We start from the raw sequence: 72089 nt of genomic DNA, 5'->3' as shown, positions 1-72089 counted from the left end.
ACTAGTTCATCAGGTAGCTTGTGTTTGCTGCTTGATATTCTAGATTTCATCCTGACATTGCAGGTACTTCCACATGGGATGTATTGTCAGAGATGATGTATGTCTGTTGAGGGTTTGCTGGTTGTGAGTCACGCAGCAAACAACCGCCGCAGTGGTTACAGCATACAGTGGGAAATTTGTGGATGTATGACTTTGTGGGAAGTCTATGTATTGTCAGATTTACTGCAGCCTTTGTTGAGGGTCGAGTGAGGTTTTATTGAGCTGGGGGATTCTCGAATGTTGAGATCCTTTCGGTGATACAGGTCTTGGAGCGATCCCTCGAGCACCCTTAGATAGGCAGCTAGGATGTATTGACTGTGAGTTAGACAGTTGGAATTGCATCTTTGCTTTACTGCTGTTGAGGCATTGTCGCAGTCTATGCTTACAGGATAGTGACAGGACAGTCAGAGATAGTACAGGTGCAGGACAGATTTACCCACAGCTTACAGTGTTAGAGAGACAATGGTTTTTTGAGCTGTTTTTTGGTTTGTTTTTAGCACACCAGAGCCATTTTACAAAGGAGACTCTGCCAAAATTTCTGCAGAATCTGAAGCTTTCTTGGTTCATTTGACAGGTAGATATTGGTTCAGAGGTCAGTTTACAGGGGAAACTCTGCCGAATTTTTCCCAGGAAAGTAAACTACTGTGAAGCGTAGCTATGGCTGGATCACAGGACATTGCTCTTTACAATATCAAGAAGCTGGATGGAACCCAATTTCCCATTGTGGAAGAAGCAAATTTGGCACGTGTTGGTACAAAAGAAGCAGATAAAACCCATAAAGCTCAAGCGGATAAAACCAAAAGATATGGACGAAGATGAATGGAGCGAAATGGATGAATTGGCACTTTCTACCATTATGCTGACTTTGGCAGAAAGCGTTTACTTCAATGTAGCAGACGAGATGTCGGCTTATCAAGCATGGTTAAAGCTAAGTGATCTTTATGAGAAGCAGAGTGCAGCTTCACAGGTATACTGGCTTCAGAAGCAGGACACCTATGTCCAATCATCTGAATGAATTCAACACAATCTATAGTCAGTTGTCAGCTCAAGGTGTCAAGTTTGATGAACCTGTTAGAGCTATGTTCCTGTTGATCACATTGCCGGAAAGTTGGGACACAGCTTTGAGTAATTCTGCACCTCCAGATGGTTTGAACATAGCAGGTGTAGAAGGAAGTCTGCTTACTGAAGAAACCAATAGAAAGACAATGGACAAAGGCAAAGGAACAGCCTTAGTTGTCAGGGGAAGGACCAAAGAAAAGTACAAAGGTGGAAAGAGGAATCAGTCTCGTAGCAAGTCCCGCAGTGCTAAAGGCAAGAGTGACATAGAATGCTACCATTGTGGCAAGAAGGGTCACATGAAAAGAGACTGCAGAGAATGGAAAGCAGAAAAAGGCAAAGAGAAAGCTGAAGACCATGGTGAGAAGAACAAGTCCTCACTGAAGATTCAAGAAATAAATGTGACAAACACTGTTGCAGAAGATGACAGTCTAGTGTGAGGAGACATCTACTTCTTGAAGAATACAATGGACTCAGCTCTTCTTACAGCATCTGATGGAAATGCACTGAGTGAATGGATTATAGACTCAGGGGCATCACTTCATGTGTCTCCAAACAAGGAGTGGTTTACCTCTTATGTGACCACTAAAGATCATGTTCGGCTAGGCAATGGGCAGACATGTGATATCTTAGGTGTTGGAGATGTTCAATTGAAGTTTCAGAATGGCTCTTCTTTCACGCTGAAGAATGTGAGACATGTTCCCGCAATTACAAAGAGCTTGATCAGCACAGGTTTACTTGATGATGCTGGCTACGTTACCACTTTTGGACAGAACATGTGGAAGATATCCAAGGGTTCTATGACAGTAGCACATGGAGTAAAGTCTGGAGGACTTTACATGATTTATGTATCAAATGTCTCTAAAAATGTAATCAATGTAACCGAGCAGCCAAATGTTTCTTTGTGGCATAGCCGGTTAGGACATATGTCCAAGAAGGGAATGGAAATCTTGTTTCGTTCTGGTTATTTGCCTGGCTTTTCATTTAATGATTTTGAATTCTGTGAACATTGTCTGTATGGTAAGCAAACACAGCAGCCACATAAGCATAGAAACAGTAGAAGAGATACACAGTTGGCACTTGTTCATAGTGATTTGTGTGGACCTATGCCTAACCTATCTCTAGGGGGAGCTTCTTACTTTATGACATTTATAGATGATTACTTGAGTAAAGTATGGGTTTACTTTCTCAAGCACAAGGATGAAGCGTTTAGTGTTTTCAAAACGTTTGTGACACTTGTGGAGAATCAAAGTGGCAAGAAGCTTAAATGCTTACGCACTGACAATGGTGGAGAGTATGTTTCAAAGGCCTTTCAGGACTTTTGTGAGTCAAAAGGTATAAAACGTGAACTTACTGCTCCTTACAATCCTCCTCAAAATGGTGTTGCTGAGAGGATGAATAGGACCATACAAGAGAAGGTCAGAAGTATGTTGTCTAATGCACAGCTGCCAAATGGGTTTTGGGCTGAAGCTGTATCAACAGTTGTTCATCTTGTAAATAGATCTCCTAGCAAGGTTTTGCAGAAGGATTCAGTGCCAGAGATGGTATGGTCAGGCAAAATGCCCTCATACAAGCATCTTAGAGTCTTTGGCTGTGAGGCATATACTCACGTTTCAAAGGAATTTAGGAACAAACTTGAGCCAAAGAGTAGAAAGTGCATCTTTCTAGGCTATGGTAATTCTGGTGAGATGGGGTACAGACTTTGGGATCCCGAATCCAGAAAGGTTGTCCGCAGCAATGATGTTCACTTTAATGAATCCAAATATCATTCTAAACCAGAGAGGGTTGAGGAGATTAGAAGAGTTGTCTTCCAAGAAGATGGACCTGCACGTGCAAGACAAAATGTCAAGGCTCAAGAGGAGCAAGGACAGGATAGAGTGGAACCACGGGTTGTGGCTGAGCCTGAGCCACCTATTGTGCGTAGATCTGGACGTGTCACGCGACCTCTTGATAAGTTTGTTCCATCTATGAACTATGTCATGTTGACTAATTGCAATGAGCCTTCATGTTACAAGGAAGCAGTGCAAATGAAGGACTCCGGGAATTGGCAATTGGCCATGCAATCAGAGATGACAGCTCTGCATAAAAACAAGACATGGAAGCTAGTTAAATTACCACAGGGCAAAAAGGTTCTACCTTGTAAATGGGTTTACAGGTATAAGATCACCGCTCATGATAGTCAGCCAAAGTACAAAGCAAGGCTTGTTGCCAAGGGCTTTAAGCAAGAACAAGGCATTGACTTTGATGAAGTCTTCTCTCCGGTGGTCAAGATGACTACATTGAGATGCTTTCTTGCATTGGTTGCCATATTAGATTTGGTGTTGCACCAAATGGATGTCAAGACAGCGTTCTTGCATGGTGATTTAGATGTGGAAATTTACATGCAGCAGCCAGAAGGGTTTGTTGAGAAAGGCAAGGAAGATTGGGTATGCCAGTTGTTAAAGAGTCTTTATGGCTTAAAACAATCACCGAGGGCATGGTACCATAAATTCCACAAGTTTATGCTTTCTCAAGGCTACAAACGTAGTGAGTTCGATCACTGTCTATATACAAAGAAGGCTAAGGATGGTAGTTGGCTGATCCTTATTTTGGATGACATGTTGATTGCTGGCAAGCACTTGGAAGAAATTTCAGCTTTGAAGTCAAAGATGGCAAAATCGTTTGACATGAAAGACATGGGTGAGGCAAGTCATATCCTTGGTATGCGCATTGAGAGAGATAGATCAAAGAAGTTGATTTGGTTATCTCAAACAGAGTATATTGACAAGGTTTTGGAACGTTTCAATATGGAGAAGGGAAAGGCACTGAGTGTTCCATTGCCACCATATGTGAAACTTAGCAAACAAGATTGTCCCGTGTCTGAGGAAGAACAGGCTGAAATGGATAAGATTCCATATGCATCTGCAGTGGGTAGTTTGATGTATGCAATGATTGCTACTCGCCCAGACATTGCATTTGCAGTGGGAGTAGTAAGTCGATACATGTCAAACCCAGGCAAGAAACATTGGGAGGCAGTGAAAGGAATATTGAGATACCTGAAAGCTACAAAGAGTATGCGTATATGCTATGGGAGTCAGGAGCTAAGTGTAAAGGGTTTTACAAACTCAGATTATGCAGGTGACTTAGACAACCGAAGGTCTACGTCAGGGTATGTCTTTACATTGGCTGGTGGAGCAGTATCATGGCGTTCTAGATTACAAGATTGTGTTACTGAGTCTTCTACAGAGGCTGAATATGTTGCAGCATCAGAGGCATGCAAAGAATCAATTTGGCTTAATCGACTAGTAACAGATTTGGGAATCAAAGAAGAGATGACTGTGTTATATTGTGATAGTCAAAGTGCTATACAATTGGCTCGCAATCCAGTTTATCACTCAAAGACAAAGCATGTGGATGTGAAGTATCATTTCATCAGGGAAATGCTCGAGGATAAGCAACTTCAGCTTGTCAAAGTTCACACCACAGAAAATCCTGCTGATCTACTTACAAAAGGACTTCCCTCAGAGAGCTTTGCGCATTTTCGCAAGCAGTTAGGTGTAGGGTAGTACATCACTTCTCTACATCTCTTGTATATTAGCTTGTATAGTAGCTTCTCTCACACTTAAAGTACCACATTGGACTTTAAGTGGGAGGTTGTTGGGGTATAAAGCCCAATGTGGTCGCCCAGGTAAGTGGGCGGGCCGCCAGGTATGTACACATATTCTTTTGTAAAAACCTAATAAGAACTCACTATGCTCTACACATTACAGTAGAGCGAGTTCACCATATCGTCGTGCTCTTCTTCTCGCACTCTCTCTCGCGTCGCACTTTCGCTCGTACTCCTTCAGTTTCCACATCCATCTTTATATCCGGGGGTTGTGTCTCAATCTATGAATATCACTCCATTTGTGTAAGAACGTATTGACCGCATCCTTGTTGTGATCACGCTCTTCCTTGTGAAACTCAAGAATGGTGATATTCTTAAGTAATGCATTGCTACCTTCTACATCTTTTGAAGCACTTGTCTCTTGGACTCCTTGAGTCGTGCAAGCTTGATTCCCTTAAACCGGAGTGTGGAGCGCATCGGTGTGTGGGCGAGGGTGTGTGGGCACCCGAGGGAGTGATGTGTGAGCGCCTAGGTGTGTGGGCGGGGGGTGTCTAGGCGGATGGGGGGGGGCATTCGGTGTGTGGACGAGCGTGTGTGGGCGATCAGGGGGGCGCCCGAGTGTGGAGCGGGGGGGTGTGTGGGCCGAGGGGGAGGCAGCATGCGACGGCAACGCGACGGCGTGTGTCCCCAAGGGCCATTGCCCACTGGCGGACCACGTAGCCACGTGGTTTGCCACGTGTACTTTCGACAGCCGACGATACACATGGCATGCCACGTTGGCAACGTGGTCTACCACATCGATGATGTGGTGCCAAAAATATGCCACGTGTACTGTCGTCCAGCGACAGTACACACAACATGCCACATGGCCACCACGTCGTTGACGTGGCAGACCACATGGCCAATGTGGCATGCCACGTGTACCGTCGGCTGGCGACGATATACGTGGCAAACCACGTGGCCACGAGGTGGCCTGCGTGGCCGCTCCGTGGCCACATGGTCCGCCAGTGGGCAATGCATGGCCCTTGGGGTACGCGCTGCCCAGCGACCCTTGACGCATGGGGAGAATTTTCCCATGCGCCAAGCGCCATGGGGCCACGCGGAGACACACGCTGACACATGGCAGCGTGTGGCCCTCACCCGCCCCACACACATACACACACGCCTTACGCGCTAAGACATGTGTGTGTGTGTGTGTGGCAACTCACACACTTTAGCGCGGTGTGTGTGTGTGTGTGTGTGTGTGTGTGTTGTCACACACACACAAACATATGGCAACGCGGGGTGTGCATGTGTGTTGTCACACACAGACACACGTGCGTGCTAAGGCGTGCGTGTGTTGTCACACACACACGCACGCACGCCAACACGAGGTGTGTGTGTGTTGTGTCACACACACACGCGGGTGTGTGTGTGTGTGTGTGTTGTCACACACAGACACACGTGCGTGCTAAGGCGTGCGTGTGTTGTCACACACACACGCACGCACGCCAACACGAGGTGTGTGTGTGTGTTGTGTCACACACACACGCGGGTGTGTGTGTGTGTGGAACCGCATCCACCATACACACACACACACCGCACGTCCACCTCACACACAAACACAGACATGCGCACCCACCTTCCACACACACACAAAAACACACAAATATTTTGAATATTTTTTTAATAAAAAAATTTTAATTCCAAAACTTTATAAAGAGCTTTAGAAGCTCTTTTTCATATCATTTTCAACTCTTAGCTCTTCATATTTCCCCTCTTCTCTACTTTCTTATCTTACAGTAATTTCTCTGTCAAGCTTTCTTTTGATCCCACTTTCTTTTTCTCAAGCTCTTAACTTCAAATTCTCATAAGCCATACCTTTATTTATTTTCTCTACTTCTTTAGCTAAACTATGAGAACAAGAAATCAATCCAAAAACAATGATGTGGTGAATGAAGTTTATGCTACTACGTCGCAAGAAGTCCCTCCGCGATGCACTCAAGAGAATGAACAATCTCAAGCCTCAAGCTCTCTAGATCAGATTGTGTTCGTCGTAACCAGTGCGGGTGGAGCAATGGAATCAAGTGGAGAATTTAGCCATCATGTGAAAACTGCTACCACAACAGAAGACATAGGAAATGAAGCGTTTGGAAATGTAGTCGACAAGTATATTTCTTTGGGTTAGGTGGATTCTCATAGAGCTCCTATGATGGCAAACTTCCGCACTTACCTCTATGTTGACTTCTTTCGAACCCCACCATCCGCACGCATGATGACCATGTGGTGGATTTGCATCCATTGCAAATAAAAGTTACCAACCAACCATGGCAAGATTTGTTATAAGTGAGCGGATTCCTGGGGATGATAATAAACAATTCTCTCGTCATGGTCACACTTCGAGAGATCTTGCAATGTCATATGATTTGGACAAGGAGCTTTGTCTAATCCCCGAGGTTAGTCACATGGTCGAGACATACTTTGTGGTTTGGGATGGAAATCATAGATTGGAGGCATGGATGCAGTGGATGAACGAGAATGACATCCCAATTGAGAAGGCACCAAGGGTAGAGTGCGTGCTTGTCGATTTTCAACCCATGAAACTACGGTATTTCTATTGGTTTTGGGAATAATAAATAGGTAAATCCAACTTTTTTTGCGAATGTAAATTCATCTTATTGTTTTTGACAATGTGTATTACATCCAAGTGTTAAACAGGGCCACAAGGGTCTCAGTCCCTCACACCACTGCACATGATATATTCATGATGAGAAAGCTAGGGTTGGCGGACCCAATTTCACTCCTACAAAAATTTCCGGAAAGAGCACGTCTGGCAGCAGTGAGGGCTTTGAACTTTAGGGGTCCAAACAAATCAAAGTGGCTAAAATTGCCAATGGTTGTCCTTGCTCAACTCATTTGGAAGGTATGCTTGAAAGAAATCCTAAATGAGAATATGTTTTGATTATGAATTCTTATTATATATGTTTTGATTGTGTCCTTGGCAAATGATAGGAAGAGTTCGATGCTAAGTACAATAGTAAAACTGAAGGGCTACCATGAAAAAGAAGTTTCGACAACGAATTGGCACCTGACGCATACGAGCAAAGTATCGTTTTTGCGCTATCTCAAACAGAGCAGTATTTCACGCACAAAGGGCTTGAGATAGCAACCATTGCAAATCCAAAAAATGGCAACGACTTTTTTCAAAAATGTGTATCATTTACAGGCTGGGGAAAGAAGACCACCAAAATGACACCCTCTAGAGTGGTAGAGGTTGCGCGTGCACGCATTAGCCCAAAAGAGTAAGTAAATGTCATTTAAGTCTTTTGATATCTTTCTCTTTTGATTATGTCACAATGAAAAAGAAGACTCCCTTTTCCTTTGCTAGGAAGTTCCGTTTAATTGACTTGCTCCAAGGTGGTGATGCAACCTTGAAAGAGAATGGCATAGGGTTGACGGAAAAGGCATGGATCCAGTGGCTTCGATATCACATGTATTGGTGGCAATTGGTAGGTGGATCAAGTGATTATGTCCTTGAATCAAATTTGTTGGTGATCTAACTTGTGCCATATTATTTGTTGCAGGAGAGTGCTTGAGATGAACGAGAAAATGGAGGGCAAGAATCAACACGTTGCCATCCACACAAGAAGGATGAAGAGAGGCATGGTTGCACACTCACACACACATTGCAGAAATATAGATGGAACCACTTTGACAAAGCCTTCAAGAAGTGGAGTGCACGGTTGAATCAAGTCCACACAAGATCCCGAAGAGCAACCCCACTTTGCTTGCACGGCACGACGCATGTTGTACAGGTTGGATATCTTTGATTCCCACATTACGTATATTGTAGGTTACCCTAATCTTGTCATGGTGGCTTAAAACAATATTTGTTGTCTTGCAGATGGTGGAGAGATGCTCTAGTCTTTCCCATTTTCGAGCACCCTAGTGATGTATGGTGCAAGTCGGAGAGAGAGGAGACGGGCTTATATCCGGATGTGTGGATAGATGACTTGCGGCCAAAGGGAGTGTGGCTCAAGTGTCCTTGGTGCCTGGATTACCCGGACAAGGAGTGCCTACTCAAAGAGGAAGTGTTTTACATAGGTATCACATTATGTAGATTTTGCCTTTGCCATGCAATACGACATGGGCACAACAAATTTCTTTTTTAAATTGATAGCGGAGCACACTGCTTCACGGAAGAAAGCCGTTGTGATAGAGGATGCACTCTCTCCGAACACAACAAAAAAGCCGGCCTGAAAGAAACCAGACTCAAAGAACCCGGCCTCAAAGAAAGACACAAAGATTGGCTCCACATTGGCCCTACAAGCACCCTTGGCTGACCGGCAACGTGGGAAGAGAAGGAAGAGAGTTGTTGCCTCTAGTGATAGTGAGAGCGAGCATGTGGTTGAGGAGTATTTTGTAGAAGTCAACGATATTGCTCAAAGCCTTGGTGCTATGAGCCACAGTGTACCAACACTTTCCTTCACACTGAGACCAATAGGGGGCACCCAGAAGTCCCCTCCATGTTCACCATCACAGGGTAGGGTTGCAGAGGACCTATCAGGCATGGCTAGAGTGGTCAGAGATAACCCTCCAGGTACATGAAAATGGTTAATGTTGTGTTGTTCTCTTTAGCATGCATGCTAGATATATTTGATCTTATGTTGAGCATACAAATATGCATGTAGAGCCACGCCACCTTGCAGTGCATGCTAGTGTCAAGTGCTTGGTAAAAGCTATTCCAAATGTGTTGTGCAATGATAGGTAAGCCACACTTTTTTGCCTTCGTAGCTATGTCCACAATTTTAGTGCTAACAAAGATTGCACGCAGTTCTATGCAGTCACTACGTAGATTCTTGGGCTCTCTAGCAGAAACAGGGCAGATGAACCTAAATTTGAGTTTGGGTGGCGTACCTTTGATGTACATGGCCTTTCCCTCACAGACTAGGCCACATGCAACTAGCACAAGTGGAGTTCCTTTATGGAACCAATGGGATAGTGAGCTTGTGGATGCTGCATTCCTTCTTGCAAACGAGTTTATTTTGGCTGATGGCATGGTTGTGGCGACATGTCGTGCAGAACATCTGTCCATTGTCACTTCGAAGGCAGAGGAAGCTCATTTCCAGTTATTGAGGATATTGTACATACGACTCTCGGAGTCTAGCTGCCGCAACTGTTCAGGATTATGTAGAGGGGGTATGTTGTTTTTTGTATTGATATTGATCGGTATCTTTGTTGTTCACATCTAAAAATATCTACGTTTTAATGTTATTCGTAGGTTGGTACTTTGTTCCTAGTCATTTTTTCACCCCTAGAACCGGTGGGTGTCGGCTTCCGAGGTATGATCGAGCGGATGGAGAGATTGCAACAAATATACGTGGCTTCTCTGCAGGATGATGACATGTTGTGGGAGAAGCTACCAGGTACATATCTCACACAATGGATGCTTGATCGTATGGGCAGGCCTTATCGTAGAGGTGTTGAGAGGAGTCCATCGTTTGCCAAGTGCTAGAAACTTATTGGATGTTTTTACTTCATGTTCCTAAAAAATTGGAGGTATAACAAATCTAAGGATTTTTGTTGTTTTGTAGGTGGCTACTAGGTACCTTCATAAACATGGGAGATGCTGTGTTGGACTGTTTTGTAGGAGTGGGGACATTAGCAGCACAATGTTTACTGCTACGCAGACATTGCATCAATTGTGAGAAGGCTTGGTCAATTTTTAGTGCTTGTCTAGGGTCGCCTCAACATCTACCTTCCGATTTAGGCTTGACATTGATGTTTCGTAGGAGTAACAGAGTTCATGCAAATGAGCATCCAAAGCAGGTGACAGAGCAGATTCATTCGCTGGAGCCACCTTTGCTGGCACCACTCAACAGTCAGGGGGGGCAATAGCAGCTCCACATACTAGTTTCATGGCCCCAGTGTTGGCATGGCATGCAATTGGCCCATGCACCAGTGCATTCAGTGCCTCCACATCTGAGGCCCCACCCGGAGTTGATCCATTGCCTCTTTCACTACCTACAAGCCTCCCCACATATGGTTCGTACCCTCTGCCATTTGGAGGAGTTCCCCCACCATTTGGTGCACTGCCACCATTGGCACGACCTTTGTTTCCTCCCAGAGCATATGGCCCCCCACGGCCCTTCTTTCATCCACCTCACCCATGATGTATCGTCCCCCCCCAATATGTATTTACTTTTGATGCAATGGAACACATAGATTTGGGGTTTGGTATATCAAATAGACCATAATTGCCTGTAAGGAACTTCTCTTTGTCTGATCAATAGTGTATTGAATGCATCCATGGTGGTAAATCATGTTTTTGTTTGAATGTGAGTTGGCACTGAACGTGCAATCGTCATTGTTACATTTTAGTTGGAGTTGGAGAGAGAGAGAGAGAGAGAGAGAGAGAGAGAGAGAGAGAGAGAGAGAGAGAGAGAGAGAGAGAGAGGATCTTTTAGGAATCCGCTCGCTCCATTCTTAAACAACGCTCACCAACAATTGCTCGCCCAAAAATTGCACTCGTTATAGGCTATCCTTTTATTACCTTCAACTTTTCAAGGTCCATTCAAATCCCTGCTTGGGAGATACTATGACCTAGATATTGAATCTCTTTCAAGAAGATTCACTTTTCTTTTTATTAATATACAACTTGTTTTCTCTCAAAACTTGAGATATTACCTGAAGATGCTGCTTGTGTTCCTCAATAGACTTGGAGTAGATAATAATGTCGTCAAAGAACACTCTCGTGAAGCTGCTTTGATGAGGTCTAAAAAGCCTCTCCATCATTATGTTAAAGGTGGCTGGCACATTGGTAAGCCCAAAAGCGAGAATTAGGAATTCTTAGAGGCCAAATGTTGTACTAAAGGCTGTCGTCTTATGATTATCTTCAAGAACAATCTTTTTTTGGTGATAATCACTTTTGAGATCTATTCTACTAAAGTAGGTAGACCCATAGCTTATCGAATATATCCTCTATCTTGGGAACATGAAATCTATTCTATATGGTTATCCGATTAAGCGTGATAGTCCACACACACTATGTAAGTACCATCTTTCTTTTGTACTAATAGAAATGGTGAACAAAATGGAGATGAGTAGGCCTGTGACCATTCCCTTTAATTTCCACAAGTTCGTTTACTTGCCTCATAATCTCCTATTGTTAAGCCGGTGAGACTCGATAAGGAGGCTTATTAGGAGGTGAACTACCAGGTAGAATCTCTATGGTATGATCATCTTGACCTCTTTTGGGAGGTAGCTCCCTATAGAAATGTCGTTCGTAAACACATCTTGAAACTCATTTAGGAAACTAGACAATTCTAAATCCTATTTATTTTCATTTCCAACCTCATTAGTAATGCATGCATCTTCCTTAGACTCTTTGACAAAACCCATGTAACAAGATAGAGAACTTTTCATTACTTTGTTTAAAATTTGACTCTGTACAAGTGGTATAATGCTATCCACTCTATTTACATGAAGTGCAACATATGTAAATAATAATTTTATTTTCAAGAAACTTCATAGTGGTAGCCATGTAATCAAACCAGGGTGCCCCTAGGATAACATCTCCATGCTTGAGTGGAGAGATAAAGAAGTCTTCTTTGTCTACATAGCTTTACACATGGAGCCTTAGCTTCCCAAAATCAACGAAAAAATACAGTTGTAAGCTCAAGATAAGTGACTCTGTCTGTTGCAGGTAAATTTCCATACTAGCTTGCAGCCTCATCTTTGAAGGTTTCTTGGAAAATATGCAGTTTTTGATGATTATCGATAATTTCATTGGCTACACATGTCCCAACAAGTCATGAACGGTGGTTGTCTGAAACTACTGCGACACCTAAAGGGCTTCGAAATGGGTTGTTTACACCTATGGGGGTAATGCCGCCCTTGAAGAAGAAATTGATTTATTATGTGGAAGTTGTATGATCTCCAATCACTCAAATGGATTCTAGTTTTTGTCATGTAACGTGGGTGAGAAAGCAAGGTATTGAGGCTTATTTGTTGTGGCACTAAGGCTGCAATAGGTGTTGACACTAGGGCTGAAGTACGTGCAAACGCAATGTACTGAACTAAATACGGTGTTGAACTATTGTTGAGGCTGTCTGATCCAGATGCAAAAATGCTATCATGCACATAGGTTGAAAACGCAGATACAAGTTAGCAGATGATGGCTCCCAGGCAGGGAAAGGACAATAGATGGAAAACGCTACTCCAAACTGTTTACAGATGGAGGACGATGCCAAATGGGGCTCCACAAGCTGATCGCCAACCCTTTGATCAGAGAGGAGGACAAGGTAGATATGGCCATGACATGGGCATATGGGATCATTGTGTTCCAAGAGACAAAATGAGAGAAACAACTCAATTCACAGACTTCATATGAGTACATGCTTATGTGGGCATGTGTATGGGAGCATATATTCATACTTAGTTCTACACCCACTATTGGGCACTGATGACATTAGTGGATTGTCATGATATTTGGTTAACACTATGCATAATAGAGCTGATGGTCATATACTCTTGTGGTTGACTACAATGAGCTTATAACTGCACTTTCTTTATGGGTAAATCTGGGAATTTCTCGAATTCATCTAGGTATGTGTTCCGAGAGACAACGGTACTACCTTGGCTGGTTGCAATAGAAGTCTTTGATCTTGATTTCAGAAATGATTCTAGACCTTGCACTTGTTTTCAGACTCTCTAGCCTTGTCAGTCTCCAGTTATATCCATTGCCCTCACTAGTGTCAGTGGGTTTTTGACAATATTGGTCCTTGCACTTGTGTTATTGTACTTGGAGCAGCAGGTCTTCTCCCTCATAGGTGCCATTCCTTGAAGTCTTCATTGTGTTATACCATCACATTGTGCCTTGTGTTTTCTGCCATAGCAATCGGCCATTGGAGATGCCATAACTTGCTTGTGTTTCATTTGCAAGCAGCGATGAGCAGTGTTTTCCACCTGCTTCCCTTCCCCTGGCTAGGTGCCATCATGTGCATTTGTGCATCCTAGCAATTTTACATCAAGATTAGCCGGCCTCAACAACAGTTCCAACATCGTATTTACCCACTTACCTTGTGTTTTGCAAGTGCCTCAGCACTAAGAGTCCGCCATCAAAAGCATCCCTTCAATCTCAGTATTCAACCCTTAGATCGGCCTATTTTCACCCGATCCCTAGTAGTATCATCATGTAGATCAGCTGGAGAAGTATCACCAGATTAGCTGTCAGATTTTAGCCTTTAGTATCCCATGTTTTCAGCCATCAGCAAGTCCTAGAAGCTATCCTACAGGTTTTGCAAGTGCCTCAGCACTAGGAGTCCGCCATCAAAAGCATCCCTTCAATCTCAGTATTCAGCCCTTAGATCGGCCTATTTTCACCCGATCCCTAGCAGTATCATCATGCAGATCAGCTAGAGAAGTATCACCAGATTAGCTGTCATATTTTAGCCTTTAGTATCCCATGTTTTCAGCCATCAAGTCCTAGAAGCTATCCTACAGGTTGGTGTTATTCTTCTTTAGCTTTTTCACTTTGAAGATACTTGCCGTGCATCATTTGATACGATGTACTACTATCGACATATGTGATAAGAAGTAAATATCACTCTGGCAACGGTAATGAAGGGCCCTTGAAGTCTTCATTGTGTTATATCATCCTACTGTGCCTTTTGCTTTCCGCCGCAATCATCCATTAGATATGCCATAACTTGCTTGCGTTTCATTTGTAAGCAGCTAGGAGTAGTGTTTTTCACTTGCTTCGTATTTAGCATCATATTTAGCTCATCACTTACCTTGTGTTTTTGCAAGTGCTTCAACTCTAGAATCAGCACCAGTATTTGGCAGTATTGAGTCCTCACATCAACCTATTTTGAGTTGATCTTTAGCAGTATCATCATCCAAATCAGTCCTAGAAGTAGCGTCAGATCAGCCATCGTATTTCAGCCTTTAACACCCTTAGATTTCAGCCATCATCAAGTCCTAGAAGCTATCCCATAGGTCAGCCTTTAGTACCCTTAGTTTTCAACCATCATCAAGTCCTAGAAGCTATCCCATAAGTTGGTGTTATTCCCCTTCAGTTTTGTCACTTTGAGGGTACTTGCGTTCATTAGCATTTAGTATGAAGTTGTATAGTTGTGGCGTACAATTAGAAGTAAATACCACTTCAACAATGGTAGTGAGGGACCCTTGAAGTCTTCATTGTGCATACTATGCCTTGTGCTTTCTGCCATAGAAATCAACCATTAGATATGCCATAACTTGCTTGCGTTTCATCTTCAAGCAGCCAAGAGTAGTGTTTTCCACCTACTTCCCTTCCCTTGCCTGGGCGCCATCATATGCTCCTTTGTATCTGTGTTTTCAGTCTATGTTCAACTAGCATTTTTGCATTGGGATCAGCCAGCCTTAGCGACAGTTCAACACCGTATTTAGCCCATGGCTTACCTTGCGTTTTGCAAGTGCTTGAGCTGTAGAATTAACACCAATATTCTGCCATCAAAAGAAGCCCTTCAGCCTCAGTATTCATCTCTCAAATCAGTCTAATTTCAGCTGATCTCTAGTAGTATCATCATCCACATCAGACCTAGAAGTAGAACGAGATCAGCCATCAAATTTCATCCTTTAGTACCCTCAATTTTCAGCTATCAACAAGTCCTAGAAGTTGTCCTATAGGTTGTCATTCCCCTTCAATTTTATCACTTTGAGGGCACTTGCCATGTATCAGAATTTGGTACGAATCTATACTATCGAGGTATGCAATAAGAAGTAAATACCACTTTGGCAATGATAGTGCAAGGCCCTTGAAGTCTTCATTGTGTTATATCATCATATTATGCCTTGTGCTAGCAATCGACCATTAGATATGCCATAACTTGCTTGCATTTCGTTTGCAAGCAGCCAAGAGCAGTGTTTTTCATCGGCTTCCCTTCCTCGTCTGGGGCCATCATATGATCCTTTGTATCAGTGTTTTCAGTCTATGTGCATGCTAGCATTTTTGCACCAGGATTAGTTGGTCTCAGCAACAATTCAACACTGTATTTAGCCCATCACTTACCTTGCATTTTGCAAGTGGTTTAGTCCTAGAATGAGAACCAGTATTTGACCATCAGAAGCTGCCCTTCAGCCTCAGTATTTGCCCCTTTGATCAGACTATTTTCAGTGATCCCTTATAGAATCATCATCTGGATCAATCCCAGAAGTAGCACCAGATCAGCCATCAGATTTCAGCCTTTAGTACCCTCAGTTTTCAGCTATCAACAAGTCCTAGAAGCAGTCCTGTAGGTTGCTGTTATTTCCCTTTAGATTTGTCATTTATTATCCAAAGACCATTCCAAAACGGAGAGTCCTACTTCATTTTGCGATCTAAAATCTAATGTAAACATGCCATTATTTGTTGGCATTGCTGTAAGGCAGGGTCTATAGGGAGGAAATTTGCTAGCATGGCCATAGGGGGTTTGGCCAATGAAAATTTGCAGTGGGAGTGTTTTTTTTAGGTGGAGGATATGCATGAAAAATGCTATTTTGGCGTGAAGACTGGAAAGTACATTTTCGTGTTGTGGTTTCTGCATTGTTTTCGCGCAGCACCCCAAAATGAAAGGTGTTCTTTTTGTTGGAGGCTACTTTTTTTCAAGTGGAGGCACGGCCTGCAACTCTTTTTTGTGGTTATCTCTACACATACAGCAATGAAAACAAGTGCAAGCTATGGAAGAAGTCCAAAGAGAAAGAAGTAAGAGGGCGTCCAACATGAGAAGTGTGTTGCTTGGACCCTTGAAGCTTTATCTGCACAAGAGTCAACTGGAGTCTTGTAAGGATGGAGAAAGTTCTCATGGAAGTTGAAATAATACAAATGATAACAGTTCGTCAAGATTCAAAGTCCGAGTCCATCTCAGATTTGGAAAGTCTTGCTCTACCTCAAGAAGGCATGGTGTACCTTGAAAGTAGGCTCAATGCAAAGAGCTAATAGACTAGAGTCATCAGCTTGTCCTCTGTTGAGCTTCATTCATATCAGCATACAACCTCTCATGTCTTATGCGGAACATCCTATACATGACCCTCTCCACCAAATCATCTGAATCATTCACGTGGTGACCTATAATATTGCCGACAACTATGAAAACCCTCACCTCAGAATTGATGGCTACGATCCTTTTTGGCAAAGACAAACGATGCAGTCACGACCATCCTACCTAGCGTATTGCTTTGAGGGAGAGCTTACCATGCTTAAGGCTAGCTAATCATGAAGAATTTCAATTTCCAAAGCCATGGAGATTTTGATTCTAGAAATTTCCATGATGCTAGGATTTTGAGGAAGCACATCTGCATTGAGAGAACGTGCTTTCTTTAACAGGAAAGTTGCCTTCTTCTTCAAGAATGAAGAAAACTGGGCTGGAAGAGGCTACCTTGAGAAATTTGAAATGTTCTGTCCTCTTGGTGGGAAGAACAAGGTTCTTCTTTACGTCGGTTTTGTGAGGGAGACACTTGAATGCTTATAAGATTGATATTGAAGGGATTGAAAATACGCGTTGATGAGAGAGATGTATGGATGCATTTCAACTTGAGAAAGGATCACAGCAATTCATACCTTGTGATCTACTTTTAAGTCAGATGTCCTGATTGCAATGAAAATGGGCTTATAATGTGTCACCATTGTGATTGGCAACTTATGCTGGGTATTAGCAGGCAATCTCAGTGTCACATGCATAATACTTTTGAAAGAAAACGTCGAGAACTTTGGGTTCTGTAAATAATCACTCAAGCATTTTAGGAAGCTTAGTTTCTGCTAAATCCTAAGCCTTGAGAGAACAAAAAGATAAAGACATGGCTAGAATGTCACAGGAAGAGGCCAAACTATGTACTATTACTACTATTTCTAATTCTGATTGGATTTTGTTCTGTAAAAAGAAAGTCCACAGACGGAACTAGGTAGCATCCCTTGCTTCGGCGGAGCCTTGGTCATGCCAAGGCCTTATAGCCAAATTTATTGCTGCTTTTTGGGATATCTATAGCACCTCTGACACCCCCACTAAGCCAATCATTTTAGTGGTTGGTGGCTCACATGAGTTTAGCTATTGGAATTTGGTTCGTATACATCCCACGTATGTGCTGGTCAATGAAGATACAAAGATAGTGCCATTGAGACTGCACTTTACTACAACAGATTTGGCATCAGATCTTGTGCCGCATAGTTGCTATCCCTCCTCACATAAACTTTGCTTGGGGTGCAATAGCTTGGTCACGTCTTTTTGGCTCCACGCTAGGCTATAATGGAGGTCAGATCCAGGAGGGACATCTCATCCGGCGTCCCTCCCAAGTCTTCATGGCACACTCCTTGAATTAGGACCGGGATGAGCAGGGAAAGGACATTGACAGCGTCCCTATGTGGTTCATATGACCATCGCTTCAATATATTTGAGGGGTGTTTAATGCTTCCACTCAGACCATCGGACACACACACACACACACACACACACACACACACACACACACACACACACACACACACACACACACACACACACACACACAACATAGAGAGGCATTATCTAAAGAGGTTATACAGAATGGATGAGGCAAGGCAGCCTCTATCTTGAAAGATTCCCATATCGTCAGCAAGGATCAATCCTTATAGGATGATTATTGGCATACGGCTTGTGGTGCTCATATGTGGTGCTCGTATTCTTCCTCCGTTTCCGAATTTTGAACCCTCTACCTGATGCTTATGGGTTATGGATGGCCTCAATAATTTGTGAGATTTTGGTTTGCATTCTCCTGGATCCTTGATCGATTTCCAAAGTGGCTTCCTATCAATCAAGAAACTTATTTAGACAGCCTCCCCTTGAGGTGCTCTAATTGATTCCCGATGTTGCAATCCAAACCCTCTTGAAGTTGAAGATGTTGTGGGCTGAGAATTGGTTGTTGTATGGTTAGGTATGAGAAGGATGGAAGGCCATCACAATTAGCAACAATCGATCTATTTGTAAGTATTGTGCACCCATGAAGGAACCTCCAATTGTTACTACAAATATAATTTTGTCTATCATGGATGTCGACTATCTAGTTGACAAGGTCTCTTCCTATCTCTCTGATGACGGAGCTACAATGCTAATGAGGCAGTGTCAGAGTTGTCATTGTCACCAAGGTTGAGTTTTAGCCCTTTTCTAATTTCCATTTTTTAGAGGTAAAATGTGAGCGTCTACAAACGAAGTGAGAAAGCACGAAGGCCTACTATTAAGTTTAGTTTAAATACGTGCCCATAATCACATGGAATTTTTGTTGTATTTTTAATATAAAATTGTATGATCTATTATACATATATAATCACAAGTAGTTTATATATTACAAAGAGCCCCATTTAAATAATGTGAAAGATGCACATCGAGAAAGAATTAAAATAAAAACAATAAAATTTAAATTTAAAACAAAAAAATTATTCTAGTGCTTTTTTCATAAGAAAATATATATTTAATAAACATAATAAAAGAAGATAATGAAATGATTTTTTATGAAGTTTTTAAATGAAAGGACTTTATAAATACCTCATATCATGGGATCAAACTCTTATGAGTACACTTTTTTATCCAAAAAGTGAATGTAACTTTGGAAAATAACATTTAAAAGACTATCATATCTTTCTATGCACAAGATGTTCAAGGCCCCTTAGGACACTTGGCAAGCAATGAAAATTGAACGACCTTCACCCATAGTGCACTAGGGTCTTTAACATGCCAAAATTACTATGATATAAATTTAAAGGACCATATACATTGTCTTTCTTATGAACCATAATCTTTAAAGATATCCATCCACAACATTGAAGGAAGACCCAAATAGTGTTTGGGATATTGTTTTAGATATTTTGAATACCCAGAATAGTTCAAATTACCGATAATACAAATGGTACATACTAGTAGCTTCGTTATTATATTCATTTGTACACAGATTCCTACGAATCCGATCGCTCCTCCTTATGAAGAGCTTACCCTTTAAAACTTTTATGCATTAGCTGGAATCGAACTGGTAGCGTCAACTACATCAAATTCGTTGCGATAACCATGAAGCCATCGGTTGCTCAATGCTCTCTGGATGTCGGCATTAAAAAAAAAAAAAAAGTAGGTCCTTGGCTATCGCCCTGCAATGCCTTCCCCTTGTGCACAGTCGCCACCATGTTGCTTCGCCTTGAAGGTTACCCCCGGAGGACCACATCGACACCACCTTATCCCCCCCTTCCCTCTCATTTTTCTCCATCCACGTCACCCGCTTCCACCCATTTCTTTTCAAGGCATCTCATAAGATTCTCACATCTTTTCTTTCTTTTTAAATAGTAGGCACATACTAGTTCAATAATATTTCTAACTAGCTATTCCATTTTTTAATAAGAGGCAGTGCCCTCGTCTACTGTAGACGACCTTGTTGTTTTCCTGTTGGTTGGGCTGGCTTGTTGATTGGGCTGGCTTGTTGATAGCCAATAATCAATGTCGTCTTCAAAGGTGGGTGGGACTGAGACATGGACCTTGCCATAAGTGCCTGGCCTAATGTTTGTCTCTTCGTCTGTGCATTAGCCTATCTGAGCTCCTCTCGTAGTTGCAGTAGCATCTCAACGGCAAATCGGAGAGCTTGACCCACATCAATTTTTTGGAGGTTACAATGGTGCTTCTACAGCAGACTAACGAACTTCCTGTCAGACCTGGAGGCGGTCATCCTGCCATCTGGCTGGAGGACCATGTGAAGCAGTGGGCAGACAGTGTACTCGATGAGAAGCTAAGTTTTGTGCCATTGCGTTCTCTTCACGGAAGACTTCTGAAAAAGCAGAAGCCCTTAGACAGAACTTTGCAGTTTTGGACACGCTCCATCCCCATCTACGTCAGCTACAAGGTGCGTAGTGTGGCTTTGAGAGCGAGATGTCAGGACTTGAGTTTTTCAAGTCATTAATATGGAGTCTCTTGCATGCCAGAGACAGTTGCTATCCAGTGCAGGGAGATAGTTGATTAATGATTAGGGAAATAGAATGACATATGTTGGGGAAAAGACAAGGTAGAAAACAACAATGCTTTACACTTTCGGGAGGTTTATTCTTTTGTATATTGCTAACCGCACATGAAACTAACAGTGCTAAAGCAAAGTATCTCTCAAGTATTGCATTTCTTTCATTGTCTTTTAAATGCCTGGAAAGAGTGAGATAAGGGGTTTGTTGCCATGCTTCATCGTCAAACATGCAAATTTCAACTTGTGAAGATCTTGATAAAGTTGCATACATGTTATAGAGTGCATATGCTTCGTATCTTTTCAATGAAGACCCCATTAGTCACTCTTTTACTACTTCTATGAAGCAAATGCTATGCTTTAACTTTGTTGAGGCTGTACCTTGTAGTCTGAATCTTTGTAGCTATGGGTAAATCCTACCACACTGACTTGTTCGCAAGTATGTGTGCATGGGAGTAGATTTTCTACCTTGCACTACTTGGCATTGAGTATGATTGTGGGGATCAGATTTTTAGTGGATTCTATGCATGATAGAGCTCTAGTCTTGCTTAAAAGGTGAATTTGGAATGGTCATGCAATCATATAGGTTTATAACTAGCTTTACTAAGCACATTTTGGTGTAGTGTACTTCTTATTGGATATATTTGTCTCTATACATACGTACTTTGGCTATTAAATCACATTGAGTGCCAATATCGTGTAAGAGAAACACAATGTGAGGGGCTAGCCAACTACTTCCCGGATCTAGCAGTGGCAAGTTCCCAATCCTCTGCAAAGATACAAAGAACAAGAAACAAGAATTGCAAGCCACCATCGAGACTGCGAGAAGCACATCAAACTTACTTCGGTTGTGTCACTTCGCCATCCACTCGATGCTTATGAGAGAATGTTGATGGGGAGAAAAAAGTATATGCACATGAACTGGAAGGTGGGGCAAAATTCCCACATTTTGTCTTGATCGTGGAAGATCTTACTCCCTAGTTTGCAACTCGAGCCGTAGCTCTCCCCTTAAAAAGATATTGGCTTGATTTGGAGTAGCAACCATTTAGGATCTCTTGGATTCAATCTTGGAATCCCTAGAGAAGAGGCCAAACCTTTTGCTCGTGCTTTCAGGACACACACAGAGAGAGAGAGAGAGAGAGAGAGAGAGAGAGAGAGAGAGAGAGAGAGAGAGAGAGGAGAGTTTTAGCGTCGTAGGAAACTATCTCAAGAGACCTATGCTCAAGAGACCTTAAAGAGAGAGAGAGAGAGAGAGAGAGAGAGAGAGAGAGAGAGAGAGAGAGAGAGAGAGAGAGAGAGAGAGAGAGAGAGAGAGAGAGAGAGAGAGAGACTGAAGAGAGAAGATGGTGAGAGAATTTGGACAAGCTCTTCGGGGCAAACTTTGATATCACAAGAGACTAAAAGGCTCTGCATACAGTACAATGCCAAAATGGGGTTGCTCCCTTCTCCCTGTATAGGTGAGCACAAAAAATGCCCGACATATTCCCATAAAACCTTACGACCCTAAAATTGGGAAGTATGGGGAAAATTAGGGCGCCTACCAAGAGGACTAGAAGTGGCTGGTTCCAAACTTTGTCCAACCCCCCCATATGTCTAGAATCTAGAAAAACCTCACAAGGGTGCGCACAACCACAAAGAAGCCCTGGCCCCTCAGTCACAAGATGTAGAGAACCCAAGAGACGACCTCCAAATCTCCGACACCCCCTCTCAGATCCTGGGTACACAATAAGACTAGGAATCAAGGGTCTCCAAGAGAAGGAAGCTGCAAGTCCAGTCTAGTACTATATCAAGCGCACCTATCTATAGAACACCGCAAGGTCTAGGATAGACAATCTTGTCTACCAGTGGCAATAGTGGGTACCTAAACCGCCATGAGTGTTCAACAGGTCCTTGGAAACTGTATATGGCTAGCATAGTTACCTAGAACGGGAACGGGGAACGGGGACGGGAGGATCCGGAACTGGACGGGAACGGGGAGGAGGAGGGGAGGCCGGAACGGGAACGGGGCCGGAACGGTCCACGTAAAGTAAGGCTTGAATTACCTCCATTCAGCTTATCCCAAATAAACTCCTAAACAACCTCAAAACTGCCCCCAAATCTGCCCCCTAACCTGGCCTCAAATTGCACCAAATATGTTCCCCGAATAGCCCCAAATCTGCCCCCAAAAGCCCACTTTTTTTTCCCCAAATGCCTACTTTTGCCCGTTCAGCCCCACGTTTCGCCGTTCCGCCTCGTTCCCCCCATTTCGGAACACCGTTCCGGTTACACCCCGTTCCGGAACGGCGTTCCAATCCCATCTCCGTGTCGAGTCATCCTACTCCAGAGTCCGGTTGACAATGCCAAAAGCCAACATACAGAACTCGTGCGCGAGTACCGCAAAGATGTACAGCCTTTGACTCGTCTAACACACCATCCTCCAAAGACTGAATAGTTCCCAAGGAAGTAGGTGTTGAGAAAGATATTTGATAAGTGCCCTATTGAAACCGGCCTGTGGGGCGGTAGGCGTTGGCTTTCACCCGAAATTGGTTACTTTAGACACACACAGAGCACTTTGCAAAGAGAACTTGCGACGGGAATTAACACTTGAATACACACACGCTCGGAAGCTAGAATGCCCCGAGCAGACGCCGACAACCTGTAGGCCCCAAAATTGGCGCCCCTTTCGGTATTTCTTTATTCTTTGAGAGGGAAAATTACAAAGTAAGGTTCTGGGAATCCTTTACCTGTATCACACTAGATACTACTTGATTTGGCCAAATTTCGGCAGCATAACAGCCCCAAAACTTGCGTGAAATCAATTCCCCTGCTAGATCTCACTTGCACTGGCGCTTAAACCCTCTGATTCCTGCCTAAAAGCAGTAACTTCAGCTCGCTGTATTTATTGGTTTTTGCCCTGTTTTCAGCCCTAAACAGTCCTCTAGCTGTCCTCTGCCAGTGGGGCACGATTCTAAAGAGTTCTGGCCTCCATATGGCTGAAAAACAGTCAATTTTCTGCGCATACACAGGGCTGAATTTGCACCTGTACGGTGAGGTTATGACCCTCACCGGTGCCTGCTTTGGAGTAGCAGCTAGCTACCCCTGTTCCTGCCCAAGGAGGCTCTTGCCTCAGCACAAAAGCATGAACCCACACAACTGTATGTAACAAACTTGGACACTCCAAGTCAAGAATCAACCGCGACAGCACCAAATAACCACTTCAAAACAATTCACAGATCACAATAGATTTGCACTGGCCCGGCGGAGTTCCGTGCCTAGAGATATTGGCCCCAAAGACTGGCGCCCCTTTCGGTATTTCTTTTTGTATTAATCAATCATCAAAGTACAAGAGAGCGGTTAGGGTTTCACTCTCAGACTTTGCGTCCAGATGCTCTGAGAAGTGAGGCCCTCACCACTAATTTAAAGGTTACAAGGGATGCCCAAAAGCAGAGCCCCAAAAGCTTTTAAAATCAAAAGCATCAGTTCTCTCTCTCTCTTAGAGACTCTTTTCTTTTTTTTTTATAAAAAAAAAGCAAAAGCAAAATTCGCGTCGCTCATCATTTTCCAAAAAAGAAATATATATATATATTTTTTTATAATAATCCGCCTCCGCGATTTTCGGAATTTAGGGTTTTTGGCAAAAATTAGGGTTTGCAGGAATTTTAGGGTTTTTGGCAGAAATTAGGGTTTTTGCTGTCCGCCACGTCATCACTTTGTGACATACTCCCCTCTTGAAAGCATTGTAATCGACCGCGATTACGCCTGCAAAACCGACAAAAGCCATAAACCGTCTTAGCAGACACTGACTGTTAGTACCTACGTACTAGAAACGCACATCTAGCACATGTACAAAATCGACAGTCACATCACACGACATCACAGGACATCACCAGACATCACAGGACATCACATGACATTCAACATTCATTCGGATCTTAGACCATGATTTATCGGCAATGTAGCTAGCAATCACATCTAGGTCCAATCGGGACCTCATCGATGTCCGATTGACTAACCCCTATTGCAACCATGTATTCGAGATCAATCAGACCAAAATGCTGCAGTCATTTCGGCATCAGTTCCTGCACTCACAAGAAGTCAAGAACAAATCAGTATCATTATCAGGAATTCCATTTCATAAAGTCATCCAGGAGAATATTGTCAGCTCTCAGTATCCCTCAAGCTCAAAGAGACATAAGTGACTTTAGTATCAAAATCGAGGCATCTGTTGACAAAGGAGTGGAGTGACTCCCCTCTTGTGCATCCCACTGCACCAGATCTCCGGCCAAGCTGAATTCTGGGTTCCGTTTGGAGTAGACTATGCTAAACCAAAACATCGAGGTAAAGTTTCACAATCCGAGGAGTATCTGCTAGGTCCTCCTCCTCCATCCACTTCGCATCAAATGCAGGAAAATTCTTGAACTTAACCAAGAACCGCCTTCGGACTTTACCCTTCTTCGTATCATTATGTGCCAAAATCTGTTCAGGAACAAGGATCTCCTCGTTTTCTTCCACTTTGGGTTGCTCATCAGGCTCCCCATCATCAGGCATATCACCCTTAACAGGGTTCAAGAGACTCACATGCAATGCATTATGAATCCTCCAAGTATCTGGCAGTTCCAATCGGAAGGAGACATCATTTATCTTGTCAGTAATCTGGAAAGGTCCGTAGTATCGCATACTAAGCTTTGGAAAAAGCCTCTCCTTTCCCTTGTTTCTTTCATAGGCGTGCCTTCTCAAAAGTAAGAGCACCCAATCATCCTCCTTCAGTTTCCAGTCGCGACGATGGCGATCCGCTGCCTTTTTCTGTCGTTCTTGAGACTCCTGCAAAGTCTCGCGAACCTTGGCAAAAGCCGTATCCAAATCTCGCGAATATTCATCCGCTTCAAATTTCTAATCTTTCGTGCTCAGGAAGGATGGAACCTTCGCAGCAGTTTCAACAATCTCTCATGGCGTCTTCCCCGTCGAAGAGTGTATCGTGTTATTGTAGGCAAATTCCACCAAAGGTAAGTTCTTTTCCCATTGAGTCTTCTGATGCGAGATACAAGACTTCAATAAATCTAAAATCACTGAATTGGCAATCTCAAGTTGCCCGTCAGTCTGCAAGTGGAACGATGACGAGAACTGCAACTACGTGCCAATGTTCTCCCAAATTGCCTTCCAAAACCAACTCATAAATCTGGGGTCTATGTCGGAGAGAATCGTCTCAGACGTGCCATGTAATCGGAAAATCATCGTGATCATTCTGTATTCTCGGGAGATCAAAAAAAATGAAATCCATTTGAATATTTTCCTAGGGGCGGGTGGGTATGGGTAAAGGCTGTAACAATCCCTGTGCCTTATGCCTGTCAAACTTGACCTTCTGGCATACCAAGCAACTGCGCACAAACTCTTCCACATCCTTCTTCAGTCTCCGCCAAAAAAAAATCTCTCTCTACCCCTTTCATGGTGGTAGCAATGCCACGGTGACCTGTAAAAGGTAGACAGTGGCAATCAGTCATAACCTTTTCCCTCAACGGCTGTGTAACGCACAACATAGTCTTTTTCATCAACTAGCTTTTCCGAAGGGAGTATCCAGCTACTGTCTCCCCATCCCGTATCTGTGTGAAAATATCTGCAAAATCTGTATCTGTGGCACACTGATCGACCATATCCTCGAAGCTGCTATGATGTATCACGGAAATAGCCAGAGCCAACGGTTTTCGAGACAAAGCATCTGCCACCACATTCTTCTGTCCCTGCACATGGACAATCTGGAAGTGGAACTGTGACAAGATGTTCACCCACCGCATCTGCTTTTCCGAAAGCTTCTTCTGTGACAAGAAGTAGCGCAAACTCTGATGGTCTGTAAAGACAGTAAAATCCGCTCCGAGTAGGTAATGCTGCCACTGAGTAAGAGCGTGGATAACCGCCAAAAGCTCTTTCCCATAGATCTGTGCTGTCATCTCCGGCCTAGAGAACAAACGGCTCTCGTAAGCTATGACATGGCCTTCTTGCATCACGACCGTACCCAGACTACGACCACAAGCATCACAATATACTTCAAATGACTTCTGCAATTCCGGCAAAGTCAAAATAGGTCTCGTAGTCAATTTCTCTTTCAATGTCCGAAAGGCAGTCACCTCTGTGGGTCCCCATGAAAAAGGTACTCCTTTCTGTGTCAAGGTATGCAAAGGGGAAGCAACCTCTGCAAACTTTCGTATGAACCGCCTGTAGTACGAACACAGTCCCAAGAAGCTTCTAACTTCATGGACATTCCTCAAATCGGGCCAATCACGGATAGTCTCTATCTTGGCCGGGTTCATTTGCACTCCTGCTGTTGACACAATGTGTCCCAAAAAATGTATCTCTGGTAGGAAAAATTCACTTTTCTTAGCATTAATCACTAATGTGTAATCTCGTAATGCCTGAAAGACTTGAAGCAGATGATCTCTATGTTTTGCCTCATTCTTGGAGAAAACAATGATGTCGTCAAAGAAAGTGCCAACAAATAGCCTGTACTCTCGAAAAATCCTATCCATCATCCGGTTAAATGTCGCAGGAGCATTGGTTAAGCCAAAAGGCATCACCAAAAACTCAAATAACCCAAAAGTCGTCCGAAAAGCTGTCTTGTAGACATCTCCTGGCGCTATCCTGATCTGATGATATCCACTCTTCAAGTCAATCCTGCTAAAGCACGAGGATCCCTGTAACCTGTCGAGTATATCATCGATCCTAGGAATCGGAAATCTGTTCTTGATGGTGATTTCGTTGAGAGTGCTATAATCGATGCACATTCTCCAAGATCCGTCTTTCTTCAAAACCAACAACACTGGAGAGCAATACGGTGAAGTACTAGGCTGGACAAGACTCTTTTCCAAGAGGTCTTTCACTGAGTTCATAATCTTTTCATTTTGTACTCGGCTCACACGATAAGGTGGCCGATTCGGTGGCGTGCTTCCAGATATCAGATCAATGGTATGATCTTCAGGCCCTCTCAAAAGCAATCGGCATGAGCGTGGAGAAAAAAAAATATTGGCGTTCTTTTCTTCAGGTCAAAACATATTCAATCTTTATCCATTGTTCAGTTCTCCCAAAAGAATGAGTAAGAACACTGAAGTTCATCAAGTACAATCTCTAAACCCTTCATTTATCAAAGTCGCTTTCTCGGCCCGGTAGTCAACCACGGCGTAGTTCTTGTGGTACCAAGGGATCCCGAGTAGAACGTCACTCGCGTGCCCTGAACACCCCTGTCATTGCAAACAAAGTTTGCCAATGCTCGGTGTAATGGCAACATCCCATCCGGGTGCTAGTCGAACTACTTCCGCCTGTGGCGTCAGTCTGTCAGGCGTAGTTCCAAATCGAGCCGCCAATTCCAAGTGAAAAGAAGTTGGCCTTGGCTCCTTCAAAAGAGCTTCCTGATCCTTCACTTTGCCCCAAAAAAAAACGGCAAAGTTTGTACTTTCATTCATTTGATTCGGTGCAAGTCCCACGCCATGTGGTACCAGTTCTGCTTTTCTATCTGCCTTTTCTGCCACATTCCTCAGCTGCTCTTGAACTCTCAGACCTGTCGTCGTCTTTATCATTCTGTTCTTTCTGTGCCTTATCAGGTCACTTTGCGGAAATATGTCCATGTTTCCCGCATCCAAAGCACTTCCCCTCTCTGATGAAGCGAGCTGTCTCCTCAGGAGTAAGCTTGGGTCGTGCATCCTTTTTTTTTCTCTGGGTTGCTCTTTTTCATTCTACTTTCATTCCCAGAAGTCTGTTCGGCTCGTTGTGTCATGGCCTCATCTGTGGGGTAGGTCAGACTGCCAGAGTGAATGGCAAAGCCCCGCTTCGCATGACTCATCAACTCCTGAATAGAAGCTGACTTCTGTTCCAAGCAGTGATCTCGGATCTCTGTAGGTAGACCCAAGGTAAACCGCTCAATCTGGTCTCTGAACGAGATCTTCTTGAATGAAGAGGCGGGTAGAAAAGAGCTCCAGAATCTTTCACAATAAGAATTCACTGTATCGCTCTTGGTCATCCGGAGATGGTTCCAAGCAGCTCGTATATCTCGCTCAAACTCTTGAGTCAACCAAGAAGAAATAAAAAGCCTCTTGAATTTCAGCCATGTAATTGGCACAGTCTTGCTTAATAGAAGCGTGGACCACCAAGTACGAGCATTCCCCTTAAAGTAAGAGGCAGCTCTCCGAATCTTGGAGTGCTCTGAATAGTGTCCTCCTGCGAAAGCGATGTCAAACTGCTGAATAAAAGACAAAGCCTTCGAAGCATCTGAGTATCCTGAAAAGTATCAAACTTGATCGAGTGGCCACCTTCCTTAAACTCTCGGACTTTCTTGCTTTTATCTTCGAGAAAGTCATACTGGTTGGCTTTGTAAAAATTCTTCTTGTTCGCATAAAACTTTCCGTCATCGGAATCTGAGCTGTTTGTAGACGAGTCCTCAGTAGAACTGTCGGTCTCTGGGCGAGATGTAGCCTGCTTTGCCCTTTTCTTGCCCTTTCCGAAGCTTCGTGTCTTGCTTCGCTTTTTGCTTTTTCTGTCTTCTTCGCTCTAATCCGAGGAGCTAGAAGAACTGTCAGAAGAAGAAGAAGAAGAACTGGGTAGGTCTTCAAACTTGAACACGCTTCTTCCGTTTCTTTGCCTTGTCAAATGTCAACCGACGACCCAAATATCCCGGGAAGTCAGTGCCTTTCTTCTGCTTTTTGCCGTGCTTTTTGGCTTTCTTTTGCGTGTCAAAAAGCTGAGCAATCCTTGCATCAACCACGTTCTCCAGTTTCTTCTCCGTATATTTCTTGGAGGCAGAAGGTTTCTTGAGAGCCGGTTTTGGGAGTGGTGTTGTGGTTCTCTGCCACTCCGTCTGTACCTCTTCCAAAGAGGTCTGGTTCATATATTTTGCCATCTTTGGGTCCTTGGCAAAACTGAGCATCATCTTTGTTGCATCGCCGATCAACTGGCGACGCTCTATCTCTCGCCGCTCCGCCTAAGTAGGCCAAGGCGGGCCATACTCTCTGCCTGAATCTTCGTTGTGATCCCAGCCCGCATCTCGAGATGCAGAGGGAGTCGACTGATCATTGCTTGAAGCTATAGGTGCCGCGGAAAAAAATTCGGGGATCGGATTTCCCGTAGAAGAGAAATCGGCCGTGCTCTGATACCACTGTAACAAACTTGGACACTCCAAGTCAAGAATCAACCGCGACAGCACCAAATAACCACTTCAAAACAATTCACAGATCACAATAGATTTGCACTGGCCCGGCGGAGTTCCGTGCCTAGAGATATTGGCCCCAAAGACTGGCGCCCCTTTCGGTATTTCTTTTTGTATTAATCAATCATCAAAGTACAAGAGAGCGGTTAGGGTTTCACTCTCAGACTTTGCGTCCAGATGCTCTGAGAAGTGAGGCCCTCACCACTAATTTAAAGGTTACAAGGGATGCCCAAAAGCAGAGCCCCAAAAGCTTTTAAAATCAAAAGCATCAGTTCTCTCTCTCTCTTAGACTCTTTTCTTTTTTTTTTATAAAAAAAAAGCAAAAGCAAAATTCGCGTCGCTCATCATTTTCCAAAAAAGAAATATATATATATATATTTTATAATAATCCGCCTCCGCGATTTCCGGAATTTAGGGTTTTTGGCAAAAATTAGGGTTTGCAGGAATTTTAGGGTTTCTGGCAGAAATTAGGGTTTCTGCTGTCTGCCACATCATCACTTTGTGACACTGTACATCAGTCAAATGAAGAGCCCTCTTGTGGGGCATCACATAACTGCACGTAGCGGAGAGAGAGAGATAGTGTGTAGCGTGTAGGGCATCACTCCTAGCACCATACTGTACATGAGAGGGAAAGAAAGCACTCCATAGCTCTTAACCTGTGACAAAAAAGGCCTCTCCCAGCATAAAATTCAGCGCCCTTTTTTTTGCACGAGGCAAGTTCATGAAAAATTGCCACTTGGCGCATTTACAAGCATTTTCCCGTTTCGGGTTTGCTGCCTAAAAATCTCCCGACTGATTGCTCAGTTGACTTCGCGGCAGAGTTGTAAAATGTTCCCCTAGTCATACTGGAGGTAATGACGCGAACGCATTTCACGGCCCAAAATAGCAGCTCCCTAAATTTTAGGAAATGATTCCGTTGGGCTCCCAATGGTCATTTGACCATCTATCCTCATTGGGACCGCATCCAAAAGTGCAATGTGCCCAACTGTCGGATACTTTCTTTTGGTAGTCCCACCTTGACTTTGTGCCTTTATTGAGTTCACTTCCTAGTATCCACCAACTTGCTAAGTGCGACGAGGGGACCTACATGATCTTGCTCTGAGCCTAGACATCCTCTTACTATATGAATTCCAGTGTGTCGACCACTTCCCGTCTGCTGGTGAAACTACCGTTCACATTGGCCATACAATGTCTGACCATTTGCTACTTCATAAAGAGGGTCTCAAAAATAAAACAAAACCCATTGGAAAGAAACCAACAACTAAAGTTAGCAGTTGCCACGTCCTTGTGACATAGTTAACAGCTGCCACGTCCCCGTGACACCTATCTAGCTGCAAGTCTTTGTGAGTCCCTGATGAAGATGAAGGTAGGTGAACCAATTGTGTGCAAGTGAGAATAGGTGCAATAGCAACCCCCCTCACCAGACTGAATCTGAATCTGACATCTTCTTGCAAGTCCTTTGAATATGCCCTTGTTTTCCACACCACATCCTTCTTGGATCTCTCACCAGTACGAGAAGTATCATCCTTTTGATATTCGTGCCCTTTGCTTTGCTTTCCTTTCTTGGACGACTGTCTAATTAGGGCCTTTGAGTCCCCCTCTAAATCTGGACCTCTAAAGTTGGTCCTCCTGGTCCAACACCATGGAACAAGCTCCTTCCATATCAAATCACTAGTGCTCTCCGAAGTAATCAAGGTTGAATAGAAAACACTGTACTCAGGAGTCAAATGCGCCATCAAGATCATAGATAGCCATATCCTCTGAAGAGATTAGCTTCCCTGCATGAAGAATCACTTGCTGTATCTCCTGCATCTTCTCAATGTGATCGTTCATGGATTTTGAGAGTCAAGGGTCCATAGTAGGAAATTGTACCTCGAGATGAGCTCTGTTCATAGGCGTCATCCTATTATAAATTTTTTCCAAGTGGTTGAAGATATCTCGAGCATTAGTCACAATGCAAATAGAGGTTATAGGTCTCCAATATCGCCTCCATGAACATCCTCCAGTCCTGGCAGTTTGTGGCAGCGAGTTTTTGATCCTGTGGAAACACTGGAATCTTTCTCTCAAGTAACTCCTCGCTATGAGTAGACTTTTGCGCAAACGCTCCAAAGCATCATCCCACTACTTCTTCATAGACTCCTTCATCGTCCCCACCATGAGAATGCTTTGCAACATTCTTCTTTTTTGGTGTCATCGTTAAGACATGTCAAGGTCGCAAAGTAATCTTCCATTGATAGGTACAAACTGGGTATCAGGGCTGCAAGCAACCTCCCGTCGAAAGGGATCTCCAATCTCCTTAGCAAGGGTAGGTACACAGGCTGAAATTGGTCCAAATCAGCCCCCTTTACCGCACAAAAGTCTCCAAGCTGGCTGAAAACCGCAACCTCCAACAACCATTCCTCGTGCTCCGGATCGACTAGGCGACGAGCGTGGTCATTCACAGGCTTTGATACTATGTCAAAGGGTAGTGGAAGGTGACGGGTGTGGTGACAAGGGAACAAGTGGGAGAGCGAGAAAAGAGAAGAGGGGAGAGAAAAACGCTACAGAGAGAGAGAGAGAGAGAGAGAGAGAGAGAGAGAGAGAGAGAGAGAGAGAGAGAGAGAGAGAGAGAGAGAGAGAGAGAGAGAGAGAGATTAGAATATGGACAAGCCTTGTTGGGCGAACTCTACTATTACAAGGTAGTACAAGGCTCTGCACACAATTTGATGTACATTTGATGTACTATCTCTATCATTACCCCTCCTTTGCACACGTTGGGTTGGTGCATACGTAGGTAAAGCTGCAATACATTTGGTGACTCTGACAGTTCATGCTCTTCCATCCACTTGGCATCCATAGGCGGATAGTCCTTGAACTTCACCAAATAGCGTCTTGCAACCTGTCCTTTAACTTTTCTGTCCTTATGTGCCAAAACTTGCTCAGGCACTAGGATCTCATCAAGTTCCTCAACTTCTGGCTTATCCTCATCTGGCATATCTTCTGGCACATCACCCACGAAGGGTCTTAGACTCTTAGAAGACTCACGTGAAACGCATTATTAATCTTCCATGCATCAGGAAATTTCAACCTGTAAGCGACATCGCTGGTCTTGTCAAGCACTTGAAAAGGTCCATAGTAACGCATGCTGAGCTTAGAAAACAAGTGTTCCTTGCCCTTCATCTTCTTTAACCTTGCCTTTTCGAATCTTAACAGAACCCAATCACTAGGTGATAATAGCAATTCACGACGGTGACGATCAGCAGCCTTTTTCTGTTTTGCCTGAGTCTTCTCCAAGGCAACCTTAATTTTCCTATACATTTCATCCATGTTCTCAACATATCGATCTGCCTCAAAGATCTTGTCATTTGTATGCAAAATGGGAGGAACCTTTCTGCCGCCTTCAACAATCTCAAATGGTGCCTTGCCTGTGGACAAATGCACCGTATTGTTGTACGCATACTCGAGCATAGGCAAATATTGTTCCCACTTGCCTTTATTATCTGACACATAGCATTTCAGCAGATCTAAGACAATAGAATAAGCCTCTTCTGACTGTCCATCAGGTTGTGGATGAAACAAAGACGAGAACTTGAGCGCAGTGCCCATGTTCTCAAACAATCTTCTCCAGAACAAATTGGTCATGCGAGGATCACGATCACTGATAATCGATTGTGGCATACCATGGTACTTAAACACATTGTACATAAACAAGCGTGCCATCTGATTAGATTTTATCTTCTTCCTGACAGGGATAAAATGGGCCTGCTTGCTGAACCTGCAGATAATGGTCCATATACCATCATTCCTTGTTGGCGTTCTTGGAAGATCAAAGATAAAGTCCTTAGCAATGCTTTCCCATGGCTTATCCGGAATCGGCAGTGGTTGTAACAACCTTGGTGCCTTTTGCCTGTCAAACTTGACCTTTTGGCAAATTATGCATGCTCGCACAAAGGCATCCACATCTCTCCTCAAGGTAGGCCAATAGAAGAATGTCTCTACCGCTTTAACGGTCGCATCACCACGATGCCCTGCATACTGTGGGACATGACTCTCTTCCATGACCTTATGTCGTAGTGGCCTTGTGACACAAAGTCTGCCATGCATCATCATAAAACCATCTCTGAGGAGGTAGTGCTCTTGATGTTGCCCCTCTTGTAACTGTTACTGTTCAAAAGATCCTTGCAAAATCTTCATCAGCAGTATACTGTTCCTTCATGTCATCTAGCTCATGATGATAAGGAATTGACACAGCTGAAATTTGTGGCTTTCTTGATAACGCATCAGCCACAACATTCTTCTTGCCTTCCACATGCATAATCTGGAAGTGGAACATAGAAAGAATGTTTGCCCATCGCATATGCTTTTCGGATAACTTTGATTGTGTCAAGAAGTATCGCAAGGTCTGATGATCTGTTTGGACAACAAAATCAGCACCTAAGAGGTAGTGCTTCTAGCTAGAAAGCGCATGAATCACGGCCAAGAGCTCTTTCTCATAGACTTGCATAGTCCTCTCTGGCCCTTGCAAAATTCGGCTTTCATAAGCTACTACCCGTCCATCTTGCATTAGCACTGCTCCGATGCTACTGCCGCATGCGTCACACTGGACCACAAATGACTTCCTGAGATCTGGCAAAACAATTACTGGATCTGAAGTCAAATTTTCCTTTAAGAGACTAAAAGCTGAAATCTCTTTTTGGGTCCATTTGAAAGTGACCTCTTTCTTTTGCAAAGCGTGAAGAGGTGATGCTATCTCTGCAAAATTCCTGATAAACCTTCTGTAGTAGGAACATAATACCAAGAAGCTTCTGACATCGTGCATAGTCTTCAAGTCTGGCCATGTCTTAATAGCTTCGACCTTTGCGGGATCCATTTTGACACCATCCTTTGAGACTATGTGGTCGAGAAAGTGGATCTCTTCGAGGAAGAATTCACTTTTCTTAGGATTGACAAGTAGCCTGTGTGACTGCGCAACTCTTCGAACACAATGGTCAAGTGATGCCTATGCTCCTCTTCATTCTTCGAATACACAATCATGTCATCGAAGAAAGTCCCAACAAACTGTTGATGCGAGCGGAAAATCCGGTCCATCATTCTGTTGAACGTGGCAGGAGCATTTGTTAGCCCAAACGGCATCACTAAAAACTCATAAAGACCAAATGTCGTTCTAAACGCAATCTTGTGCACATCCTTTGGCCTTATACGAATCTGATGGTACCCACTCTTAAGGTCTATCCTGCCGAAAATTGCAGCATCCTCTAAACGATTGAGAATATCATCAATTCTAGAAATAGGAAACCTATTCTTGATGGTATTCTTATTCAACGCATGGTAATCAATACACATGTGCCATGAGCCATCCTTCTTCTGCACTAGGAGCACTGGGGAGCAAAAGATTGAAGAACTAGGCTGAATCAGCCCCTTCTCTAATAACTCCTCAACCTGGCCCATAATCTCTTTCTGTTGCGCCGCAGTAACCCTGTAGGGAGGTCTATTTGGTGGGTTGCACCTTGGCACCAAATCTATCCGATGGTCCTCAGGTCTCTGGCGGCAATTGCGACGGTAATGAATCAGAAAACAGTCACTAAACCTTTGCAAAAATGATGACCTTTCTTTATCTAACACAGATAAATTTGATTGATCACTATCTGAGACATCACGTGCAAAAATCAAGTACACAGAAAGATGATTCTTTATTAGAGAAGTGATAGCAGAAGCAGATACAATAGGGACTGACTCTCCTTTAAGCTTTACATCCAAGATGTGAGTTTTGCCCCTATGCTGTACAATGATCTTTTTGTTGTAGGCATCCAAGACCATGCACTCGGAACATCCAGGGGATCCCCAGCAAGGCGTCACATCCTACTAGCGGCATGATGTAGAACTCTTCTGCGTCCACATATGACTGGTTATGCAGACGCAGCTTTCCAATAATGGGAGTAACACACTCTGAATGGCCAGGACATGCCAACCCTGCCTTTGTTGTGTACCCCATCTCTTCAGCTCTGATGCCTAGCTTCATAGCTAACTCTGGTGAGATAAAGTTGGCTTTGGCACCTGGATCAAAGAAGATGAGGGCCGTCTGATCCCTAACTTTACCCCAAGTCCTGCATAACTCACTGGCATTTGTACTGGGCCTGTCACCCACCATGTCGGGCACTAAACCTGCCATGGGTTTAGGCTTCTTGCCTTTCTGGTCCTCTTTATCCTCTGAGTTAGCTGGTCTTTTCCTTTGTGGACAATTGGTAGCAAAGTGACCAGATTGCTCGCATATAAAGCATTTATTTTCAGCCATTAGGACCTTCTTTTCCTCGAGCGACTTGCGCACAAAAGGCTTCTTTTTCTGTTTCTTTGCGTGCGCTTCAGAAGTCCCGGCTGAATCCTTGTCTTTGGTGGCCTTTTCTGACCCCTGTGACGCTTCAGGAGCCGTTTTCTCAAAGGGCTTCTTCGCTGAATTTTTCTTTTGCTGCCCTCCTTTGTCGTTCCTCGGAAACCCACTATCCTCTCCTTTCAACAAGGCAAGACCAGTGTTCGCAACTTCCATAAGCTGAGTGAGGGTAGCCACTCTATTCTTGGTAAAATAATCGCGAAGCCCTTTAGGCAGCCCACAGCAATACTTCTCTATCTGCTCTGTCAATGGCACAAATCTGTAGGAGATCACGGAGAGTAACGCTTTACAAAACCTCCGATTGTACTCTAGCAAGCTCTTGCATGAAGCTGAAGTAAGCTTGTGCCAATCTGTCATGACGCCTGCTTCAAATTCATTTGACAGCCAAGCAGATGCAAACATTTGCTTGAAGTAAACCCAAGTGGTGGGTGCTTGCCCTTGCATTAACAATGTCGTTCACCATGTAAGCGCATTGTTATTTAAGAAAGTGGCAGCTTTCTTGACTTTCGAGGCCTTTGTAGAATTCCCTCCTGCATAAGCTGTATAAACTGCTGAAGGAAAGTGAGAGCCTTTGTCTTATCCTCGAAACCATTGAAGGTATTGAACTTTACAGCTGCACCACCTTCTTTGTAAGCTTTCGGCTTCTCTAGTGTCCCCAAGTTATCATAAGGAATGGTCTGCAACATGGGCATTGTAGTAGGCATGATCGGCACATCTCGGCCATTCACATTTTGCGTCAGAGGTGCAATATCTGGCTGCTGTCCAGAAAAACCAGCCATGCCAAAATGACCCTGTGGCACCCCAAACTGGCCGTGGTTGCTCTGAAAACCCTGTTGCATGCCGATACTACCATACATGGGGTTTGGCATCATGCCTTGCATACCCCCAAACACTGTTCTTGGCATGTACGGCTAACTTCCAGGCGCATAACCAGCCATACTTTGGAACACTAATCCACCCCCGAAATACCCAGGATGTACCGTGGGTGGTGGAAAAACTGGGTGCATTGCTTGGTATCCAGTTCCCTGTCCATTCAAGACAGCATGCTGGCTTTGGAAGGTGGCGGGCTGAATTGGCATAACCTATGGAATAGGCGCTCTAGCCACCTCTTCAAGCACAGGAGGAACCTGTTTTGGAGCCCCTGACTCCGCAACATGCGAGTGTTCCCTTTCCTGTTGAGTCGCATTAAGTACTTGGGCTTGAGCCTCAACAAGCTCTGTACGCGGTGTAGGTTGCCTATTTTGCTGTTGCAATGGTGGCGCTTGCAAGAACTCCATAAACCTTGGATTCTACACCAGCTGCGAAAAGACATTCACCGCGGCAACTAACTGAGTCCTGAACGCATCATCCTCAAGTTGCCCAATCATAAAGCCTCGTACTGCTGGAGGGACATTCACATTGACGGGAGGTACAGATTGACATGGCCGTGAGCTCTCGCCAATCTCGAAAACCATAGGGATTTCCTGTTTGTCCATTGAAGAGGATCCCTCTTCCATAATGTCCTTCCCTTTGTCGGCCATAGTGTAATCCCGCGTTCCTGTACTCTGTCTTTACCCAAAACAACCGAGGCTCACTCTTTGAGGAAAAAGTGATTGATATCCCGGCAATGGAACCTTGAAACTGGCCCGTGGGCCGGTAGGTGTTGGCTTTCACCCGAAATTCTTTACTTTAGACACACACACAGAGCACTTTGCAAAGAGAACCTGCGACGGGAATTAACACTTGAATACCCACACGACTCGGAAGCTAGAATGCCCCGAGCAGATGCCGACAACTTGTAGGCCCCAAAATTGGTGCCCCTTTCGGTATTTCTTTATTCTTTGAGAGGGAAAATTACAAAGGAAGGTCCTGGGAATCCTTTACCTGTATCACACTAGATATTACCTGATTTGGCCAAATTTCGACAGCATAACAGCCCCAAAACTTGCGCGAAATCAATTCCCCTGCTGGATCTCACTTGCATTGGCGTAAACCCTCTGATTCCTGCCCAAAAACAGTAAATTCAGCTCGCTGTATTTACTGGTTTTTGCCCTGTTTTCAGCCCCAAATAGTCCCCTAGCTGTCCTCTGCCAGTGGGGCACGATTCCCAAGAGTTCTGGCCTTCGTATGGCTGAACAGTCAATTTTCTGCGCATACACAATGCTGAATTTGCACCTGTAGAGTGAGGGTATGACACTCACCGGTGCCTGCTTTGGAGTAGCAGCTAGCTACCCCTGTTCCTGCTCAAGGAGGCTCTTGCTGAAAAACTGAGCAGGAGGCTCTTGCTGAAAAACAGTCAATTTTCTGCTCATACATAGTGCTGAATTTGCACCTGTACGGTGAGGTTATGACCCTCACTGGTGCCCGCTGTGGAGTAGCAGCTAGCTACCCCTGTTCCTGCTCAAGGAGGCTCTTGCCTCAGCACAAAAGCATGAACCCACACAGCTGTACATCAGTCAAATGAAGAGCCCTCTTGTGGGGCATCACATAACTGCACGTAGGGGAGAGAGAGAGCAGTGTGTAGCGTGCAGTGCTTCACTCCTAGCACCATACTGTACATGAGAGGGAAAGAAAGCACTCCATAGCTCTTAACCTGTGACAAAAACCAAAAAGAGGCCTCTCCTAGCATAAAATCCAGCACCCTTTTTCCTGCATGAGGCAAGTTCATGAAAAATTGCCACTTGGCGCATTTACAAGCATTTTCCCGTTTCGGGTTTGCCTCCTAAAAATCTCCCGATTGATTGTTCAGTTGACTTCGCGGCAGAGTTGTGAAATGTTCCCCTAGTCATACTGGAGGTAATGACGCGAATACATTTCACGGCCCAAAATAGCAGTTCCCTAAATTTTAGGAAATGATTCCGTTGGGCTCCCAATGGTCATCTGACTATCTATCCTCATTGGGACCGCATCCAAAAGTGCAATGTGGCCCAACTGTCGGATACTTTCTGTTGGTAGTCCCACCTTGACTTTGTGCCTTTATTGAGTTCACTTCCTAGTATCCACCAACTTGCTAAGTGCGACAAGGGGACCTACATGATCTTGCTCTGAGCCTAGACATCCTCTTACTGTACGAATTCTAGTGCGACCACTTACCGTCTGTGGGTGAAACTACCGTTCACATTGGCCATACAATGTCCGACCGTTTGCTACTTCAAAAAGAGGGTCTCAAAAATAAAACAAAACCCATTGGAAAGAAACCAACAACTAAAGTTAGCAGTTGCCACGTCCTCGTGACATAGTTAACAGCTGCCACGTCCCCGTGACACCTATCTAGCTGCAAGTCTTTGTGAGTCCTTGATGAAGATGAAGGTAGGTGAACCAATTGTGTGCAATTGAGAACAGGTGCAATAGCAACCCTCCTCACCAGACTCTGAATCCGAATCTGACATCTTCTTGCAAGTCCTTTGATTGTTTTCCACACCACATCCTTCTTGGATCTCTCACCAGTACGAGAAGTATCATCCTCTTGATATTCATGCCCTTTGCTTTGCTTTCCTTCCCCTCTAAATCTGGACCTCTGAAGTTGGTCCTCTTCGTCCAACACGATGGAACAAGTTCCTTCCATATGAAATCACGAGTGCTCTCCGAAGTAATCAAGGTTGAATAGAAAGCACTGTACTCAGGAGTCAAATGCGCCATCAAGATCATAGATAGCCATATTCTCTGAAGAGATTAGCTTCCCTGCATGAAGAATCACTTGCAACATCTGTTGCATCTTCTCAATGTGATAGTTCATGTATATTGAGAGTCAAGGGTCCATAGTAGGCAATTGTACCTCCAGATGAGCTCTGTTCATAGGCGTCATCCTATTATAAATTTTTTCCAAGTGGTTCAAGATAGCTTGAGCATTAGTCACAATGCAAATTGAGGTTATAGGTCTCCAATATCGCCTCCATCAGCATCCTCCAGTCCTGGCAGTTGGTGGCATCGAGTTTTTGATCCTGTGGAAACACTGGAATCTCTCTCTCAAGTAACTCCTCTCTATGAGTAGGCTTTCGTGCAAACTCTCCAAAGCATCATCCACTACTTCTTCATAGACTCCTTTAGCGTCCCCACCATGAGAATGCTTTGCAACATTCTTCTTTTTTGGTGCCATCGTTAAGACATGTCAAGGTCGCAAAGTAACCTTCCATTGATAAACTGGGTATCAGGGCTGCAAGCAACCTCCGGTCGAAAGGGATCTCCAATCTCCTTAGCAATGGTAGGTACACAGGCTGAAATTGGTCCAAATCAGCCCCCTTCACCGCACAAAAGTCTCCAACCAGCTTGCTAAAAAATTGCAAAGGTACCTGGGCACGAACCGTCGCAAGACATTGGATCTCACCCTCTTGCTGGCTGAAAACCGCAAGCTCCAACAACCATTCCTCGTGCTCCGGATCGACTACTCGACAAGCGTGGTCATTCATAGGCTTTGATACTATGTCAAAGGGTAGTGGAAGGCGACGGGTGTGGTGACAAGGGAACAAGAGGGAGAGCGAGAAAAGAGAAGAGGGGAGAGAAAAACGCTAGCTAGAGAGAGAGAGAGAGAGAGAGAGAGAGAGAGAGAGAGAGAGAGAGAGAGAGAGAGAGAGAGAGAGAGAAAAGAATATGGACAAGCCTTGTTGGGCAAACTCTACAGGGCAAACTCTACTATTACAAGGTAGTACAAGGCTTTGCACACAATTCAATGCCAAAATCATAGTTACCAGGAACGGGAAACCGGAACGGGAACGCGGAACAAAATGCCATTCCCTGTTACGGGTACTCACGTTTGAAACACGGAACGGGGATTCGGAACGGGAACTCTAAATGGGAACGAGGAACGGAGACCTGAAAACGGCCATTCCCTGTTACCATGGGGCCCAAAATACCTCCTCCCTTTACAGGTGAGCACAAAAATTGGCCGATCCACCCCCATAAAAACCCCACAAACCTAAAGGTGAGAATTATGGGAAAAAATTAGGGCACCCACCAAAAGGGTGACAAGTGGTTGGCTGAACCAATTGTGGTACATCCCCGCTTCTTTGTGGCTATGCTTGGCCGTGTGATGTTTTTCTAGATTCTTCTAGATAAGGAAACCTAGGAGATGACCTCTAAAACTCTTAACAAGAGATGTTGCTTCTCGGGGCGCCATTAGTTAGAAAGAGCTAAGATTTCCAAAATTTCCATGATTAGTTACAATTATGCTCTCTCTCTCTCTCTCTCTCTCTCTCTCTCTCTCTCTCTCTCTCTCTCTCTCTCTCACTCACACACACACACACGTTAACCAGGTGCCCTTGAATGCAATCTCATATATAGATGCTATGCGACACTTAACTCTGGGCTTTCTCGAAAAGCAACTTAAAACCTATTGTGTTTTCGGAAAAGAACCTGCTTTCTTTGAAAGCAGCTGCTTTTTTGAAAAGCCTCTAAGAAGACATCGTCATTCATGTAATTGATCCTTGCATGCAACACTTATCCTTGAATCTACTCGGCCACGAGAGTTTTCGTTTCAGTGCTCCCTTCACTGATCGTGTGACACACCAAATCATATCTTGGTCTCTCACTTAACCTTGAGAACAAATACCTATCCTATGATGCATTAGGATTGCGCCATCTAGATGGTCGGGACTCGGATACTCCTTCTAGATGCTCTAGTCACATGGTGATTTTCTTGTCTCTAATCACTTTTATGATCTAGTCTTGTCATCTTATATATTCTTGTTGAAAAAAGATCCTCATTCAAAAGAATTGTGAAATAAATTGATAATTTTTTGTCAATGTTCTTTTAGAATGTTTAAGATAATTAGTATAAATACATGTAAAATGGGGACCTAGAAGCAAACTAACTGTTTAGCTTAATGATGTACTATTTTATTATTTTTAACTCCTTTTAGTACATCTTTATGTTTGCTCTCTTGTCAAAGTCCTATCATGGGTGAGTATGTTGAACACCATTGAAGCGTGATAGAAACTCGATTTGTTGGCTTTATGGAGTACATTCTATTCATGCATTAACTCTTCACAAGCCTCACCTACTCTTGGGCATTGATGGTGTCAGTAGGGATTTCGTGGCTTTGTCCTGGCCATGCATGATAAAGGTGATGATCTTATTCTTCTCCTTGGAGAAGTAGAGAAGTCGGTTTTTATTCCTGGGAAAAAGGGGCAGTATTCCGTGTACATAACAGACCTCTGGAGATGCTCAATGGCCTATCACCCAGAGGAAGTACAAAAGCGGGGTAACAATGCGTATTCTATGTAAACATCAAGGTGGTCTATACGATGAGTGTAAAATGAACCATTGTGGAGGTGCATAATGCCACGTGGTGTGGGTATGATCCGGAAGGAAAAAAACTAACAATCTCACCCATGTGTGACGCATTGACGCTACTCCACTGCCCTGGAGGAGCCGGTTGAAGAATCCCAGTGCCTGCGAAGAATATGCAGCAGCTTAGTCTAAATGGTGGACGTAGGGGAGGACCGTGAGCTTAGAATGTGGGCACATCGAGCCTTCCACATGGTCCAAAGCGTGATGCTGCATAAGGTGGTGAAAACTGTCTCTTGTTGGGAGAAATCCAGTTGGTGACCTGCATCTAGGATTAACTGTAGAATGCCCGGTCTATGAGATGTCTTATCCTCGCTAGTCTAAAGTTGAGTACTTGTTTTAAGTTTTAGTCAAGTAAGCTGCTTCAACTTATTTTGCTTATGCCTTTTCTAAAAACATTTTCAATTGAATAATGGTTTGTTTTTTCTAGTTTTGTTTATTAGCAAATAAAGTTTATATATATATATATATATTTGTTCTTGTTTTCTTGTGTCCCTTGCTTTAGTAGTTTTGTGAGTTTTTTATCCCCTCTTATAATTCGTAAGTTCAGACTATTCTGACCTTATGAAGGTATATGCTTGTCCTTGTGCTTCTTGATTTTGTGTTTTGTGCAAGTGTTTTAGCTCGTAAGTTCGGACTATTCTGACCTTATGAAGGTATATGTTTCCTTCATTATGCTTATCCTTGTGCTTCTTGATTTTGTGTTTTGTGCAAGTGTTTTAGCTCGTAAATTCGGAATTTTCTAACTTTATTAAGGTGTGTACTTACCAGTTTTGCCAGTTGCGCACTCAATTCTGTGATAAGGAATCACAAGAGAAAGTTTGGGAAGATCAACATGAGTGGGCAGCAGACAAAGTACATTCCATGTTTTCAGAACTTGGCGGATTTTTTCTAAAGGTCGTTTATGTCTTTTTGTGCACATGCACAATTATTCATGTGTGAGCTTCTTTTTTGTTCTGTGTGTACAGTCACAGTTTTGATGGGTTTTCCTGTATCAGGTGTGGGCATGTTTGCACATTTGTAGGGATATAGATACACACATTCCTTACACTGAAATCTTTCCACAATCACTGGTGTTTTTATTGTATTCTCTGGAGTCTGCATCCAATTTATGCACTATTTCAGTTTGTATCAATGGTCACCGTTGGAATTTATGCAATGGTTTTGCAGGTAGCCCAGCTGGTAGGGAAGCCTGATTTGGCTCCTGATGCTTGGGTAAGGAAGTTAGTAACCCTGTGTGATGCAGCACCTTCAACTCCATTTTCTGTAATGAAGCGCGTCCTTGAGCGTGAGCTGGGTGTGCGAGCAGTTGATGACTTGTTTGAGGAGTTTCATGAAATCCCCATTGGCTCTGCTTCTGTGGCCCAGGTTTACTCTTCTGTAAAGACTATTATCTTTTCCAGTTTACTGATTACTGTTTAACATCAATAAAAACATTTTGTTGGCTCACACAATTTCCTTTTGTTGATCTAGGTTCACCGTGCAAGGATCAAAGGTAGCAGAAATTATGTGGCAGTGAAGGTGAGCACTTCCGACACATCATAGATCTGCTTTCTGGTCTTTAATGGAGGGCTCTGAATGAGACGCGGTCAAGTCTAAGAAGCTCTTTGAAATCCTTAGATATAAGCCCATCGCAATAGCTGCGAAGAACATTTTCCTTGACATGCATGAGCATCTCTACCATATATGTTTGAGTGGCTTGGAGTCTCTACATATGTAAGGACACACATGCATCTCTCTCTCTCTCTCTCTCTCTCTCTCTCTCTCTCTCTCATACGCAGATTGCAGGACATGGGGGTGCCCACAGAGCTGATTTGGGGGATCTTATCTTTATATAGGACAGTGGTAGGGCGGGTACACACTACTCAGGGCTTGTCCGACATGGTTCACTCCACCACTGGGGTGAAGCAGGGCTGTCCCCTATCTCCGACTCTCTTTGGAATATCGGTAGGTGAGTTTTCAGATTATATACAGATAGAGGGTGATAGAGGTGCTCAGCTTGCAGGGACGTGGATCCAATTGCTATTATATGGTGATGATATTGTGTTGATCTCAGATTCTCCAGAGGGGATGCAACGTCATTTGGATGCATTGCATGTATTTGCACAGGACAGTGGATTGTTTGTGAACCTTGGTAAGACCAAGGTAATGGTGTTTAACACGACGGCGCAGTGGGTAAGGAGGTCTGCCGCCACTTTTAGCTCCTCCATTGATAGTGGAGGCACTCACTCGATCATTTTCATTTATGCATAGCACCTGGGCCTCCCTAGAGACAGATATGCTTGATTAGCACTAGAGTCTTCGTGACAGCTGGCATTGCAAGGAGATAGATCATGTTGGTATGCAGAGATGGCATCTTGGTTTCAGTTACATGGCTTTAGTATGGATCGGCTACCCCCATTTCAGTACTCTCGAGATGCAGTGTGCACCCTCCATCTCCCTCACTAGGGTAGAGATTACCAGGCTCACAGGACTTGATTCAGTTGGATACGAGGAGGACATGGATACAGCCTACACATGAGTTGGGTACGAAGATGGCTTTCTATAGAGAGCATCTTCTTCAGCTTACAGAGGATGGCTTTGTGATAAGACCAGGATACATGGATACTTATATCTATCCCGAGGATACGATGTGCTATTGGTCAGATACGCACATCCTCACATCAGCTAGAGATCGAGACAGGCAGATTTAGAGGAGTACCCGCTCAGTCCAGGATTTGTTAGGTGTGCCAGATAGAGCCCAAGACAGAGCTACACTACATATGTCACTGCCCAGTACACTAAGATACGAGGCCGCTTTCACTGTCTATTCAGAGAGGGTTGTCGCTTTCACATTCATTCAGAGAGGGTTTTGGACCACTTTCTAGAGTCATGAGATACCAAGATCAGAGATACCTCGGATAATACTTATTGAAGATTCGCAGACACAAAGAGCACCTCTTGAAGAGGGGCATAGTGAGAGATCCAGCGACAACGGCAAATTATAGATTTCTTTCAGTCACAGACAGAGGAGTTCGAGTAGCCCCCTCAGCATAGCAACACAAGAGGCATACTGCTTGATTGGGTGATAGAGTTGGGGCGGTCCTGTCGCCCATGGATGAGGGGGCCCTCTCGACATTGACGCAAATTGCGACAGAGGATCCATACCATACTGGCGCGACATAGGAGCCGTCCCGACAGAGTGCTTACCTTGGAGGACATTGAACTTCTACAGCCTTCTGGATACTGATGTATATGTATATGATGCCTCTATTGTCATAGAGCTCCATTGTATCAGCTCAGCCCCCTTGTATCCCCTTCGTATCAGCTTTCACCCCATCCCTACCCACTATTTTCTTTTCAGTTCTTTGTACTTTTGGTACCCAGACTTGGCATTAGATTCACCACATGTAACCTTTTGGCCTCATAGGTCATTTTGGCCTTTTGAAGACGTTAATATTACATTTCATTTCATTTCTCTCTCTCTCTCTCTCTCTCTCTCTCTCTCTCAAGTGTGGTAGATTGGTTATCCCAATCACCTTTGGAGTATCAGGTCTTGAGCTCAAGACTCATCAGATATACCTTTGAGGTCTCTTGGGATTGTTCCTGCGACATTAAAATCTTTGCTCGTGTTTATGTGTGTGTGTGTGAAGAATTGGAAAACTTTTCTATCGCGTAGATTGGTTATCTCAGTTCCTTCCAGAGTATTAGGTCTTGAGTCAAGACTCGTCAGATAGATCCTTGAGGTCTCTTGGGATTTGTTCCTACGACATTAAAATCTCTCTTTCTTCATCTCTCTCTCTCTCCCCCCCCCCCCCCCCCCGGCACCCCGCACTTCTTGCCTCCCCTCTTGTTCTTTGTCTCTTCTTTTAATCAAGAAAAAAAATTATCGAGCAAGTAAACATCTTGAGGGCACACACCCCATGATAAAAACTAAATTATATAAGAGTAGACATTAAACTTCAGCCGAAAACAATACAAGCATTTACCAAGACCACTTGTTTTCATCCCTTGTGATTTTCCTTTATATATATAGAGGCACACTTTTTTTAAATATTTGTAAATCTTGTTGATATAATTTACAAGTGGGAAACCTCAAAGCAAGGAAAACCCACGAAAAAAAAGAGATACAAAAAGTGGAGCACCATGAGGCTATGAGGGCTCGAAATAGTCAAAGTAAATCCTGTAGGCATCAATAGTACTGTCCCCAGCATCATAAGCAAAATGCAGCGCTTGACCAAGCGACAATTTGAAATAGGGAAACGAGTCAACATTAGTGTCTTGAAACATTAAGAAGTAGCGAGATGGTGCCAAATGGTCCACAGAACCCAAAATCTGACCCAACCAAAAGAGACCGTAAATTGAGTCTGCGGAGATTGAAGCACCCCAAAAAGCCAAAACCGTTTGTGAAAAGTGCTGAAAGGAAAATGGAGCCGAAGAGCAGCCGACACCTGTCGAATGAAGGATCTGGAGTAGCGAGAACCCCACATAAGCGTGGCACAGTCTCCTTAGCTTCATGGCATCTAACATGACGACAAGGCGCAATATGCCGTGCACACAATAGGCTGCCAATAGGTAGAGCTCCCACCAAACAACGCTGACTCTGCCAAATGCTTGACAATGTTCGTTTCCACCATAAGGATAACTTGGAGAGAGACCACAGTTCATTACCATGACGCACAATCCACGCATCAGATTGTAAGAGGGCATAAACATTACCGGCCGAAATGCATTCTAGGCTGGTATTGGCAAGATTCCAATTAGAACAGCGGGAGTCCACATTCAAAGGAGGCATAGGTGAGAGATCAGCAAGCATCCTTCGAATCTCCCGCCAAAGAGGAGAATAATGGAGCCCCAATCGAAAATGAGATGCCACATCAGAGAACGAAAGAACATTACCTGCGTCATCCGCCACCTGATGTACCTGGCATATTCCTTTTTGAGACAGAAATCGCATGGTGAGGAGACTGCTGGACCAATGTCGACGAGAAAGCCTTGCTCCAAAGCAAGCTCTCCAATCGAATGGAATTGTTGAGAAAGGATTGTCGAGCATGCCATTCCAATTGCGAGGTGATAGATAACCTTCCAATCAACAATGAGAGAAGAAGTGAAGGGACATCGTGGAATGTGCAAAGCAACAAGCCAACAACAACAAACCCAACCAACCCAATGTGGAGAACACAAAAAAGTGTGGAACAAGGAGTACAAGGAAAAAAACATGCTCCAAAAACAGACTATACACCCACCCACACACACACCCCCCCCCCCCCCCCCCCCCCACACACACATGCAAACTCACACCCAAAAGGCGGTTCGTGCAAGCTGCAAGAGCATGGCATCGAAAAACAGTAGTTTGCTCAAGACAGCACGTGCAGGCTGCAAAGCAAATCATCGAAAAGGAGTAAAGTGCCTAGGGAAAGTACTTAAGGTTAAGAAATTTGATACTCTATAAGTCAACTCTACAACGAAAAAGCCACAATTGAACTTTACATGCTGCTAAGGTAAATGGTAGTAGGGAAGTTAGCCACGGCAAGGTACAACACAACAAATTACAGCATACAGCAAAGCAAAGCCTCCACGCAAGCGATTTGGTGGCAACCGCTGGTCGCTTTTAGGTTTTGGATATATATTGCCGAGTATACTTTGGTGGAAGTGCATATCTTTTAGAGGTGGTTGTCATATGTTCTCCACTAAGCTTGCCAAGGCATTTTTCTCTCTCTTTAGGAGAGTTTTTTAACCTCGACGTACAGGTTTTCTACAGTTTTCCATATGGCTAGTTTTTACAGCTTCTAGATTGTGGCTTCGGGCTTCCTATGTAATTAGTGATGTACTTGCCTTCAGATTGGCACCATTTGGGCGTTTTGAGGGTTTTTTCAAGTAAATGGAAGTCAGCCCCGAGAGAGAGAGAGAGAGAGAGAGAGAGAGAGAGAGAGAGAGAGAGAGAGAGAGAGAGAGAGAGAGAGAGAGAGAGAGAGAGAGAGAGAGAGAGACCCCTCCAATGAGCGAATATGGCGAATGAAACCCTATCGCAAACCCTAATTTTACCCGTGCAATGCGAACCCTAACTTCACCCCTTGTCACAAAGTGATGATGTGGCATGTCCACCCACACGAATTCCAATGGATGAAGCATCGGTCGCGGGGCTTGAAACCCTAAAAGATAGAAGCTTGAACCCTAAAGGGGATTTCCGTAATATGCACTTACATGGCAGATTGTGCGGATACTGATGTGGCAAGTCTGTACGGATTTTCGCAAATTGCGTTGGCTGCTTTTGGGAGTCTCCGGTTCTAGCTTTTGAGGACTACTTTTTGGATTGATTACTTTTGGGGCTCTGCTTTTGGGCATCCCTTGTAAAGTTTGTAAGAGCCCTCGGGGCCTCCCTCTGCAGGGCATCTGGACGTAGAGTTTGAGAGCAAAGGACCCTCGAGAGTTGTACCTTGTTGTCATCAATAAATAAAGAAATATTGAAAAGGGCGCCAGTGTTTGGGGCCAATGCTTGCGGGTGCCGACTCTCTCTCTCTCTCTCTCTCTCTCTCTCTCTCTCTCTCTCTTAAAGTTCAACGATCTTTTTAAGTTTCTATTCGTGTGTTGCTATTGATTTCTTGCTTGGAGTGTCCAAGCCTGTTACACCCCTTCAACACGAAACCCCAACTTGTAGCAAATCCTAACTGTGCTGTTTCGTTTGCGCGTCGCCTCAGCCCTTGCCCTCTCTTTACCTACCGCCCTTGCCCCGCCTACCCCTACACATCCTTGCCCTTGCCCTGCCTACCCTTGCTTGATCTGCCTACCCCTGCACCGCCTACCCCTACCCCACCTGTCGGAGCGTGCCCATACAAACCGCCCACCGTGCCTGCCCTACTCACCGAACCTTGCCCACACCACCCATCGTGCTCACCTCGCCCCACTCTGCCTGACCAGGCCAGCTATTCTTTAGGGTTTGAAGTGTGAAGGGGTTTGACATAGCGCATGCATAGGGCTCTTTCCTGAAGGGGTTTAATTTCATTCTACTTGTCACAAACTGCTGATGTGTCAATCCATTGAAGAATGGAGCCAACCTACAGATCCCGCTCGAGGGGCCTAAACCCTAATGAGAAGAAGCAGTAGCAGCAGAAGAAGAAGAAGTCTTACCAACTTATGGGACGTCGTCCGATGGGACCCTGCCTAGAGATAAAGATAAAATATAGCAGCACCACACACACTATTGCGTAGCAGCTGACGACGTGGCAGGTCAGTACGGAAGACCCGGATTTTGCATTGGACTACTGACATGGCAACCTATAGGGAATTCCGCGTTTCACGTTGATTGTACTGACATGGCAACCTATAGGGAATTCCGCGTTTCACGACGTGGCAGGTCAGTACGGAAGACCCGGATTTTGCATTGGACTACTGACATGGCAACCTTTAGGGAATTCCGCGTTTCACGTTGATTGTACTGACATGGCAACCTATAGGGATTTCCGTGATTTACGTTGGACAGCTTTTAGCGCTAGCTTTTGAGGCTAGATGCTTTTGAGTTTGGAGCTTTTCATGTAACTGCTTTTCATTGGCCAAGGGCCTTGCCTTTAAATATGAGCCAAGGGCACATTCTTTGGTATGCTCCCGAGTGGAGGTGCAAAGGATGGAGTACCGATGTTCATGCAATATAAAGGATTACCGAAAGGGGCGCCAAGGTTTGGGGCCAGTGCTCTCTCGAGGTGGAACTTCGCCACTCCCGTCTCGTGTCGTGCATCTCTTTCAGTTCAGTTGTTGTTACTTGAAGTGCTTAAAGTTGTTCAATTTGTTCTTTTCCATTGGCCCGTGGTGCTCGTCCCAGTAACAGTGGTATTAGAGCTTCAGGCGTGTGCTTTTCTGAAAGCATACTGGTCCTACCAAAGAGCTTACAGAGCAAGATGACGCTTCCAAGTTTTTCAAGGATGTTATTTGAAGTATCTTCGTGTTTTGACATATAAGCCACTCCCACCCTTACTCCACGCATCGGGCGCGCTCCCGTCTTCATCGCTCTGTCTCACATGGCATAAGCCATAAGGAATTCAAGATCACTAGCACGAGAAGGATCAATTTTTTTTTTTTCGAGCCATTGTTTTTCTCAGAGGCATTGCCATGTAGTGATGGAATTCTATAGCTACCAAGCCGCACACTCCAAGGACTTGGCAAGCTTTCAAGAAATTTTTTGGCCAAAGTTACATGCCTTCAGACATTTTTCTTTGGAGTGTAGCTTCTGACAGGTCACAGAGTGGGGTATCTTGAAATGGTTGCCACGGAAACCCTAGCAGATTATAACTTGAAATTTCTCGACATCCCGCAATAGGTGTCTCTTCAAGAGCTGATAACCTTGGAGGTCCTATGTGATTGCTATGTTTTGGGACTACCATCAGGGCCACGGGAAGACTATCTGTCAAGTCTTGTTTTGACTATTCAAGAGTTTATGGACCATGCTGCGGTCGACTACAACCTTATGGAAGAAATTCAACCCTAATCTTGGTGTAGGTTTCAGGATGGAAAGCCAATTGTCTTTTTGAGCTCGACTGGTGTCAAGACTGCCTTTTAAGTTTGAATTTTGTTTGTGAACTTGTTTGGTGATCCTGTTTGGAATTTGTTTGAAATGGATGGTATCTGTTTTAAACCTATCTTGGTGCCGATTTGAATTGTTTGATTCTGGATTTGATACTAGTTTCAATGCTTGGTGATTTACTCCTGGGTGGAGTAGTGAGAAATGCCTTTTTGGTTTGTCTGAACCCCAGAATGACGCAGACGAGATGTCTCGGGAGCGTTTTGTTGTATGCTTGAAAACCTCGAAACGGAAAAGACGGGATGTTTGGGGAGCGTTTCGTTGTATGCTGGGAAACCTCCGAACTACGTAGACGGGATGTCTGGGAAGTGTTTAGTTGTATGCTTAGCATGTTAGAGTGGTAAGCTCTTTCGAATTAAGTTTTGGTCATGCATTTGGACCCTGAGGATCAGCCGTAGGATATGCTATTTCATGTAGATGATAGCGCATGCAGGATTGCCTGTTGGCACGCTGGTTGTAGTCATCGGTCATGATCCGACTTGTTAGCGATGTACATTATAGCCTGAGTCTTTGAGGCACTGCTTTTGGGTTTGTCCACATGCTCAGCCAGTGTGGAGGGCAGTTTGCTGTTTATTGATTAGAGTGGGCATACATGGTGTGTTCGTGACGTGGGGGGTAGTTGTTAAGAGTTCAAGCATCTCTCTTGGTTCTTCCAGTCAGTCCCAGTTTCTCCGAGGGACAGGTGTTAGGGAGTGAGGGCTGTTTTGTGGCTGTGCCCGGCCAGTGTGAGGTAGGTCTCTCATGTCAGGTCGTGTCTAGCCATGTTTAGCTCGGGTTTTGGTTCAGTTCCATAGCCATGCAGGCTCCTTGTGCCATAGGGTACATTTCCCCCTCGCAATCTAGTGACTTCCCAGGGCCCTAGTGGCCAGTAGCCACTTTCTCCCATGATTGGTGCCACAAGGGGTCATTCCTTGTAGGGTGTTCTCAGCCCTGCAGGGCGCCCAAGCGTGGGGCCCTTGTTGGTGTTTTTGGCCACCAGTAGGAGAAGGTGGATCTGCGTTTCCTGCAGCCCCTTCCCTAGCGTTTTTCTCAGGTAGCTTCCTAACGTTTTTTGCTGGGCATCCATGGAGGAGATCGGTGGCAGCCAGGGGCCCTACTTGTAGGCGCTCCTTCTCTTAGGGCAGTGGGCAACAGGTTCTCCCCTTTCACTTCTTCCCCTCAATGCAGCCCATATAGCGGGCATAGCAGCGAGAGGCCCAGGAGAGTAGAGATCCCTACTTCCTCTAGAGGGCAGCCACACCGGCAGTGAGGCCTTAGTCTCTCTCTCTCTCTCTGTCTCTCTCTCTCTCTCTCTCTCTCTCTCTCTCTCTCTCTCTCTCTCTCTCTCTCCAAATTCTTCCTTTGCTATGAGGTGGATCTGTGTTGGGGAGCCCAGCCCATGACGAGACCTTGACAGTGGTCTGATGTGCAGGAGCAGTTGGTGTCAGTAGCAGTCCAGTTGTGTGCACCTCAGGTCTATCGATTGGGCATGTCAGTTCTATGCCGGACCACCCCTCGTCACTTGTATGAGTAGATTATTATCAACATGGAGAGCCTTTCCCAGATCTCTCTCTCTCTCTCTCTCTCTCTCTCTCTCTCTCTCTCTCTCTCTCTCTCTCTCTCTCCTTCTTGGGGGTGTGTGTGTGTGTGTGTGTGCTAATAAAAAGAGGAAAATGGTACAACCTTTCTATCACCCAAGTGAGGTAGATTGGTTATGTTATTTCCCTCTTGAATAGCATGTCTTGAGCTCAACTCTCCTCGTCAAATAGATCTTAAGGTCTCTTGGGATAGTTTCCTACGACGTTAAAATTCTCTTCTTCTTCTTCTTCTTCTTCTCTCTCTCTCTCTCTCTCTCTCTCTCTCTCTCTCAGATGTCCTGTCTCTTTCTACCTCAATGATCTCTTTTCTCCACAGGTGTGCCTTGCTTATGTGCTTGGCTTTGCAGGTGTCCTAGATCCGAGTCGAGGTGCCCACCGGATCACGAGCGAGTTATTGTCTTCATTGCATCTTCCGCTGCCACTATGGCAGCAGTTTCATGGATTTTGCAATTTCCGATGTCACACACCTTATCCTAGGCTTGCCGACAGATCCTATCTTCATGCTTATTTCCTTAGGATATAGACCAAGCATTCCACAATAATTCCAGATGCAGGTGGAATTCTGCCAATGGGATACAATTTTCACTACGATTTGTAGCATCACTCTATGGATCATGTGGAAGGCTCGTTGCGCTCACATCTGGGCTCACAGTCTTCCCTAACATCCACCTCTTTGACGGCCATATGGACCGCGCTGCAGCATACTCTTCGCAGTCAATGGGATACTTCAACAGGCCCCTCCAGGGCAGTGGAGTAGCGTAAATGCACCTTACTTCACACATGGGGCGAGATTTTCAGCTCTCTTCACTCGGGACCATGGCCACATCGCATGGCATTATGCACCTCTAGAGTGGTTCATTCTACATTCATCGTAAAGGCCACCTTGATGTTCACAATGCACATAACCCTCACTTTGTTATCCCGCTTTTGTATTTCATATGGATGATAGGCTATTAGACATCTCGAAAGGTCTCTTCTGTACACAGAATACAGCCCCTTTTCTTGAGAGAGAGAGAGAGAGAGAGAGAGAGAGAGAGAGAGAGAGAGGGAGAGAGAGGAAGAAGAAGAAGAAGATTGTTTTAGGTCGTAGGAAACTATCCCACGAGACCTTAAAGATCTATCCGACGAGGAGAGTTGAACTCAAGACCTGTTATTCAAGAGGGAAATGGCATAACCAATCTACCACACTTGGGCGATAGAAAGGTCATACCTTTTTCCTCTTTTTATTAGCGCACACACACACACACACACACATACCCGAGAAGAAGTGTTTTAACGTCGTAGGAAACTATCCCAAGAGACCTTAAAGATCTATCCGACGAGGAGAGTTGAACTCAAGACGTGTTATACAAGTGGGAAATGGCATTACCAATCTACCACACTTGGGTGATAGAAAGGTCATGCCATTTTCCTCTTTTTATGAGAGAGAGGGAAATGGCATAACCAATCTACCACACTTGGGTGATAGAAAGGGCATGCCATTTTCCTCTTTTTATGTGTGTGTGTGTGTGTGTGTGTGTGTGTGTGTGTGTGTGTGTGAGAGAGAGAGAGAGAGAGAGAGAGAGAGAGAGAGAGAGAGAGAGAGAGAGAGAGAGAGAGAGATTACAAAGATTATAAACAGGTTCAGCACCCTGGGGTTGAAGAGTTGATGATGACAGATATTCGAAATCTTAGGGCCTTTGCTGCCTTTGTTCAACGATTTGACCTAAAATTTGACATGTTGTCGGTCATCAATGAGCTAGAAGAGCAAGTATGCATACATATCTTCTTCTCAACTTGTATGAGTTTTCCTTGTCAAATTAAATATAGAGCTATGGCTTCTCAAATTTTTCCCTCTGTGATAGTCTTACCTTTTAGACATTTTGTATCCTGCTGAAATTATGGCATCTTATGGTAGTTCCTGTTAGTTAATAATGGGCTATATATATTCACATTCTACTATGCATAGCTATAAGACATGGTTTCTAAATGACATAGAATAAGTGCACAAGGCATACAAGGAGATGATTCCATGAATACTTCTCTATTTGGCATCTTTTTAGAATAATGTGTGGAGTGTGTTCCAGTTCTGGTAATATTGCTCTTATAGTCAGGTAGATCATTGCTGTGTGAGGTTCTATATTTTGGAGGAAACATTATAAACATGAGATAAGCTATGAAAACTTGGTGATTTTTGGCACAAGTTGATCGAGAAGGATTGATTTTTATTGCTGTTTGAACCCAGTGCTCAAATTTTCCAATGAACAAGTTTGAAGTATGTTTCAGTTTTGGTAATTTTGCACTAATATTGGTTGTCATTGACCCTTTGATAGGTTGACTATTTAAGGGAATTTCAAATGTACATTTAGTTTTGGCAACCCTCTTAGTTTACTAAAGAAAATTATAAGAGATAGAATGATCCAAAAGGCTGACATATCGCTGAACTTATCATTTAGGTTTCGAAAATCTGAAGCTTATGTTTCTTGGGACTTATCTGAACTAGCCCTTCTTCCTCTCATCATGTTTTGTTGCCAAATACCCAATTTTTCAAGGTCAACGTGTCCTCTCCTTCTAGACTTGCTGTCCAAGCCTCTTCATAACACTGCTCATGTGACACAATCTCAATGTGTAGACCTTTTGTGTGTGTGTGTGTGTGGTGTATAGAGTGAAGATTTTTTGATATGCTCACTATTGGTTGTGATGTGTACACACGCATGCACACATGCGCACACACACATGCACTTTTTTTCTTTTGGTGGAAATAGCATCTCTGTAAATCTGAGTGCAGTAGAACCCAGCCTATCTCGTAGGATGTACATGGCTGAAGAAACCAAGGTGGATATGGAAGAATCCACCAAATGCCACTCCTCAAGGTGGGGTATGAGAGGAGTGCCGGATGAACCACTATGGTGAGGAGTAATGCCACTGAATGTGACCTCTGGCAAAACTGAAAAACATGTGGGAGTGAGCCCATTGTCTAAGAAAAACAAGCCTGCACTCCCCGGCTGCCCTCGAGGAACCCGTTGGTGAATCCCAATGGCTATGTAGAGCGTGGATAATATCCACTCAAATGTGTGCGAGGATTCCCACAGTAGAGGACGTTGCAACGCTGAGAACGTGACGGCAACGAGCTCGCCAAACATTCCACAATGAAATGGCAACTAGTATGTAGAACACCTCATCTAGGAACCAAGGAGCATCATGCTATGCATCCACTCGGGGTATGATACTCAAGGTACCCATGAGATACTGTGAGGCTGTCAACATAAAAGCCGGATGCGTGGCAATACCCTCAAAAGACAAATGGCTGCGAGGACAAGGCACTAACCACGAGACTGCTCACCACGTAAGAAAGCCAAATTGGACCACTTCTCAGGAAAGAAGTAATGCAAGAGCTCTCCAAACAAGGAGTGATGTGAAGCATCCCCAAATGTCTATGCATGCACGCACGCGCACACACACACACACACACACACACACACACACACACACACACACACACACACTCACTCTTCTTTTGTAAGTGCACACACACACACATTTTTTTTTTGTTGTAAATCTTAGATTATTTATAGATGGGAAACCTCAACGTGAGGAAAACCCATCAGAAAGATCAAATACAAAGTAGAACACAGAGGTGTTCTGAGAGGGGAAGGTATCAAAAGCACACATAGTAGAGCTATAGGATATCCAACGATGCCTTCAACATCAAGGGCAAAGTGTAAGGATTGCCCAAGTGAAATCCGGAACAGAGGAAAGGGATCCACATCTTGCTGATGGAATAGGCGAAAATTGCGCCGATGCCATACGACCATAGCGATCAAAACCTGACCCTTGTGAAGAAGACTGCAAATTGCTGAACGGGATCCGAGAGAAGGCCGTAGAGCCAAAAGCGTCTGTGGAAAACTGCTGATAGAAAACAAAGACGCATATAGGCGGATATGCGGTCCAGGAAGGCTCTGGTAAAGCGACAATCCCAAAGCAGGTGTTTGATTGTCTCGTCAGAGGCCGAACATCTGAGACAGCGAGAAGAGCTGATGTGACGCGCACCAAGGAAGGAGCCAACAGGAAGCACTCCCAGCAAGCAGCGCCATAAAAATAGACAATCCTTGAGAGGCAAACAACTCTCCTAATGGTAGTAAGAGCATTCCTCCACCATCGATCTGATTTGTGCAAAGACCATAATGCATTACAATGGTCAGCTAGCCAAGACTGAGGCAACAGAGAAGCATAAATCTTGCGGCAGAAAAGTCAGCAAAAGGTGTGTCCCATAATGTCCAATCCAACATACGGCATCCAGTTGCCAACGGTGGAACGGGTAGGAAGTCAGCCAACATGTGCTCAAGCTCACCCCGGAACCAATGATAATGCACACCCAAACCAAAGTGTACAGCCGCCTGAGGATAACGAATGAAATTGCCATACATGTCGACCACATCATCCACCGTGCGCACTCCACAACAAGAAAGGAAGTAAGCCTAGTGTGGCGATCGGTCTACTAGAGTAAGAGCAAAAGCTCGGCTCCAATGAAGACTTTCAAGGCGCAATGAATTTCCATCTTGTGGCTGCCTGCCATTTCATGAAAGATGAGCCTAGCGGCTTTCCAAGCATCAAGCAAAGCAGAAGTAAGTGAACAACCTGGAATACGACTGATCATCTTGCCAAATACAGTCTCCCAGAGTGACGCCTGCTAGTGACCAAAGTCGAAAGTGGTAACATGCTGGCACAACGAGGCTATCATGAGAGTCCAAGGTTGGGATTGCCGCACAAGGGTAGGTAATAACATGGCCTTCCTCGCAAGATGATGGCAGTGAAGGTCCAAAATATTTAATCCTCCAAAATGCTTTAAAGTGCAAAGCTTCTCCATTGAAAGTAAACGGAGCCCTTTCTTATGAGAATCACTGCGCCACAGATGAGATAAAATATTGAACATCAACAATGAGAGGCGATGACAAGGCCAATGCAACAATGGCAAGTAAAACTGAACATAGGCCATCATGATGCTTTGAACTATTCGGAGACGAACATGCAAAGGCCATGTGGACAATTTTCAATACTGCAATTTGATGTTTAGGCATTGTATAACCCAATTCACTTGCTGGGTTGCAGTGATCTGCCATCCAATAGGGTAGGTACCCCAAGTGACGAACAATGACATTCGGATGTAGAATATCCCCAGGCCATAGAAGATGGTGCCATTCCTGTGCATTGAGGGGCAAGAGTTTGTATTTTCGAAAATTAACTCTAAGGCCTGCCGGAAGCTCAAAAGTATCCAATGCCTGCATGAACACGCGCATGTCATCTTGATGATTGCGGGGCATAAATAACGAGTCATCCAGCATAAGCCTCCCTAATAAAGTCATTCCCAGAGGGTAGCTGCAATCCGTGCAGATGACCAAGTGAAACCAAATGATCCAAATACATCAACAGCGGGTTGGTGGCAATAGCATATAGTTAGGCACTGAGGGGACAACCTTGGCGAATAGAACACCCAAGCGGCCAAAGGTCAATCAACTCCCCATCAAGAAGGCTTGAAGACATACTATGAGCATACAAGAAATAGACCACATTAGATAACCTATGACCAAATCCAAGGGCCCACATTGTGTGAGCTATAAAATCCCACTGCACTGTATCAAAGGCCTTTTCAATGTCGACCTGCATCACTAGCACATCTTGTTGGGTGTATTTAGCATATTCCATGCCAATCAAAACATTAGCCAAATTGTCTGTGATCTGATGACGGAGGATAAAGCCATATTGAGCCAGATGAATACCGGCAAGAAGAGGCTCCTTGATGCGATGCACAATCATTTTTGCCAAGATCTTATATACAACCGGCATGAGAGTGATCGGACGCCAATGAGAGAATTGCTTACAAAGTGCCTGCTTGGGTAATAATTTCAGCAATCCTTCCTTCTAGGATGATGGCAAATTCTGCTTACTCCATGCAACATTCATCATATAGAGCAAAGGCTCTCTCAAGGGCTCCCAGAAGGAAATAAAAAATACCACTATGAGGCCATCCCAACCAGGGGAGCGCCATCTGTCGAGAGCAAGCAAAGTTGAATGCAATTCATGCTCAGTAAAGTCAACTTCCATGGCTTGGGCATAAGCGGGCGAGAGAATCGGAAGCATCGTAGATAAGAAACATTGTCACGGATTATGAATTTCAGTCGAAACCGGAGGTGGAGCAGCAAATGCTTTCCCAAAGTGCAAAACCATGTCATCAGCAAGGGCACGTTTAGAGGTTGTCCAAGAGCCTGAGCTACGCATAACTCTCTTGATGGTTTGAGAAGCCCTGGAATGATGCAAGTGCTTAAAAAATTGTCCTTATCCACAAAGGCTCTATGTCGAGCTCGAGTCTGCCATTTATCAAGTTTGCGTCTATCATTATGTTGCAGGCGTACTCGGGCTTGACATAATGCTATAAGCTCACCTTCAGTCAATGAGCGCGTATCAGCCAAAAGTTGGAGCTTTTGATATACTGATTTGGCATCCTCAACATCTCCCCGTAACTGACGCAATGGTGCTTGCCATAATCTTGAATCACACATTGCACTCGCTCAACAAAACGATACCAAGCAATATTAGAGTCAAGATACATCTGGGCAACCAAAGGAGGATTAACCTGATGAATCATCTCTCGAAATGCCTCATGAGAGAGGTAGGCATTATTGATATGTAGTAAACGTGTCTGAGAGACAGGTTGATCACAGTGTAGACCCCCAAAATGCAAGGTCATTAAAACAGGAGCATGATCGAACAACAACAATGTGTGATCAATGCTCATCTCACATACAAATTCATCATATTGATGCACATGATGCACATACCACCGATTGAATCTTGCACAATACGAGGATTGAGCATTATGCCGAAAAGTATATCTAGAAACATTCGGATGCAATAGACTCCACAAAATCCAACATCTGCATCTTTGCAACAAAATTTGTCCAAGCCTGCATTTCCACCCCAACATGTGCGAATGACCTGTAGTGTTATCAAAAGGTGCGGGGGAATTATTAAAATCACCCCAAAGCACAACATTAGAGAGCCATGGATATGAAGACATATCATGCCATAAAGCAGCCCGTTGATCGAAGGCTGTATGCGCGTAGACCCCCCCAAATTCATACACCTGGCCATTGATCATATATTGAACCACTATACAGCGACCCGCCAGATAATTGTACGCAAGAACTGGTTACAGTTCATACCTAACGATCATCAAAACACCTGAAAAGCTCGTCAAACCACCATACGCAATTCAGTAACCCGCAAAGTACAACCATTGCCTAACGAACTCATGTTGATTGTGTTCTTTCAAAACAACAATATCTACCTTACATGTATGTACATAGTGCCAGGTTAATCGCCACTTTACAGGGTTGCATAACCCGCGCACATTGTGTCACGATTGTGACTATGTTACAGTATTACACCTACTCCTAGGTGCAGATATGCGAAGTGCCATGCCAAGGAGGATCACTATGCTTGGATGGTTGTGACTCTTTGCTCAAAGGACATGCCTCTTCGGCAAAAGCCACACTCCTTCTACGACTGGTCACACCCCTTCGCTCTATGGGTGCGACTCTTTGCCCAATGGTTGCAGCTCTTCGTCCAAGGGATGTGTCTCTACGCCTAGAGTCATGTCTATTCGCCATGAGATGTGACTATTTGTAAGGTGCAGCGGAAGTGAATGTTGAACTTTGCTCAAGATGAGTGCTCCGAACTGTGCCCAAGAGTTCCTTTTACTTACGGAAGGGAGAGCCTTCCGTTCCTCTAGTGACAGAGTGCAAATGATCACAAACAAAGTGGGAAAACACTGTGAATGAAGGTGCTGAGACTGAGAGATAGAGAGAGAAGAATACGATACCAGAAAAGTTGTCAAACCCTCCTCCAAGGGCCCCTCTCTCGATGGCGAGAGAAGTCTTTGCTATTGATTGCACAAATCTGATACAAGGTGCTAATGCAAGTTCTTGATGCTATGATGCAATGAGGATCTAAGTTGGCGATGACGGCTGGCTGAAAGCGCTATCTTCAGGGGCACAAAACGCTGAAGTGTCTGGCTGAAAAAAACGCTGTTATTCTGGCTTGAAAAATGCTGTTTCTTATGGCTGAAAACGCTGGACAGCAGGCTGAAAAACGCTGGTACAGCAGGGGAAAATCGCTGATTTTACCTTGCTGAAAAACGTTGATGCAGATCTTTGAAAACGCTGGTTTCTTTATGTGGACAGTAGGCTGAAAAAGCCAGCAAACCAGGGCTGAAAACGCTGTCAAATCTGGCTGAAAAAACGCTAGCAGTTCAGGCTGAAAAACGCTGGTAGATCAGGCTGAAAACGCTAGAGTTTTGTTGAGGGGTTCTTGCTTGAGAAGGGTAGCTAGAGGGCTTGCTCCAAGAGGATTTGCGTGTGCTCTCTTTGCTTCTTCTGCTTCCACTAAGTGACTGCCAGTTTCCTTATATATTAACTTAGCAACTTTGCCCTGCCCAGGTTCCCAACAAAGCCACTTATTAACAATAAGTGAAAAATGGCTAAAATAGGGAAAGTAGGTTCTGTGCACTGTAAAATGCTCCTGATGGATTCTGATGGTAATGCTGATGATCATGCTGTGTGCAACCAAAGGATATGCATCTACTCTAAGTGTCTGGACATGCACGGTCTGCGAACAAACTCACAAAAGTGCAAGAACACTTCCTAAGCTAGGTTGTCTGAACCCTTGTCATGAAGTAGCTTGTCCACGTACACATATGATTAGATGTGCACGTGACGCTGTTCATTCGTGACTCTTCGTCTCCTATGTAAGGAGCCTATTGTACTCAATTTTCACGCATTCAAGCAATCAAACACAGAGTCGTTTGAGTCTTGTCTCTGAGTACAGTTCAAGTTTCTTAAGTCTTAATCATGAGTTTAAGTTCTTAATTAAGGATTAGTACCTAGAATCCTTACAGTGGCATCAAAGCAAAATTTTTTCCCGAGACCCGAAGGTTGTGAGCCTCTCACCCTCGCTGCTACACTCTACCCCTTTCCCGGAGTTGCATGGAAGCAGAAGAAAGGTGGTACACACACACACAAACAGTCATGAGGTGACATGAATTTATCTACTCCAAGTACATAAATTAAAAGACAGAAGAGCTATGTGTGTGTGTGCGGCGTACCCGAAAAGCTCGCACCCCTTCGTCAGGTTACACCTCTTCGCACTTGTGTGCTCGTACCTTTTCCTGTGAAAGGGCATGGCCCTGGCAGACAAGTACCTCCTCGCATTTCACACCCCTTCATGCGAAAAGACGTGCCTCTTGATGCTCGACTGCTGAATCAGTGGGCTGAATTGTGCCTTTTTCCTCGGCTAAGAATCCCTCGCATGCTGGTACTCGTGCCTTTCCTTCTTGCGCACACCCGTTCCCTAGGCACCCCTTGGCGCACCCTCTTTCATGCTGAAGTGCTGGCTGTACTCCACGCTGGTTGCAGCTTTTCGTGAGTTTTTTTAACGCTACCATGCACCAACATCATTTAAAAAAAAACTCTCAGCCAAAGGTTAATTAACCCATCGAATGGGCAGCCCAATAGCTATTGAGTGTGAATACTACTACTAGGCACCTCCTCATTTTAACCAAAAATAAATAAAAGGCCGCTACAAGGTCACACCTCTTCAAGAGTGTTTAGCGTCAAATTTCTATGCTACTGCATAAGAGGATAGCGCTGAATTTCTACGCTCAGCAGGCCCACCAAAATTTTACTCTACAGGTTTATACAACATATTTACGCTACAGGGCATAATTTTTTAAGCTGAAAACGTGGCAACTAGTGCTGATGTGGCACACTTAAAAAACCATCAATGCAAAAGATTTTAGCCAGCCTCTAGACACAGCCGTGGGCAACAAACAAAGTACGGACAGAGACCCCCCTTCCATGGCGATTAAGATTAGCCTTGTACAATGGCTTCCATAACAACATTCAGCCCTCACACCCTCACACTCTTACAGAAGTCTCGCAGCACATGTGCTATCTATGTGCAATGGCCGCGGTCCGAAACTCCAGACGGTTTCGCAAGGTCCATATTCCTTCCGTACCCGAGTTACGTGCATGATCTTCCCGAGAGGTCTTGCTGGAGATCATAATTACTCCGGACTCGGCCAGAGCCGGAACCCGCTCCAGGAACAGTTCTTGCTCTCAAAGTATCAGTTCGTGAGCTTATTCCAAGTTATCAATTACTTCTTCTAAGCAATCAACATGGCCGAATCACAAGATGGCATGAACTCTACTCCACCCGAGGATCCGATAGCCGTTCTCAAAAAGCAGATGGCAGCAATTTCGACAAGTCTCGCATCAATTCACATACGCTTGGAGTAGATGCAGACGCAAACCTCTTCTCGGAGTTACCCAATTGCTTCTCGGACTACACAAGCTACTTCTCTGCCATCTTCTTTCGAAGCTTCATTGGTCGACCAACAAGAACCCCTCAAACCAAAGGCTTCGGAACTCAAATTTTCTCACCCAAAGCATGGTTTCTCAGAGACAACTAGACACAAAGTATCTTCATGTGAGCAACAAAAGTCTCAGCATGAATATTCTTGGAAATGTTACAGTACTAAGCAACCAACTTCTTATTCGAATCATCAGCAACAAAAGCAGCAATATAAAGCTTCCAACGGATCATTAGTGATATCAAGATGGGCTTACTTAGTGGCACATATATCTGACCCTAGTCGAGTACTCAGTCGTAAATGCTGCGACGCTAGACAAGTTCCCCCTCGGGAGCCATGCCCTACATTTAAGTCTTTCTTATCTGATGGTGGTAAAGTCGAAGATTTATTGATCCTTTCCTTGTGCAAGAGGATTCTTCAAAGGTCTAAGAGACAACTTCCTCAACCTCCCCCTTGTCAATTGGAAGCCTTGATACCCGCTGAGAGAGCTTAAGATTCAGACAATTCCAGTTCTTATGTGACAACCAACAAGCACATAACCCCTTCTTTGGCCGTGATCCGGGCACATAACCCCTTCTTTGGCCATGATCTAGGCAGCGAGAGAAAACAAAACACGGAGGGTAGTCATCTTCATCACGAGTGAGAAGACTTCTTAGAAGTCTATACCTTCCTTCCGTTTGTAACCCTTGGCAACCAACCGTGCTTTGTACTTGGGCTTCCCATTGATACATTTCACTTCGTAAACCCTAGCAAGCTCCCACTTACTCTTTTTCTCACATGATTGTGCCTCTTTGTATGCCAGAGGCTCATTTTCATTTGTCAACAAAATGCAATCCAAAGGTGGTTGTAACCTCTGTGGTTGCCTTTTGACACGTGTAGACCTTACCCAATGGTCCATGTTTTGTGGCAATGGGCCTACATGCTCAGGAATGACCATACCATTATTAGGTGGCTGATTTTAAGCATATCTGTTTTCAGCATGTTCTTCATCATGTCCTACCCAATCCTATGCATCCAATGGTTGTCCATGATCTTTTGGCAGTAGCACAATTGCTGCTGATTTTTATCATCAATAGGCACAAAATCTTCAGCTAAAGGTTGATTTATGGCTGACTGTTCATGTTGAAACTTGACCTTCTTTTTGTCAAGATCACTTTGTGTAGCATTATTTAGCAACTTTGCCTCATTAAACACTACATCTCAGTTGTGTACTATCTTCCTGTTCTGAGGTAACCAAATTCTGTAACCCATCTTTCCCTCATCTCCATATCCCATGAAGATGCCCTTGATGGATTTCATGTCAAGTTTGGTCCATAGTTCTACAGGTACATGTGGCTCAAAGGCCTCACAACCAAAGACACGCAAATGGTCATATGAAGCAGGTTTGCCAGACCAAACCTCTTCAGGAATGCCATTCTTCAAAGCACGATTCGGAGAGCGATTGCATACATGAACTGCAGTTTTAAGAGCCTCTCCCAAAACTGCTGTGGGAGACTAGGCGTGGACAACATGCATTTGACTCTCTCACAAAGTGTGCGATTATATCGTTCAACCATGCCTTTGATACAGGGTTATAAGGAGCCGTCAACTTCCTCTTAATGCCATGCATCTCACAAAACTTGTTGAACTCATTAGAGACATACTCTCCCCCCTTATTCGTTCTAATTGCTTTCAATTTAAGCCCCTTTTGTGTGGTAACAAAAGCATGAAACCGTTTGAAAGCATCCAATACTTCACTTTTGCCCTTTAATACATACCCCCAAGACTTTCTATTGAAATCATCAATGAAAGTAGCAAAGTACCGTGCACCCCCATATTATGAACTAACAGGCATAGTGCATACATCAAAGTGTACCAAATCAAGAGCATTAGACTTCTAAAGGATGCTAGAGTAATAAGAAGACTTTTACATGTTTTCCAATATTATACAAGCCAGACCCTACGTTAGAATTCATTGCTTTCATGTGACACGGCATGGCCTGCCTAACCAAGCTGCTCCAAGTATTGTCTTGGGCAACTAAGAAGGGTTTGCTGCAATGACCAGGCAGTCATTGCCTCTTTCAATGCAGATCGTTTCTTTTGCTTTAATAAACAGGATTGAATTAATACTTATGTGACTGACTCTTGATCCATAATTCTCAAACCTGATTTTGGCTCGACTTCAACAGGGAATTATTTTACAGTCCCCTTCTCACAATGTTTGGAATGCTTAGAGAAAATCAATAAGTGGAAAGTTTTCTTCTATAGAACCTCACCTTGTGAAAAGTTTCCCATAAACAATGTGTGCCATTTTTGTGGTTTTAGCTTTATTCTATCAAATACTTTTCTGTTGAAGGGATATTTGGAATTATGAAATGCAGGTTGGACTTGAGTTTGATTTTGAACGAGAGGCAAGATCAATGGATAGGATAGCAAATTCTTTTTCAGTATATGGCCAGCAAAAGCGTGCACCTGTCATGGTCCCAAGGCCAATTCCACACTTGGTCACGAGGTTTGTAGAGTGTATCGATTTGTCTATTTGATGCTAGACATGCTTGGACACAGGTCTAAAGATGCAAGTGTATGTCTCGTTGTGCAATGTGAGAAAATTCCTCCTTAGTAGAACTCACGTCTGCTTAAATAATGCATAGATCTGCAAACAATTTGACTACCTTTACTAATGAATGTTGTCCATATACCAATACGATTACAGAAAAGGTAGGTTTTCTGATGTTTGCAAGCTTGCTTGGCCAAAATATTCTATTCAATTGCACACATAGCCTTTGAAATTAGGAAAATAGAAGACATATATGACATTGTGTGTTTTCATGTTTTGCATGCAAATTCTTCCAGCATTTATCATTTATGTCTTTTCCCGTATATTTTCTTGTTCAAATATGTGTAGTGCATGTGCATGTCATGCATGAATCTGTGAGGATGCTTGGTAAATGGAAATGGTATTGTGGATTCACAGTTTTGCACATCTATCTGCAGATGGTCTATCTGCATTGAGATGGTATTGTGTCTTCAACAAAGATGTTGCAATTATTCTGCAAGGCATTTTTATGAAGAAGGCCGACATCGTTGTTGATATTACTGTTTCGTAGGCAGGTGTTGGTCATGGAATTCATGGAGGGAATTCCCATTTTACAGCTTGGTGAAGCAATTTCTAAACGAGGTTTCAGTCCCAATGGTGCCGTTGCCGAACTTGCTAAGAGGTCAGTAAATCTATGACGATTTAGACACAAGCTATTCCAGGCCAGAACTAACTTTAAATCCCCAATGGTAATCAGCCTTGATACCATAACAATATTTGCATGACTGAGACTACCAGTGAGGTGGCAACGTGGAGGGAGGCCATGAGTCTATTGGCATGTGACACCTAGCTCCTGCTCACAGTCATTTGGTTTATGTGTGGTCCCTTGTTTCTCTGTATTGATGGCTAGGCTGAGGGGATTTCGTTGTGACTGAACTGCTGCAACATTCAGAAACTCTTTTTAGTGTTCAATCTTTCTTCTTAAGCCCCAGGAGCTGTTGTGCTTGAAGCGTGATTGGCCTTGATTGAATGTATTCCTGTGAATGACCCCTAATCTAAGAAGTTTTTATAACGACCAGGAACATACTCAAGGCTTTGACCGAAGCTTATGGGCACATGATTCTAAAAGATGGTTTCTTTCATGCGGATCCCCACCCAGGAAATATTTTGATTAATGATGATGGAAAGGCAAGTCATAGATACATGTGACATTTGGAATGGGAGCAAATTGTTTTCAGCTAAAATTTAGTGTGGAAATTTGGCATCTTATCCTAGAGGTCCTTTTTGTCAGATAGATTGCTCTTCTTGATTATGGTCAAGTTAAAGAGCTTCCTAATGATCTGAGGCTCAAGTATGCAAAGTTCGTTCTTGCCTTGCATGCTGGTGAGCCCTTTGAGATTGGTCGTTCCCTTGAGTAAGTGCTGGATATTTGAATTTCATCTTCTTCAATTTGATTTGTAGTCTTTGTTGATGCCGCTCATCATTTTTAGGAAGCTCGGAGTTGTTATTGGTGAAAAGATTGAAACAGATCCAGCTGCATTCTTAGTAATGGCGTCAGGTATGTTTGACACAACGCTTCCTCCAGGCCACACAAAGTCGATCCCCTTTGGAGAAGGCTCAACATTGGAGAAGTTCTCTGTCAAAGTAAGTAGTCCAATGGCTCCTTGGTATGTAGTATGATGTAATTGGGTGGCGTAGCATGTATACTTGTGGCAATTGGCCTTGCATCCATATTGGTCTTCTGGGCAATTTCTGCTTGGACCATGGTGAGTTAATGAATAAATATAGTATCTGTGTAAGCTCTGTGGCGGTGTGGATGGTTAGCCTTACGTTACACAAGGTTTATGAAAAGGAGGGGTATGAAGACATCGCGTTGTGATGGACTGACAGAATTTCCCAAAGGAGCTCTTCTTTGTGTTGCGCACGGTGCACCTGCTGCGTGGGCTCAGTGTGGCCATGGACATTCCATATTCCTGTGCCGCTGAATGGAAAGACTTGGCGAGGCAGGCGCTGTGCGAGCTGTCAGGTGAGCCCCCCTCTCCCCTTCCCTCCTTTATCCCTCTTGCCTGATAATCTGTGATGGATGGTCAGAGAAGCCGTTGCCAAGCAGCACAAGCAATGTGAGCAGGGAGCTGTCGTGGAAGAGGAGTAAATGGAAGCGCCCTTTCTTTGCGTATGCGACCTAAATTCTTTAGCCGAGTGAAATGAAGGGATCTCACCTTGCACGCATATGTACATACGTAGCTTACATACATATGTACAAGTGAGCAGTGTGCATAGCAGCGAAGGTGCAATGCACCTCTCTTTTCTCCCCCCCCCTCCCCCCATTTCTGAAAGTTCTTTATCACACCAGTGTCATAGATTGGTCATCCCTGTCCCCTGTTGGATAAGAGCGCTTGATTATCCTCTCTCTCTCTCTCTCTCTCTCTCTCTCTCTCTCTCTCTCTCACACACACACACACACACACACACACACACACAAGTAGAACAACTGTGCTAGTCTTGTCAAAGAGGTTTTGCCTTGTGATAAAATTGAAGCTTTTTGCAATGCTGTCGGCTTACTTACCGTAGTGGTCTAATTACACAGGGTTGGAACTTCTTTACATGGGTGCTGCAAGTTTACGTTCTTGCAAGCCTTGTTGTTTTATTGGTACCCTCATTAAAACAACTCACAGTGTTGTGAGCTGTTGAGGTTCTCCTTAAACTTCTCCTTTTTTGTGTCAATTCTTGCATTTGTATTTCCAACATTCAAGTCTTCTATATGGAGATCAACTTCCTCTCCAATGAAGATGATTAAGCTTTGAAATTTTATGTGCATGGGAGGCTTTGATGTTATCACTCCTACTTGACTTCCCCAAGCCCCAAGTAGAAGGGCCAATTCGGCCACTTGGATAAAATGTCATACACTATGAATATCTGATGGTCCATGATCACAATGCCTCCTTGTTTTAGGATGATGATTGGTAATCGTTTGGATTGAAAATTGTTTAGGGTTCAACAAGGGTGTCTCATACCCTAGTATCCATAGAAAATATGTTCTTGAGAGGTGAATTTTCTTCTCTTTAGTGGAAGTGGAAGTATATTCTGATTGGTAGATCTCTTTCTCTTGAGTGGATGTATGAAGTGTTTGTTCTCTTTTGGATAGTCTAAAGTATGTGTCTTTATGTCGTGATTCCTTGGATTTGGGTAATCATGTGTTCTCCATGTAATCATGTGACTTGTCTAGTTCTACTACAATCTAATAGCATCCTTTTCTTGTGTGTTAATCAAGGCAATTCAGTAGTGGTGGTCAAGTTTATAAGATTTGAGTCATAATGCTTTGTACAATTTCCAAGAAATTTTAAAAATAGAAGAGGAAGGGAAATGCTCTAATGGATGAGTAAGGTGGACAAAAGTTGAATGTAAGGACCAATTCAAAATTTTGATTGATTTTCATAAAGACGAGCCTACTCTTGTTGTCAAGGGTAGTGCTCTATCAAGTTGTATAATGGTTCTATTGTTGGGACACACCAAGTGTGCTGCCTTTGCTAACTGCATATGATAAATGTGAGGTTGGCTATGGTTTAATAGTTCTATCAAACTGCATTGTACACTTTGAGGCTGCTTAATGTAAAATACACACTAATATTTATCAGATTTCATAGTCAGTAATTTTTGATGGAGAATCTTCTAAATATTAGTATGTATTCCAAAGTTAGTGACTTTATCTCCTCTTTAAGATTCGCTCCTATAAGTTTTTGATTCCTTGATGCTAGAATAGCTGTGGCCATTGTAGCATGGCATAGATCCACACACACACAAGAACAACCACCTAAATTTTTAATCCTTGGAATCTATGCTACCTTACTAGGGCATATAGGGATTTCTAAAGAATGAAAAAGCTCTCATTTTGGTGCTAAAAGAAGCTTATTGAAAGAATGGAGCTTGCTCAAAGAGAGATCCATGGATAGATCTCTCTCTCTCTCTCTCTCTCTCTCTCACACACACACACACACACAAAGTACCTAGGTTCACACTCAATAGGGGCTACATGGTTGGTCAGTCGTTGACCAATCTGGCAATATAATGAAGCACATTTAAAGTTGCTTAGTTGATTAACTGATTTTGGTCCTTTAAAAAAAGGCCGGGGTTGTTCCTTCAGGTATCTGTGATCTAATTTTCTATGGAGGTAAAAGATGCCTTGAGAAAGGGTGAGAGAGTGAATGCAAGTGTTCATGTGAGGGTGTGATTATTATATGAATAAGATTGGGATAGCCCACTCATTCATGTGATTATTAAGAGAAAAATGTGTGGACTAGCACCCACGTTAGTCATGTCAATTAGAGAGAATACCTATGTTATTACCATGTATAGAGGAGGTGCATGTCGCAAAGGCTCACAATTGTTGCAAAGGCCACAAGTGATGTCCATATATATTCATGCACAACCTAGGAGATCCTAACAAATATGAGATATGAGACATGCACAAATTAGGACATGTGACATAACTTAATGCGTCCTTGAGTGGAACATGGTTCACATGCCGTATTTGTACCCTTGTTTGGTCAATTAGAGCACATGATAAAAAAATGTGGCTTAAACTCCTTTGGGAAGGAAGGAAGCAAGGTGGAAATGCACAACTTAATGTGTCCTTGGGTGGACAAGGATCATAGGCGAAAGGTGATGTACTCTTATCCGGCAAATTAGAGCACATGATCAGAAAATGAATCTTAGAATTCTTTGGGAAGGAAGGCAGAACTTCATGCAAGGCTTAGCTATAGTCGACCAAGGGCTAGCAAAGGCATTGCCTTGTTTAGATAAGTGTGTGTGTGGCCCTCCCCCATCCTTGAGGGATGTTTCTTCTAATTTGCTTTCGACAAGTAGTGTGATATGTTTAACTCGAGTGACTTTGACGAGTAGTGTGATATGTTAACTCAAGGAGATGTTTTATGACTTTTGTAGAAACATGTAAGATATAGCCTCATGGTAATCACCTGTAAGATAATTTATGTCTCCACTAAATGGAAAATGTATGTGTGTTTTCACTTTCATTTTTGTATATGAGATGCATGTGTTATTTAACGTACTCATCATTTATGAATTTCGTGTTGCTTTAAGTTATTACTAGGTAGGGCTCCAACATTGTGGCATATTGGCAAGCATGCACACGTACATGAGTGTGTGCACACACGGACTAGTTGTTGCTGAGCGAACACCACTGAAAGTGCAATTTCATATTTTGTATCATGTCCATGATTGTTTTTATTTTTTCTATGGATGTATATGAGATCTCTCATCTAATAGATTGGGGCCGATGGATTGTAGCCTATAGCTGATTTACTTGGGGTACTTAATTAATAAGTTTTATGAGATGCATTTGGCTAGGGAACCTGATTTTGACTATGGGCAAATTAGAGAGGCCTACTTTTGGAAATTCAACACAAGTTTGAGAGCCAATGAGCTAAGCACTTAGTGTGTTGTGTACTTCTATCTACCTACGTGCTTGATCTGCTTGTATCTTCTTCACACGAGTCAGTCTTTGACTCAAAGAGCGAAATGATGTTTTTCAAGTGAAATCTCTACACATTAACGTAAATTACTTGCCATACACCGTGTTCTAATTTTAGTCATAATTCATTATACAAAAGTACTCGTTTGTGATTTCGAGATTGGCTATGAATAGAGCTTGACATTACAAAGCTATAGAATGTATCCATTTTCAAATTGTTTGCTAAATTTTAACCTATTGTTTAGTACCACTTGTGCATATGGCATCTATTTGCCAGATTTGAGGCTGTAGGGGTGGTTCTAAAAGGTTTTGTCTAGCTCTTGCAAGTTCGGTATAATTGAACGCCATTTGCTAGGTGAAATGCATGAGTTAGACTAGCTGATGTAAACTAACTTTCAGTGAATGGGTTTCACTTGAAATCACCATTTGATTGTAATATGTTGTGACTAGGTTTTTTTAAGAGTTTGACACCCTCTCATAGCTTCCTTGCAATAGCTAGGTAAGCTACATCCTTTGGACTGACAATTATGCTTGAAGTTCTTGCTATTGTTGCAATAGCTCAGTGGAGTTGGAGATCCTTACAGTTGACACCATTTTTGGGGGACAAGGAAAATTAAAGCAAGAAAAAGCTGTAATTCAATTCACTATCTTGAGCTTTTTCTAGATCAATCTAGGGTAGTCACCCTTATTTTCCTTTTAGCACATAGTTAGGAATTGCTTTTGTTGACTATGTTAAAGGATTTGGGAGTACTGTGGTGCTTGCTAGAGACCTTTTAGTGTAAGTAGAGTATGATTAGACCACTAGGATATGATTTTGGACTTGGGGCGTCCGAGATTGATTTGTGCTGTTTTTAGTTTTCATAGGCATATCACACGCATGATACATCACTAAAGGTGTAAAAAAACTCAAATCCGGCTAAAATTTAAAGTTTATGCATTTTAGATTTCATATTGAGGTTTGTGGCTTTAGAAACCATTCAAAGAGTGTGCATGTGATTTGATGCTAGATAGAGCTTCCAAACTATTGCTTGGACATATATAGATTAAACACATGTCTTGGATAAAAGTTGGGAACTGACATTGCACACTCGTTGAACAACTTGTCTACATGCTGCCTACAAAGCTG

General features: G+C 43.8%; 1 protein-coding gene across 3 annotated transcripts; it reads left to right on the top strand.

The window, feature by feature from the left end:
- Window positions 1-20049: 20049 nt before the first annotated feature.
- Window positions 20050-68405, top strand: LOC147428754 (uncharacterized). Of its 3 annotated transcripts, XM_086497606.1 has the most exons (14): window positions 20391-20530; window positions 20610-20689; window positions 43199-43324; window positions 43598-43795; window positions 43901-43948; window positions 54177-54305; window positions 65321-65451; window positions 66047-66157; window positions 66555-66663; window positions 66771-66889; window positions 66966-67119; window positions 67366-67501; window positions 67567-67648; window positions 68063-68405. In XM_086497606.1, exons 3-14 carry the CDS (start codon window positions 43292-43294, stop codon window positions 68136-68138), a joined length of 1326 nt encoding a protein of 441 aa, XP_086353732.1. In that variant the 5' UTR covers window positions 20391-20530; window positions 20610-20689; window positions 43199-43291; the 3' UTR covers window positions 68139-68405. The 3 variants fall into 3 exon arrangements, with proteins under 3 accessions (XP_086353730.1, XP_086353731.1, XP_086353732.1); XM_086497604.1 differs by lacking the exon at window positions 20610-20689 and having other exon boundaries at window positions 20050-20530; XM_086497605.1 differs by lacking the exons at window positions 20610-20689; window positions 43199-43324 and having other exon boundaries at window positions 20051-20530.
- Window positions 68406-72089: the final 3684 nt, after the last annotated feature.

Source organism: Adiantum capillus-veneris, chromosome 23 (assembly GCF_014529385.1).
Source record: "Adiantum capillus-veneris isolate H3 chromosome 23, ASM1452938v2, whole genome shotgun sequence".
Lineage (NCBI taxonomy): Eukaryota > Viridiplantae > Streptophyta > Polypodiopsida > Polypodiales > Pteridaceae > Adiantum > Adiantum capillus-veneris.
Note: the sequence above shows the minus strand (reverse complement) of the source record. Positions and strands in the feature narration are given on the sequence as shown.

Coding starts and splice junctions, on each gene's coding strand:
- LOC147428754 (XM_086497604.1), top strand. CDS start 20,303: ATGGTGCTTCTACAGCAGACTAACGAACTTCCTGTCAGACCTGGAGGC. Junction 43,325..43,597: donor TTGGCGGATTTTTTCTAAAG/GTCGTTTATGTC, acceptor ATGGTTTTGCAG/GTAGCCCAGCTGGTAGGGAA. Junction 54,306..65,320: donor TCAATGAGCTAGAAGAGCAA/GTATGCATACAT, acceptor TATGAAATGCAG/GTTGGACTTGAGTTTGATTT.